The sequence below is a fragment of the Tetrao urogallus genome (assembly GCF_951394365.1).
Source record: "Tetrao urogallus genome assembly, chromosome: 27".
In the NCBI taxonomy this organism is placed as follows: Eukaryota; Metazoa; Chordata; class Aves; order Galliformes; family Phasianidae; genus Tetrao; species Tetrao urogallus.
Genome location: NC_136840.1, coordinates 2974592 through 3045797, shown reverse-complemented (window position 1 = coordinate 3045797; position 71206 = coordinate 2974592). Strand labels below are relative to the sequence as shown.

The window sequence follows — 71206 nt, the reverse complement described above, 5'->3', positions numbered from 1 at the left end:
CTCCTTAATGTTTCATATTCCTGCCTGGGATCCTGGGCTTAGCATTGCTTCTGAACAGCTCCTCTCGCTGCCCTCCCGCAGGTGCTGGGATCAGGAGAGAAGCATCATTAGAGTAAACCCGGGATAAAAATACAACAATCCAGTATCGCTGGGAGATTTGTAGCTTTTCCTTCTTAGGAAGCCCTTGAAAAGCCAGGCCTTGCTGAAATCATCTTCTCTTAGAACCACAGCCCCTGCTCTATAAGCAGCCTCTCCCATTTCATACTTCAACAAGTGAAACACAAATACGCCCTGATTTGTTTAACAGAAGTGATGGGAAGGAATCAGGATAAGACTCCAAGAAGTGAATTTCTTCTCATCGTATGGCTTAGCATCCTCTTTGTCCCTTGGATAAGCAAGACCTCATCCTCTATGGACTTTTGGTGGGGTGCTGGCCCAAACCACACTTTGTTTCCTGCCATGGATGTATTTCCTCTCTTTCACAGCTCTCCTTATCCTCACAATCTGTTCCCCATTGCTCTGACGTCCCCATGCAGGTTGGTCCCTTCAGAGCAATGGGATTTTTGGCTCGCTTTCATTTCCCTGAATGCCTCTCCTCTAAGGTGAGACCTTAATGGCAGGAGTCAGCCACCCCCCACCCTCCTTCCTCAAACAAACCAGTGAATTGGGACCTGAAAAGCTGTGAGTTTAATAGCAATTATAAGCAGTGATTTGCACTGGGGAGACAGAAGTCATAATTTGACCTTTTAACAGCAGTCACAGGGGCTGGAAACTCGCTCTCATTTGAAGTTATTAATTATAACTGTGTAATGAAAGCTGGGAAGCTCGTGCAGTATCATGCCCCCAGCTTTGGGGTTTTACCAAAACCCCCCCGAGGCTGAGCCCCCACGGTGTGCAATGCCCCATCACTCTCCTGTCTGCCCTGTGGGACGTTCTGCTGATTGGGAGGGATGCTCTCATGGTGCTGGCGTGGGGCTGCAGGTGATGAAGTACTGATGTAAGGCAGCATGTCCATCGATGATGTGAGATAACCCTCGCTCCTCATGGGGATTCCCAGGTGGGAGAACCCTCATATATTCCCATTATTCCACCTTGAATTTGGGGCTATCCAGCCCTCACCCTACGTGCTTCTGCAAACCCAGGCAACGCTTTCCTCCTTCACAAAATTATTCTCGCTCCCCGGAGGTGCAATGCCATAGTAAAGCTAATTATGGTTAATTTTCTAAGGCGTGGGCTGAGGCTGGCTCTGGAGCTGGCTGCAGAACGCCAGAGCACTGCACTGGGGGCAGGGGGAACATTATTCACTTTGCAGTGGATAAATCCAGAAATTATTAAAGTTGGATATACACGAGTGCGTAACATCGCATTTACACAGTCCCTTCTCCAGCTGCAGCCTCGTGCCTTTAATGCATATGGGAAACTTTGCTCCACGATGATCCAGTTTAAAGACTTTTATTTAGGAACTAAAAAGGAGAGTTAAACTATCGCTATTTCTCCCTCTTCTTCCAAAAGCTTTTATGACAATACTTTGAATTTAAAGAAAAAAAATCCCTCCAGGCTTTCTAATTGTGCGAGTGAATCTCAGAGAAACATACGACTTATTTCTAAATGCTATTAAACTTGAAAGCTAATAGCACAGCCAGCAGACTCGGTGATTTATACAGCAGCTTGGCAGCAGCGACCTGTCTGCTTGCATTAGCATGGCCAAAACCCACGCATACACCCGCTGAAGGGTTTAACAAGAGAGGTGCCAATGGACCCGTGCTGGCCATGGGGTGCCCACCACCATTTTGCTTGGAGGGTGTTCCTCCCCATTACTTGGAGGCATTTCTCTGCCCATTGTGCAAAACCACGCATGCAGCACCATGCAATGCAATAACAGTCGTGCACATGCGTTGCAATACATAGGAATTGATCTGCTCCTTGCACAAGCTCAGCCTCCCTTGCTTCCCCTCCAAACCTACCTACTGGCACAGCCAACCTACCTTCCCAACCTGAGATTTGCACACAATGCATCTCTGTGCTGCAAAAGGGCAGCAGGCTGCTGTGGCTGAGCATCCCCTACCCTTGAGCTCCTCACCCTGCTATCCGAGCTGGCAGATGCACGGAGTGGCAGCAGTAATTAGTCTCCAGGCCTCTTTTAATTGCTTACAAGTGGCTGCAAGTGGGCACTCCAAGTTGCTCTGCTATTTGCCCTCTCTGCTCTGGCTGCCAAAAGAGGGTTGGAATGAGTGACACTGGGGACCGCAGGGCTTGAAATCCATCCACTTCCTCTCCAAAAGCACTGACTCAGGAGCTATGGATCTGAGTTAAATTAGTGCCCTTTAAGGACATCCATCCAGATGGAACATCGGCACCTGCTGGCTGAGCTCCCCCAAATCCTGGGGCCACAGATCTGAGCTTCACGGTGGCAAAATTGACTTTTCAGGAGGAGACCCGCAGGCCTGAGTCCATTCATCACCCTCCCTGCTATAAGCACCTCCAATGGACCCAACTCCCTGCAGTGTGACTGCATCAGGCTCTGCCTCCCTGCTCGGCAGCTAAATAATCTATTTCTTGTTCCCAGCCACCCCAGGGTCTCATCTCCCCCTTTTTCTGCTGCCATGCCAGATGCTGGCAAAGGGAGAGGAGAAGTCAGGAGGCAGCAAGCAGCAGTGGCTGCTTCACCCCGTGCTGAGGGAGGTCAGCAGGGAGCTGGCAGCACCAGGAGAGCATCAGCATTGCGAGCACACCGCTGCCCTCACCTCGCCTGCAGCAGGTTTGGAGAAGTCATGCAATTGTGCTGAAGGAGGGGTTTTTCTAACAAGCCTGGGCTAAGGGGAAAAAAAAGCACAGCAAAAACAACAGACATCCAGATCCATCCTAAGATATAAAAAAAGATCAGTGCAGCCATAAAGAAAGAGGGAAAAAAAGAGAAAAACCTGAGTGCCTTTGCTTCTCATTGGGGCGTCAGGGGTGTCTTGGCTTGCTGGCTTTGCCTTGTTGCTGGTGTTCCGTACAGCACAAATGTATGTTAAGGGGCCAAAGTGAGTCTGCAGCTGGAGCAGATGGCCGGGAAGGGAGCAGGTGGAGCACACTGATGCATCACATCCCCTTGTGCATTGCATCCTCCCCAGTGCAATGGCACAGGGAAGCAGAAGGGCTGGTGTTACAGGCTTGGAGGTGGAGGAATGCCAGGGCACAGCTCCCTGGGTGCTTGGCTGGCACAAAGCAGGCTGGCAGCAGCCAAACTGTACAAGTTGAGACCCTCATGCATCCACCCTTCAGTGCATGGATGTTAAGCTTCATCTCAGAGCCAGCACCCAGGTGGCAGAGCAGAAAGAGACCCACATCTGGGCCACGGGATGCTCTGCGCCCAGCAGATCCGTCCCCTTCCTGCAGTGACACCCAGGTGCAGGTGGGACGGGGACAGCAGACGGTGCCCACCCCGCTCCCCCCCCTGGGATGACACACACAGGCTTTGTTTCTACGCACTTCCCTCGCATCAACTCGTTATTTCCTATGCAAACATAATAAAGACAGCATAATGACTTCCTGGAACATTCGCATTTTAATAAAAATTACAGAGGGGAAGAGATATGAGGTGGCACCTGAAATTGAAACCCAGCTATTTCTTCCATCTTTATCATCCCCCCAAAATGTAATATTTTGACATTTATAGAGAATTGCAGCGTTGTTATTCTTTTTTTTCTTTTATCTTTCCCAGTATGATATGAGGCAAACTCTTCTCCATTTTCTAATTTCATTAACCAGCGCTGTGAATAAACCCCTTTATTTCCACCTGAATCCACCCACTCAACATTTTTTTCCTTTCAGCAGAGACCCACACACACGTAAGGCATTTTTCAGTCTGATTGCTCAAAGAGAAGCAGGCGGAGAGCAGCGATGTGAGCCCATGGAGCATCCCATGGCACCAGGGCAGGACACTATGGGGCTCACAAGGAAAAGATGAGCTCATAAGGAAACAATGCCAAGCTTGCAAAGTACTCTCTTGAAGGGGAAAAAAAAACCACCAAAACCAATCCAACCCCATGCCAGGAAGCGATGGGACAGGGAGAGCAAAGCAGCAGGAGCCCTATCTTCATGTCAGCCCTGCAGAAAAAGCACTTGTAAGGGCCCTGATGTGTAAGGAGCTCTGTGATATACGGCGAGGGCTGAGAGCACCGTCTCATCTCGCTTGTTTGTGTTTAAAGGAGAAGTCACAGCTCTCGGGGATGACAGGTTTTATTTTTAAGCTTCGGCATAGCAGGATGGCACGGCTGCTCCTGTGGGGCCCCGGAAAGGCGCAGACGCACGGAGTGCTGCTTTGAGCTTTAATGAGGGGGGACAGAGAGGAATCCTTCACAGGAGCACTTTTATCTGTGGGATCTTCAGCTCTGGAGCTGAACGGGTGGTAACAAAAACAAGCCTGAAGCAAAACCCGTCGTTGGCGCTCACCATTTGCAGTGCATTTCAACACTGACATCCATCTAATAGAGCCATCCCTATTGGAAGGGCCTTATTTTATGGGATGGGACCACAGCTGCGTGATGTCTTCCATGCTCGGGACCACACAAAACACACACTGCAGCATCCCCAGACCCCTGCACGTGTTTGCTTAAAAGGGATCAGCTACTGAACGCCCTTTGCTTTGTGGCTACGCAGCGGTTGCAGATCTCAAAGTACGACGCATCCCCAGCCCAAGGTGGGATTTGGCACAGCTGAGCTGCAAAAACCCACCTGCGCTCCCCAGATCCACATTACGCCCATGTTCGTGGCTCTGCAGCCTAAAAAAGACATCAGGGAATTAGGAAGAGTAGTGAGCTGGGAGGAGGAAGGAGAATGATTAATGCTGCGGAGGGGATGGGGTATGATATGGTGAAGTAATAAAAGAAATACAGATGGAATAAAATCCTCCCTTGAAGTCTCATTCATCCAGATCTAAAAAGGTGGAACCTTGCCACCTAAATCATGGGTTTCTTGGCCAGAAGAGCAGAAAGATAAGTAGATGGATAAGGTTCCTGTTCTATCTCTCTCCCCTCCCTCCTCTCCCTGGGTCACAGTGAGGTTTATCATGCACACTGCGCCAGCTCCTGCGTGTCCCATGCTATCCATCACTCCAAAGCAGCAGGAAATAGCAGCCATGGGTCTGCCACTGGCAGAATTTTGAAGGATTGCTGCCTTCAGACATCGTGCTTTGGCCAAGAGTCCAAGGATGGGGTAACAGGGCAATCAGAGGGGCAGTTCATGCTACGTCAAGGAGCCCTGGCAGCCTGGGAAATAAACAGATCTCTATTTTGTAGGAAATCATGGTATTCCAAGTCATTCTCTGGCTTCTCATTGAAATAAGTTAGAAATTCCCATCCAGGGAATGGATCTTCTGGAAGAGAAGGGTTGGAAAGTTGGGATGGGAAACAGTAGCATCAACCCTTCTGTTCCTGTTCAAACCAACTCAGATTTTCTAAGGCAGCATCAGATGGTTGGACCTGATGGTCTTAGAGGACTTTTCCAACTGTAATGGTTCTATTTGGAAACCCCACTCTGTTTCGGGGCTATTTTGAGAAAGCAAAAATCCACGTGCCTTCTGATGTAACAGCACTAACCACAAACAGCCAACAGACACCACATCTGTATTCCTCTCTCACGGAATCCCTGAGGTCAGAAAAAACCTCTGAGACCATCAAGCCCAACCATCTACCTACCACCAATACTGAGTGCTGAACCTCGTCCCTAACGAGAACGAATTGAAGCCACGAAGTTGAAACAAAGCATTTTCAGTTTCCTATTGCTTCCACTTTGGGGTTTTGAGTTGAACCTCAGTGGCCGGGCTGTGGGAGCACAGCAGTGGGGTGAAGCATGGGATGTCACCACTGAAGAACCCCCCAAGCCCCGCATACAGGCAGCATTTGCCCTGGGAACCCCATTGATTTCTCTGCTCTGCTTTCTGATGCTACACACAGCAGTGCTGGCGTGGGGATGGGGATCGATAAGACAAGGAGCTTCTATTAAAGCCAACACAAAAAACTACATTTTTGAGGCAGGAGGTGTGTTGTTGGGTTTTTTTTTTTGCACTTCAGGAAAAGCCTTTTTCCACCAATACCAAACAAACCGTGGGAAGAGACGCTTTGAACGGTGGCAGCTGAGGAAGCGTAATTTGCCAAGCAGGAGGAAAGAGACATGGAATGGAATAAAGCAAAATAAAACAAAACCCAGGTTGACAGAACAGGCTTCCTGCTCACCCAGCAGGTGCTGCCTGCCTTCTCCTGCCATAGAGCTGCCAGCCCAGCACCCCACACATCCTCATGCTGAGGTCTCCCTGCAGGGGTGCAGGTTTGGCACTCACTCACACACATCCTGGACAGGTGTTTTTCCCAGCAAATCAACAGCTTTTAGCCAATTTGCTCTGATTTTGCCCAATCTGCCCAGCCCAGAGGGGCTGTCCCAGTAGGAAAGGGCAACAGGGGCTGCAGTGTCCTGCTGAACGCTGCCTGTTGGTTTTGGTGATGGGGTGATTTATTGCCACCATTTGTGTGGTCGTGGAAGACAAATGGAGTAAATAAAGCCACCCATCTCTGCCAGGGACATTTCTTGTAGTGTTGATGCAATCCTTCCCTTAGCTGGGATGCAGCCAGTGCATCTCACCCCCAGCATCCTCCCACCCCCCACACTCCCTTCAGCATGGGGATCCCCCCGAGGTTGTGCAGAAAGCGACGGAGCAAGAACAGAGTGGAGCACCAGCCTTTCCTTGCTTCTTTTCAGAAGCCTGGACTCACATTTTGGCAAAATGTGAGAGCAATTTGGCATCGCTCTGCCCACGCTGGACCCAACAGAGGAGCTGAGCCCATTGCTGCAGCTTTTCCTGAGACAGAGACACGACAATAGCAGCGCAGCCCTCAACAGCCTCCGATAGGGATCTTAATAATTCTATTCCCGCTAATCCCCACGAATTAGTAAATACAGCTTCATCCTATTTGGAGATATTGCACTACCCAGGGGTTTCTAATAAGCTGATAGAAAGAAAGAGCCAAAGCAGCTCAGCTAACCGTGCTTCTGAATAGCAGCATCAGGTAGTGTGTCTAATAAGCCCTTCCTGGTCCAAAGGGAGCCCCTGATCAATCCACATTAGGCAATTCCCTGCGTTACTTTCCGTTTACCTCTTCAATAATCCCCTCCAGCAGTTAATCAGTGCTTCTCGTTCGGAGTCACTTAAGTTCCATTGGCTTTTCCTAATGTTGCTGGCACATTAATATGTAATGCCGTCGCGCTGCACCTTCTTGGAGCCAACGGATCTGGGATTTTGTTCAACTGGAGCTTTTGTTTCAAGGCAAAGCTAATGGGTCCCAGGAATAGATTCTGGGTACAGTGGCAAACAGCCTCAAACAGCAGCCGTGGGCAGGCTGAGTGGCCATGGGGCTTCTCCAGAACCCTTCCAGGGTTCCTCTGCATCACTCAAACGCCCCACAACGTTGGGACCCTTGCAGAGCTCAGTGACTGCACTCAGACAAGACCCCCGCCCCCATTGCTCTTCAGGGATACAAGGCGAAAGAGTCTCAGAAAAGCAGGATTTGGGTGGATTTGGGGTGTTTCGCACCAGCGGTGCTGCACTGAATCCACATTTCAGCATCAGCCGTGCCATCCCAATGGGACACCCCCATCCCTTCCCAAAATGAGAGACGTTTAGGGCAAGAAATACATTATCCAGCTGCAACAATGACCCATACTAGATACGAACTGAGAAAATGAACGTTTCAATTTTAGGTATCCCCTCTTTCTCCTTTTCCCCCAACGCTTCTTTTTAAATAAATATTTCAGCATCTTTCAAATGGCGTTAGAAGTGTGGGGCTGAGCAGGTTGATCTAATCTCCAGCTCCCCCCCCCCCTCTTTGCCAAACAGGAAATCTCTCATCTGTGGCTTGCAAATCTTTGCCAAGGGAAGGAGGGAGGATAAGGAGCCCGTCCGTCGCTCTCTTCCTTTCTCATATTCTACTGGAAGTCCTTCAAGGGACGTTCTGAAAGCGTGATTCATTCTTTTTAATCTCTCTTCTCCCCTCCCTGCTGAGTCTGATTAACTCTTTGCCACACGAGCCCTCAACCCCTTCTGCAGCAGCATTCCCCCACTTGGGGTTGAACCCTGAGCTGACGTAGAGATGTTGGGAACAGCAAGATAGTCCAATCCCTTATAAAACTCCCATTGCAAAGCCTGGGGAGCACAGGGAGGAGCCACCAGGACCCCAGCCAAGCTGACCTGCAGCACGGCCCTGAGAGCAGAGCTCAGCACTCAGCTCTGCTCCTGCAAAGGTGTCGAAGAAGGGATGCACCGAAGGAGAATCATTTGTGTTTAATCCCCGCAGTACGAAAAATAAAACAGCAACAGGAATGGAGGGAGAGGGTGAAGAAAGCGTGGAGATCCGTACAGAATTAACAGCGCTGGAAAATCTAAATAATAACCATGCAGCTCGATAAAAACCTGCTGGAAAGCCTTAATCAGCAAAGCCCTTAAGTCTTTGAGTGGTCAGCTGGAGCCAATGGGGCTTTGTGTGCTGAAAGCCCCTCTCAGTGTCAGCTGCTGCCAAGCCGGGCTGGAAGCAGAGCAATCTTCCACTCTTTTTCCTTGGCTTGAGGAAACCTTCCAGGGAATTGCTGCCCATTTTCTCTCCAATTCAGCCAAACGCTTTGGTGGTTGTTTTTTTTTTTGTTGTTGTTTTTTAATTTTACATTTTGCGCTCCAAACCTTCAGTGAAAGATGGGAAAAGGTCACAGATTGGAAACAAAGCGCTCTGCTCTGCTTTATGGCTTCTTGCCGCCCCTGAAATGCAAACACTTGGAGTCTTGACCTACCCAGCTCTGTCCATAACTGGACGTATTGCAGCCACTGAGAGCCTTCCTGCAGTAATTGATACCATAAACCATCTGCTGCAGCACCATACTAAGAGATCGTTCTGCTGCTGCCCTAATTCTCCAATAGAGACCACACACAATTTCCTGACCTGAAAGCTCCATGCATGAATGTCACTCTGCAGGGTACAGTACACAGGTGTACAGACAGCAGGTCTGGGGGCAAAGGTCCGAGTGGAAAAGTGCAACCGCATCACCTGCCTAGGGCAGAGGCTCCCATCGCCCAAAAGCAGCTCTGATTTGTGGCTTTGGCTCCTTCTACAGTGTGGCAAAGAGAAAGAGGAAAAAGCCCTTTGGATTTGCCACGCTTGAGGCATTTGGGAGCACTGTGTCATGAACACTCGTTGCCTTGTTTTGCACGAGGATGCTCATCTACACTGGGACAGCCCTCACCGGGCAAAGCATCACCTCTGGGTCAAGTTGACAGCATGGAAATGAGTTTCTGTGGCTCAAGCCTGCAAGCTGCAGCACCTTGATTGCATTCAGTTGCGTGTCTGTATCTGCACATCATTTTGGTTTCCTCTTCTTATTTAAGAAAAAATATTATTGCACTTAATACAAGCTATTTCTTCCTTTCAGTTTATGCTGATGAGTTCCCATTCAGTTCCTGTGGGTGCTTTTACCAAAATGAAAATTACAATATCAAAATAAAAATCAGCTAATGTGGTAGAATAAATGGCCCAGAGAGCATCAAAGAAAACGTACCAGGAGCGAACAATAAACCATCATAATTCATCAATTCTATCTGTCCATCCATCTAACTATCTGCCAGCCAGGAGGAATCTCAGTTAGCTGTTAGAAGGACATTGATGACTGTTTCATGGGCACTGCAGTGCTCTCTCCCTTCCCAAAAGCTCTCACAACTCATCCTGAGCAGATATATGGACAGAGGGAACCTTGGATGAGGAAAGCTGAGATCCCAACCAGGAGAGCAGAAAAGCAAAGAGAAGAACGCAGTTTTCTGCCCTGCATCTCACCCTCACCCCTGAAGTCATCACCATCTCCCAGCCCAGAGGATGGGGAAGCAAACCCCCAAATAAAACCATTCCCCCCCCCCCCAGAGATGCTCAAGGCTGCGTTGGATGGAGCCGTGGGCACCCTGATCTGGTGTGGGGCAGCCAGCCCATGGCTGGGGGTTGGAAATAGGTGAACACTGAGGTCCCATCCAACCCAACCATTCTGTTACTCTATGAGATGCTCCAAGCCCCCTCCTCATTCATTCCTAATGGAACCGCTCCCATTTATCAAAGAGGACAGAGCCAAAGCAAGCTCCCAAGCGACCCATTAACTCCCGTGTATGCAATTACCCTCAGCAGCCTAACGAGCTGACCTCCCTGCCTCAGCTCCCACTGTTCAGAACAATCAGCAGCTGCAATTAGCTGTAATTAGGAAGGATTATAATGACTCCACTGCATGCGTTTCTACACGCACATATCAAAAACCTGAATTTTTATTTATGGCCCCCCTGTACACGTGAGTGTGCACGAGGAAGGGACACAAAAGGACAGGCTTCTTTTTGTCATGATTTGTGTCAAGCCTTTACATCAGGGCTTTCTGTCTGCGGCTGATTATAGACGTCAAATTGAATTCTAACTGGAGACAGAGGGAGAAATTAAGCAAAAAAAGCAGTGGCTGTAATCCCTACCGAACAACCTCCCTGGGACTGCTACGCACTGCATCCATCTTCTGCTGCCTTTGTTTACCTAACAGTTTGACGATGCATATTTATGCGAATTGGAGCCCCGGCAGCTTTTTGCTGTTTATTAATTAGCATCTCATTCTGGCCGTGCAAAGCAAGCTCGGACAGTTTGTCTCGTGTGATCAACAGTTGGATTCCTCCTCCACCACACCCATGGCTTTAATGAGGTTTGTAGGTTGAGGGGAACGTTGACCTGGAGGGGCTCCAGCATTTGGAAGGAGAGGAGGGAAAAGGGGAGGAAAGAAAAGGGAGAAAGAGGGGGAAAAATAGGCAAATTTCAGGAGCAGGATGCATGAACAGCACCCTGTGTGAGTCTGATTTCCCCCCCATTTCAGATAGGCAACCCTCCCCCAGAAGTGGTCACGGAGTACTTGGCACCCGTTGTTGTGAATGAAGCAGTTTTGCAACCAAAATTGCATCCCTGTGCACGGCGCCCCTGTGCACCGCATCCAACAGCTGCAGGGCTGCATCCTGGGCAGGGATGCTTGGGCCAATAATGAAGGGGGTGCACAAAGCACAAATGAGCAACTGATGCTGTGCCTCCAAAAGAGATGCACATTGGCACCGACACCTCGGTAAGCGCTCGATGAGAGCACAGCAGAGCACAGATAGGTCCTCACCAGGCTCCTGCCTGCGTTCCCCTTCTCCTGGTGCCTCTGCCCTTCCTCTGCTCCCTTCAAGGACGATTTATTTCGCTCAATTTACGCATTTGTTTACAAATACGTAATGGCTGGGGGGGCACCCATCAGAACAGCAGCACGCCTTCCCCGCTGCCGGCCTCTCTAGCCGCCTCCTCTGCAATTTCTGCACACACACGTCCCTGCAAAATGAGTCTAAACACTGCAATTTGCCAACCATTTTCAGCCAAATTGTCGGCAATTTCCCAGTGGCCCTGGCACCAAATTGCAGACGCGCGGTCGGCGGCGCAGGAGGGCAGGGAGTGCAATGCTGCTGGGATGCAGGAAGGATGCAGGAGGGATGCAGGAAGGATGCTGTGGGTCCACACAGTGCCATCACCCAGCCGCCACACGCTGCCCGTCATTGGCAGCCACATCCCAGGTGTCAAATCCCTGGGGTGAAGACGAGCATCTTTTTGATGGTTTATCTCAGGTAACACAAGCCCACCTGGCAGAGCAGCTCTCTGCATCACATTTGTGGCTTCAGAGTAGAAGCGGATCCCAATAGAAGCTGAACCACTCGCTGGGCTCACACTGTGGCTTTCTGATTCCTTTAGCATCAACATCTCCATCCCATGCTGGAACATACAGTCCTGCAATGCCTGCCTTAATACAGTGATGGGAAGCCCTGCTCCAGCTCTGCACTCTCACCTGGAAGCTCTCTGTCCCCATCCCTCTCCCATCACATTGACCTATTTTGTTCTGCATCTATCATAGATTCATTAAGGTTGGAAAAGACAGCTAAGATCACCAAATCCCACTGCCAACCATCCCCACCCTGCCCACTAAACCGTGTCCCTTATCTTATCCTCTGCCAGATTTCCCCATTAGACATTCATATACATTTATCACAGACGGCCTTCGTTTCAGAAACGAACCTCTCTGCACTCAGAAGGAATGTATTAATAATTACACAGCGCAGGATAATTACTTCCAAAGCAGTCTGAAGTCTTTTGTCTCTCCTGTTCTGATTACGCAGTTATTTCACCAGCGACTGGAAAAGTCAAAAAGTGTCAAGGATGGTGCTTAATTCCTGAGCCGATAGCATTTATTAAAATTGCTAATGAATCTAATAATTAAACACATAAATATAAGTTACCTCAGGTATTAAATCTAATTACTGGGCCTGCAAAAATCAATTTTTGTGCATATGCATAATAATGTATGGGCAAAGTTAATTAGAAATGTCCAGATCAATATTTGAATAATTCTTAACCGGTGGAATCCCTGTCTGAGGAGCGGGGCCGGGCGCTGTGAATAAGTTATATTTCAGAAATGAATGCGTTTTCCTAATGGAGTTTATCCCGGTAAATTAATAATACTCCAGCAAATCTGCAAAATAAATGACAAACCCGTTTGCCTGAATATTGCCCTCGGGGAAATCATTAATATCCTCTGTCAGCCGCCTCCGAGGTCGGATCCTCAGCTCGCAGTCAGCACAGCTGTGCGCCCACCTCTGTGCTGGGGTGGCTTTGGGGGCTCATTTGCAGCATCCGGGGCGCTGCTTTGCGTTGGCACAGCCCAGCCTTTCTTTTCTTTCCTCTGGTGGGAATCAGTGCTGATTTATGGAAATGCAACTGATCCGTGCACCTCCTCCCCTGGCTCCTAATGTCAAGTAAAGACTGGAAAAAGAGCCCGAGCGCTGCGTGCTGCCTGGAGCAGGTGCTGCAAGACGTTGCAAGCAGGAACAGCACCTCTTCCCCCAGCCTAGCGTGCTCTCCCTCGATTTCCATCTCAGCTGAAGGGAGATAAAACAGATGTCAGGCAGCGTGGGACTGGCGCTCACATCCTAAATCATCCTGTCTCTTTGCACGCTGTACGGGAGCGATGCTCGCAGCCAGCCTGGCCGAGCTGATTCGGTGCACATGAGTGGTTTGATTGCTGGATTTCTCCTGCGTGTTGCTGGCACGGCAAAGGGAAAGTTACTCAGTCATGGGTGAAATCACTATGGGTAAATCTCTGCTCTGAATTACACGGGGGTAAATCCATTGAAGGGTAACTCAATTGAGATCAATGGCCCAAGTTTTTTTTTTGCTTTCCTTTGCTCCGAATAAAGGCCTGTGTAATATTTTTGGAGTCGCAAGCCGCGTTCCCCATTTTCACAGCTGATGGGCAGATCTGATCCACCGCGTTTCCAGTGTTTTGCACAATGTGTTTCACACAAGCGGCACTTGGCAGAGATTATTCCATGTGAAACCACCCCGGCCTCTCCCCACTGCCATGTCAGAGCAGTGCCAAGGGCAGCTCTGCACCCTAAACGGGCAGACAAACCACGCTGAGCACAATTTCCATCTCATGACCTCAGCCAAGCGATGGCAATGGGGACCACAGGGAGATTTCACCCACCGGGACGCTGTGCCTCGTGGTCATGGTGAGAACAGAGCTTGGAAGTAAAGATTTCTGCCTTTTCCCAACAGAAGGTCACCCAGAGCCCCCCCAGACACAAGCTGCAGCTTTGTTTTATAGCTGCACAAAACCAAAAGCACAAAAATCCCTCTCGTCCCACAAAACAACAGAAGCAGCAAGGAGATGATGTGCCAAAACACCAAAGAACTGCAGCTAGCCATGCCCCATGACTTCGCACAAAGCAGAGGTCTGGTAGGTGCCAGGGTCACTGCTCTGCTCTACCCAACAGCATCACCCATAGTCATCACCCACCTCTCGCAGCACTTCCCCCTCTAATTGATCCTTTCCAGCTACTTTGCAGCAATTGGAGTTTCTGGCAGTGTTCATTAAGGGAGAGAGGGACGAAGGCGGAGTGGAGATGCTGCTAATTGTATAAAGCCCGAGGAAAAGAATGGCAGGACTCTGGAGGCTGCTAAATTGGAAGAGCGCAAAACAACCTGGGCACAGCCAATTGAGCAAAGCCACCAGAAAATGGGTGTAATCCAGGGCCACTTTCTTCTGGAGTGGATTTTATGCGCTATTCAAAGGCAGAGGCACAGCTGCTGTGGCTCCATGTAATTACAGACACAGGGAGCAGGTAATTTGTGAGGAAAAATGGAAACCCAAAAGATGCTCCTATTGTCAAGTGGGCACTGTGGGGTTTGGAGTAGAAGTTCCTGGCATGGGCATGACGGTGAGCAGCTGGAAGGCAGCTCCACTGTGGTGACAGATCCCTGAGGAAGGCAAAACCATCACTTTGTGGATGTGCCAAGCACCGTTGAGGCACGGACAGGTGAGGACAGAAGCTGTTAAGCCTCATTCCGCGGTGGCAAGAAGAAATGAAAGCCCCAGAGACTGCAAAGCAGCAAATTATTGAGCCGTTGGGTTCTCTAGCAACTAATTCTCCATTCATTAAAACATCGTTGGCTTTTATTTACCCTTTGTGTGCTGTTTATATCGTTGTTCCCAATGAGGGCTGTAGGGATGCATGGGTCCTGCCCATCCCCTGCAGGGCAGCATCCCCAGCTCCATTTGTTTGTCTCTCTTTCACTCTCTCAGGATCACACATCTTTCAATCCTCCCTGACACATTCGTTTCCTGAGGGCAATTTAAGCTGAGAATGATTCCCTGATTGCTCGCTTTTCTTCCTCCTCTCTTATTCTGCAGGGTTGGTTTCATTCTTTTTTTTTTTTTTTTTCCTGAAGGATCATAAAATAACACGTTTAGAAATAATTGCATGATAGGGATGTTTCCTTGCCATGTGAGTATTGCTCATTTCCTCTTTAGACAATACATTCTGAGCACATTTTTGCTGAAGTTTTCCCACAATGGGAGCGCGGGGCTGAGCCAGGCGGTGCTGCAGCCTTTGAGGTTTCAGCATTGCCTCCAATGGAGCCAGGATCTGGCCCCAGATGCCTTCCCATGGCAAGGGCAGCCAAATAGACCCAGAAACAAAGAAGCTTAGCTGAATGTGGCATGGACATCAAGAACCCCGCTCCACCACCACCGCCTCAATTCTACTCCAAAGCTCAAGAGTGCTTGTACTTAGTTGTCAATTTATACGTATTAGATTACACACTGCAAGTGCAAATAAATTCCATGTATTACCCAATGCCGTTTGATTTAGTCAACAATGAGCAGCTATACTTCAAAGCACCACGCAATGCAAGAAACACGAATTATGCACAGCTCTGCAGCTTTTCCCCTCTTTTTCTCTCTCTTTCTCTCTCTTTTTTTTTTTTAACCTTTTCCAGGCCATCCAGACACCATCATCTCCTAATAAATCTCCCCCTGACACAGCCATCATGCAGCTCATTATGGCCCCTGCAGTGCGTGAATTACATGGCAAAGGTTTATATAACGATGAAGATATTTATGGCAGGCCATCCAGCTCCTTTGGAAAATATTGATTTGTTAACAACCCGACGACTGTATGGCCATTAAATCAGAGTGCTCTATTGCACACCCCTGGGGCTAACAGGAGAACAGGTTTACTTTTTACATTTTTATGCCTGTTTTGTTTTAAACCACCGAGGTGGGAGTGGAAAAGCACAGGCACTGAGCAGCCATAGAACCATTAAGAGCTCCACGTTCATCAAGTCCAACCATCCACCCATCACCACCGTGACCGCTAACCTACATCCAGACAGAGGATATTGGGGTTTTATCCTCAAAGCCCAAGTGGGAATCTCTGTGCTGGGGAGCCCTTTGTGTCCCAGTGGAGGGAAGGTCCTCATCTGGGGCAATGGTGATGCTGGGAAAGGCAGAGTTGGTCTCAGCCATTGGGATACTGTAGATTTAAAGGCAGCAAGGCTATGTAAGGTCACCTTGAAGAGGACAACGCTGCCATCCTCCACTGATCCTGAAGCAGAGCAGGGAATGTGCCCACGTGGGATATTTTCAGGCACTGAGAGGGAAACTACAGCACCATCTCAGGATTTCTGAACCACTAAAACAAGGTTTGCATTCACTACCGCAGTGCTAAGGCCCCAGATAAAAGCACAGGCAGACATGCATTTTTATATTTTTTTAGATATACAACTTTCTTCTTTTATTGATTGCTTGCTTTTCATTTTATGTCCTTTCCCCTTGCCTGAAATGAGAAAAATGAGTCCCTGCCACAGGCCCTAAACTTTACACTCCCTCACTTCCTTCTCCCTCATTCAACGCCATGGCAGCAGGCATAGGTGAGAGCAAACCATGGGCTGTGCCATAAAACGTGGTGAGAAGGGCAGGGAGCAAGCAGGGATGCATCCCCCTCTGGTCCAGCAATGCTTCCCATCAGGCTGTGCTGCTGTCTATTTCTGCCTTTAAAATTTGATAGCAAAGACAATGGTTTCCTTTGCAGAATATATATATATATACACACACGTATTTTGCACACACAGTAACAGTGGGAGAGTGAAGAATGAGGGAAGCATACCCGAGATTTGGGAAAAGAAACAGCATCATCATTGATCCCAATCCACAGGATAGCTTTGCGTTGCTCTACTTCTTGGCCAGCCAGCATCATCCAGCTGAGAGATCAGAAATGCCTCCAGCAGACAGCACAGCACGCCTATTGATCTCTATTTGTTGTCCTTCTTGACTCTAATTGCTCCCCTTGATTAAGGCATTTCATGCCCAAGCATGCAAAGGGTGGAATGCCATCAGCATGCAAAGCATCGCTCTGCCAAAATCCCCAATATGGGCACATAACCCCACCCCATTGGGAATTTGGGGTGTGGGGCTGGTAGGGGAGGGAGAGAACGTCCTCAGGGGGAGGACAGTGAAAGGACAGGGATTAGCTCAGCCCTGTGTTTACCTCTGCTGTTCGGCTATGAGAGATAACGGCACGCAGATGCAGCTGGAGAGGATATTTGGTGCAAGATGTGTTAATATGGGCCTGACTCTGATGGTCCTTTTCAATACAGGCGTCCCTTGCTTGTAGGGTGCTACATACAGAGGTGTCTTGTCCCCTCCAAGGACATGGAGGAGACAAGAGCAATTATCAAGGCTAGGAGTGCTGCAGTATCATCACTGAGGTCAGGTCAGAGTGTCCTGCTGGCCCTTGCAGAGCTCCCCAGCAGGAAAACAGCCCCCATTTTCCCCTCCAGCACAAAGCAATGCTGCCCATAGTGCAGCTCACATCACACCCAGCATGACCTGCTGATCCGTCCCCACGTTTTATCCCACATCACCATGGCTGAGTTCACTGCAGATGCAGCACAACCCATGCAACCACCTCCCAGCAGCCCTAGAACGCTCTGGTTCAATCCCATCCCTCATCCCAGGTGGAAAATCTGGGAGCAATGTGTTGGAAGCAATCCCTCAGACACCTTGGTTCTCTCCAGCCTTACTGTCCTCACAAACGGCTTTCTGCATCCCTCCCTACCCTGCCTCCTTTCAATTGCCACTCCAAGGTCAGCATCAACCTGCTGGCCAAACCCCTGCAGCCTTTGGGAGATGCTCCACTCCAGGTCCATGCCTACCCCACTTCGGCCATCGTGGTGGGAAGCTCCATTAAAATAATTAATCTCCTTCTTTGCCTTTCCCAGAAAGACCCAATTACCAATATTTTCCTCCTACTATTGAGATTCAGACCCTTAGGGCTGGACTGGGACCAGGACAAGGGACAGTGCATCCCTGCTCTGCACGTTTCCCATTGCCTCGCTGCAGCCCAACAGGGATGTCAGCAGCACTCAGACTTGAAGTTTTCCAAACACACGCTTAATTTGGAATTAATGGGAAGATTTTTCTTCTCCCTTATGTTAACGGAAGGGAAAAAAAATGATTATTAAACACAGATTCTCTGAGCTTTGACAACTAGGTAGTAAATATCCACCCAGCACATGGCTGCTAATTCCCAATAAATATGTTTCTTTCAATAACCAGCTGGTTTTAATTTAGCAAACAAATAGCTGTCTGGTAAAATCCAAATTAATTGACTGTTTGGAGACCTTAATGGAAAATAGCAGCGTGTTTCAGCCCCCACCCTGACCTGCGTGACCCCCCTTCTTGGCACAGCAGAAACACGGGGCTGGGAGCTGGGAGGGAAAGCAGAATCACATGGAGCCCCCAGGCCCCTTCCTCACAGTGCATTGTGCCCATCTCACAGCTGGGGACATAGAAGGACTTCTGGGTGCTGACAAAAACCTGCTTGCCCACACCACATTGCCTCCTGCTCTTATCTCTGGCTGCATTATGAACAATGGTACCGATAAATTAACAGTATGCTTATTAGCACGGCACAGGATGCCAACGCAACAGACTGCTGCCAGCTAGAAAAGAATGAAACAAAAGCAAGCCAAAGCATGAGTTATTTTTCATTTATGACTTTTCCAGTAGCAAACTGCAACACTTTGTGCTGTCTCAAGGAGAAAAGTCCCAGCAGTGCCCATGGGCATTCTGACCACACGCTCATCCCGACCTCTGCTGTTACCAAGCGAAATTAGGGCAGATGAAGCCAAAGTCATTTAGGTTGGTGAAACCCTCTCCAAGCAATTCTTTGTCTTGGCCACAGCTCTTTCCCAATACGTTCTCATTACAGCTACACCAAGGCCCTACCATGCACTGTTCGTGCTCCCTGTGCATAGGAACCTTGAGAAGCAGCAGGCAGCGGTTCAAACCCCAAGCACATCAGCAGCACTTTGCAAGGGGAAAACAATATTTCCACATGCAAGAAACAGCCTGGCCCCAAAGTCCAAGCCTTGAGCTGTGGGCAATGCCCTATCGATCCAGCAGCAGCACCAGCACGGAGTGCATTCAGCCCTGGATGATATTCACATCCTCTTTTACAAGGGGAAAGAGCACAGAGCTGAGGTGACAGCAGTAATTCTTTATAATCCTTTTGCTGCGGGTTTGGCTTCACCTCCAAAGCTGAAGCAGAGGTGAAAGGGAGGGAGGGATGGGGCTGAGCACCGCTGCTCTGTGCAGGATCAGTGGATTAAGCGCCGCACAAAAGACCTGCCAGACATCATGCAAAAGTGTTTAATCAGAAAATTGCCTCTTGACCAACCTGAGACTTCCCAGCTGCCACGGAGATCCCTGCCTTTGTGAAAGGGCTGCAGCAGGGCAGAGTCAAACATCTCGTTATTAAATCCCCGTGTCAGGGATACAACGCCTGCCTGTTTGCTTATTGCAAAGAACACGCGGGGACCCTGAGGTCCTGCAGCAGCAACAGAGCTGCGAATGAGTGGCAGACACCTGAGAGCAGCAGTGATGGGCTGTAAGTCAGCACAGACCCCTGCAGCCCCCCCAGGCTTTTGGCTGCTGTGCGAGCAAATAGGAAGGGCCAGAACCACAAGACCCCCCCCCAAGGGGAAAGATGCCCAAGCTGCTTCCACCAGATACAAAATCACCAGGAGGTGCTGATGGCAGAGAGCAAAGCTTTCCCTGTTTGAAAAACCAATTCTTCTAGCTTTGCTCTAAATCCTATGAGAAAGGCGTAAAAAAAAAAAGTCCTGGGGAAGGGAAAAGCACACCATTCCTGTCCTGCTTGCTGAATGTTGCATGCAATGCATTGAACTGCCATCCACACAACCACAGTCACCCCTTCACCTGGGACACAGCAAAGCCAGTGCCTGGGAGAGGACCCCAAGCTTTCCTTACACCTCATTTAGCAGCTGCAGTCAATCTCTGCTGCACTTTAATAAACAGGTTGCGTGAGCCACGAGTGTGGCTTGTTAATTTTCCATGGGAAAATTGAAGGTTTGGTGTTTTGGTTTTGTTTTACAATCGTTTTGGCCGAAGGGCTGATCATAACAATTAGGATCAATCGGTGAGACATGGAACACAGCTGCAACAGAAGTTTGGGACAGAAGGATGTCAGTCTGTCCAGACAAGTCCAAAATTGTGATTTTTTGGTAGTTTGCTTTTTCACACTCAGGGTTGGAAAGTGGTTGAGAAGGAGATGTTTGAGATGAGGAGCTTGTATGCAAATCTGAGCTTTCCTTTGCATGCTGCTGCACGCAACCATGCAATTATTTAGAAGAAGAAGGGGGAAAAAAAGCCCAAAAGGAGGCAAAGATGCATCTGCATTAGAAACGCCAGACCAATACAAAAAGGGCAGAAATAATTGCTTGATCTGCTGAATCCCTCCTTCTGGAGCAGGTTTTTCTGACAAAAATAAATGCATCTGATGCATGGAGGAGATTCTGCACCGCTCTGGGGCAGGGCTCAGCATCCCTCCTTCCCACCAGCAGCTGCAACACCAGCGGGCCCTGAATTCAATGGGATCCCAGTGACTGGGATTCAAAGAAACTTCAGCAAAGGCTCAGAGTGATCAAAACAGATCAGCCAAGAGATGAAAGGAGAAGGGGTGAAGCAGAGGTGTGGTGCTACGTGAGTGGTTTTTATGCTTCTCTTTGGGTTGTTTTTTCTCCTCCTTTGTCTCCATCATTTCTTCTCAGATGATTAAGCTCAGTCAGAAGCAACGTGGTGATTTTGATGGCCAGGAGGGCTGAGGTGTTGAGCTGTCAGGAAGCACTCGGTGTTTAGCATCTGTAATAACTCACAGACACTGAGACACGGAGCTGCTGTGCACACACCAGCCCCAACCAAACACTGAGCTTTGTCAGACAGGAGATGCAGATGCTGCTGTTGAGCCTGGTGGGTGATAGCAGGAGATCGAGGGTGAAGACTTCCCAGGTGGAAAGACGTTGAAATGGGAATTTGTAGCCATATAAGTTTTAAAATGACCCCAAGATTTCCTGGGGGAGGAGGCAGAAAGCAAGGAAAAAGATGAGACACCAGCTTGGAGCCTCAGCGCTGCACCAAGCAACGGCGTTATGCTGCAGATGGGGCAGCCCTGCAGGCAGAGGGGGTTCAGGCAAGGAAACAAACTCACTTGGATATGAATTTAATCCTGAAAGGAATGCATGTATTCCATATAACCTTTTCCAGCTGGTTAAAGCCCAGGAAGCGCCTCATAGCACATTGCTACAAAGACCAAAACACCATTTGACCCCCTGTGAACACCAGGTTAATCCCTCTGCCACCGTGAGCATCACCACATAGATTTCAAGCACAGTCCTATTGTGAAGCTTCAAAGGAGCCCAAATCCACCCCTAGATTCCTCCCAGGTAACACGAGCAGCAGCTGCAGGATGGGTGTTATGGACCCATCCACTTCAAATGCAATCTGCTTCATTGCCAGAAATGTTCTGAGCACTTGGATGAATTGCAGCTCTTGGTCACTTTTGCGAGAGTCAGGCAATGCTGGAATTCAGTTGCTGCTCATGGGGACGTGGGGACACGGTGCTCCCCAGTGCCATAATGCAGCACAATTGGCTAATATTCTCCATCACTCCACTGGGAGCAAGAACCATCATCACCGTGGTAATAAAAAGGGAGGAAACAAAGGGTGAGAAAATAAGAGACTTTTAGCAGAGGTTGGCACAGCACTTCCAATGGATGCTGGCACTTGGGCACGCAGCTCAGATGAGTGCATGGAGAATTGCAGCACTGATAAGGGAGCGATGGATGGAGATGGCAGCAATAAAGCAGCGGAGAGCCCCACCTGCACGGCTCACTTTGACACCTTCTGCATACAGAGATGGGAAGGGGTGTTAGCACTCACCTGGGTGGGTTTGGTTTGGTCTTTTTTCCCTAAAATTTAGAGAAAGCAAAGCCTGGAGATGGTTTGAGCTTCGGTAGAGTGAAAGTCATTGCAATTACAGATAGATGCAATTACACACAGGCAGGGCCATGCAGGGAGAAGCGATGCTCAGGGCTGCTCGCATCGGTGCAACCAGTGGTCCTCCCATTCCCATCCTCCCAGAGGGGTGCAATGCTCTCAGCCTCTGATCGGGACTGAGAACAAAACAAAGCTGAATGTCAAAGCAAACCAGACCAAAAAAAAAACCACGACAAAAAAAAAAAAAAAAAAACCCAAAACCAACAAACAACAACTCTGCTCAGCCTCACTTCCTTGGCACTGCTTCCTCTTCGGAGGCTTTTGAAGACGACTCAATCATTTCATCTCTCTGTCCAATCTGGCACTAAAAATAAACTGCTATTTTCCTACAGGTTTCTCAGGTACAAAGCAGTAAGCCTGCTTTGTAATTTATTTGAAAGAAAGGAGTGATTTTCTTTTTAATCCCCTAAACAGCGTTTTTCCCCCCTTCTGCAATGTGCCAAATCTCAGGGATTTTTTTATTTTATTTTTTTTTAATTTTAGAAAAGAAATTAATGCATGGAACAAAACACCAGCGCAGAACAAAGCAGAGAGGGTTTATTTGTCCCCAGCAAAGGAGCTGAGATGACAGACAGACGGCCTTCCGCTGCAGGTACAGACCAGATTCGCATTTTTCTCTTTGTCTTTGATGCTTCAAATTAAAAAAGTGGCAGAAGACTGTAATTAAAAAAAATATCCTGAGAGCCAGCAGGATTTTTTTGCATTCATCTGATTGCCTCAGCTGTTCTGCTTCAAGATTTAACCCTGACAATGATAACTCCCCACGCGGTCACACCTGAAGGTGGACTCACCCTAAGGGACAAAGGTTGCCAGCAGATCTCCCACCCAAATCTGGCCAAGCCAAAGGACTGAAGGTCATTTTCCTCCCCTTCTCCACCCCTACGAGCTCCCAGCCTTCGTGCCACGCGACGCCTTGCTCCCTGCAGCCATCCCTGCTCTCGTTTTCCATCTCAGATATGAGCACAGCCCCTTGGCTGGGGAACATGCCTCGTGCATGGAGCCAGGGCTGCTGAGAAGTCTTCAGGCTCTATTTATGGCTCTACAAATGATTCATTGAGCGACCTCGAGGAGAGTCCTTCCCCCCAGTGTGAGTCAAACCCTGCACAAGTGCATCTGCCGTCAGCCTGAGTGCACTTATCCTCAGTCCGTGCTGGTGTAAATACGGAGATAACTTGGTTCTCCTCTCCACTGCTACCCTCTACCCTGCTATAAAATGTGACTCACACTGGCAATTCTCCCAGCGGAAGGTTGCAAGGCTAAATTAATGTGTGCAGAGCGCGTTGAGATGCTGAAAATTGTTTTATGAATGCAGAGTATTAATAATATTAGTGTAGTTACCATAGAAGAGGGAGGTGATTTAGTGCTATTTGTGTCTGAGAATTGCCATGCACAAAAATGATGCCATTACCATAATGAAGAGGGAAAAAAACATTATCGAGATTTATATGGAGCGAAAGGAGGCAAGGTGTCCTCACGGAGTGCCTCTTCCCATCCCTGGTGATTTGCACATCACAGCAGTGCTGAGAGACCCACCAGAGACCCAAAGCCCCATCGGGCTGAGAGCTGAACTGCATCTGCCAGGGACAAACTGCTTCAAAGAGCTGATAAAAGGCAGTTAGAGGGGGCAAAAGCATATTGCTCTGCATTGCAGCAGCTCCCCAAGTCATCCCAAGGCTTCCGAGTGAGACCGCGCTGCTCCAAGCATCACCCACGCTACTGATCCTTGAAACGTCCTTTGTGTCTCTCTCAGAGGCTTTAGGAAGCATTAGTGAAGCAGATAGGGATGCAGAGCCACATCCAGCAAGGTTTTCCCACCAAGGAATCAACGCTGAGGTCAAAGACACAGACTGGGGGCTGCTGGGTGCCCACACTGCAGCACGGGGTGCAGGAGATGCAGGACCAGCTCCCAAAGGTTAACCCCAGAGTGAAAACCAACTCACACGACAGAATGGGAAGAAGCTCTCTGACCACAGAAACCACAGCTTGCTGAAAGCTGGAGCAAAGCAGCAGGATGAATCAGCTGGGGAAGTTTGCCCATTAATAACTGATACCAAAAGAAAATTAAGCAGAAGATCCGTCTCCTGTTAGCCAGATGCTTCAGCCCATGGCCTGGGGACTGCACAGCAAAGAGGAAATGCAAGCACAAATCATATCACAGGGAGCAGCTAGCCGTTATTTATCAAAGCAGAGTGAACAAATACATTTGCATCCATTAATAGCTCCGTGATCAATTACTGATAAGAACAAACTGCTCCATCCTTCTTGATCACTGAAAGCTCGCTGCTAATTTGGTCATAGACTGCACTTTTCAGCTAATGAAACCAAGCAAATATGAATCAATCCGCCCAGGGAAATAATAATGCCTGAACTTCAAATGGAAAAGAAAGAAACCTCCTCTTCTCAATACAGCAAATTGATCATCTGTCACTTCCAAGGAGGTTCTCTGGAGTTAAGGGGATACGGCGAGATATCCTGATACCGAACGGCGACAGAGAAAGAGCCTCTTTCTTAATTATCTCCCATGGGATGGCAGAAGAAAACAGTCCCATAGTAAACACTTAAGAACTACACACATTAATTTATGCCGGCTGCTGCCTTCGTATTTTGGAATGAGTTGGACTTCATTTTTGTTTTCCTAATTGCTTGATGGAGTGCCCTATCAATGCTGTCAACACAAACGATGCCACTCCATAACAGATGCCCACGTGCCACCAGCGCTCATCAGAGCCCACATGCAGATATGGAGGAGACCCCTGCACCTCCCCACCTCAAGGGAAAAGGAGGCAAAGAGCTCAATAAAACCAACAGTATTTCTGGGTATGTTTCATTTGTGCTGCCTCTGAGTGCCTCCAGTTGAAAGAGGATAATTCATTAACTTGCTGTCTGTACGGTTGGCTTACTCCTTGCTTTGACTGCATTGCTGCAGCTGATTTTTGGCAGCGAGAGCATACAGGTTTATTGCTTTCTGGGAAAGGTAGGCCAGATCATTCTCCTTGGAAGCGGCACTGAATTGATTTGTCATTATTCAAGGGATAATTTACCCAAACGGTGTGGGTGGGGATGGCTAAAGGTGCCAGGCCTAGAGCAACAGGGTACTGTGCAACAGGGCTGGAATGCCCAAAATGCAGATATCCAGCCCTAAAATGGGTTCACTGCCCCTCCATCTCTTGGGTCACCATGGAGCACCAGGCTGAGCATCTTCAGGGCACCACTTACAACCCCAAATTCCAATCAGAACAACCCAAATCCTCCACGTTTCAAGCCATTTTGCTCAACTCCTGTTCTTGCAGGCTCGTATCTATTTCCATGTGCTCCAAGATGTAACACAGGTTCCACGTGCGCCACCATCAGTGCCTCCATCCATCAGCATTGCCCAGGGGCAGCCGGCGCTGGCAGTCCCAGCTTCATCTCCTGCTCACTTCCATCCATCAGGCTGCTCCGAAAGATGGTTGAAGGCATCACGATGCACCCTCTGAATGCAGACAGGGCTGCAGAGCAGAGCCAGAGCTCAGGATGGCCCAGAGCACTCAGCCTCATTAGGAACAGCAGCAGCATCCACACTCCTTACCTGTGCATCATGCTGTCACCCGGAGAGGAGCCCACGGACTGGCACGTGCACCTAACAGAGATGTTGTTTAGCAGCTTGTCAGCAGCTGTAAATTGGCCGAGGAGCGGAGCCGTTTGCATTCTCCACGGGGCTTGAACTGAGAATTAAACAGTGGCAGCGACTGCAGCTGCTGCCTGATGGAGCAAATCAATTCTCTCCCAGCCCGGGTTCATCGTGGCAGCGGCCACGTAGGACAACATTAGGCAGAGTCCTTCAGGGCCAGCAGGAAAAGGCAGCGAGATGTAAGGGCAATTAACCTGAAAGGCCCCCGGAGAAAGAAGGAAAGAGGCTGGGGCAGAACTCCGGATCTGAGCCCTCCATCTGTCCGCATGCTGATTTAATTGATCTGGGAGTCAATCAAAGCAGCAGAAGCTTTTACTCAGCTCAGCTGAACTCGGTGCAAAGCAAGCAAATAGAGGGCGAAAGGGCAGAAGCAGACCCTCAGCATCTCTGCCCATCACGGCCAAAGGCTCTGGCATGGGAAACAAACCCATCAGCTGTGTTGTGCTCCATGTACGTTGATACCAGGCTTATAAAGAACTTCAAGTACACCTCTGCATCCAATCGGATTGGCAGCATCTGACCACACACCATCATTCCATCACTAAACACCTCCAAGATGTGTCCCGGTGGCTCCGGATCTGCTGTCCCCACACCACAGTGGGTCAGGGGCTTCAGCTCCTCCTGACAGCCCCTACGCTGCAGCACAGCCCTCTGCCCTCTCTCCCCATCCATCCCCGGCAGCCGTTCCCAGAGCCAAAAGTAATTAGGAGGAACGGTTTGTGAGGAGGGCCATCAATAACCCACCTTAACACGGCGACGCGTGGGAGCCGGGCAGTCCGTCATGAGGCAGTGACAGATCGCCCGGCCAGCAGACCACAGAGAGAGGAGTCCTCAGGCACATTAATCATCCCCAATCCCAGCATAACCCCAGAGACCTCGCCAAACATTAGCAACACTTGCCTTCATCCCTTCCCTTTGCTCTCCCTCATCTTTAATGTCCACTTTTTCATCACACCAGCACTCCCACGGTGCCTCCTCAGCGAGCCAAAGCAATAGGCGCAGTTGGGAGCGCTGCCCGTGGGCTGAACCCCACACTATTTGGGTTTCCCAATGCTCACCCTGCAGGAGCTCAGCTCCTCATCCCATCACTACTGCACTCAAATCATGGCAAGCTGCTGCCTGGCTCGCTGCTGACCCTGCAGCCTTTGTGCCCTGCACCACGCAACTGCACTCAGTGCCCTCCGCAGTGCCTCCAGCCCAGAGCCTGCAGCCTCATTGCATCCGAACCTGTAATTAGTTTGGGGTGGTTGCCTTTTGTTCAGCAACACCTGTTTAGCATGGGTGAGGGAAAAGGAGGGAAGTGGTAAACATATCTTTATTTTAGAAGGCAGGCAAACATTAAAAGCCTCTGACTGCCCCTTCCAAAGCCCTGTGGCTTTCTGATTTCTCTTCAGAAGACAATCCTGTTATTGCAACCAGCTCCGGGGAGCTGTTTTCTTCTTGTGAGTGGTGCACATGCAGAGAAATTACGCTTCTCCTGAAGAGCTCTTACGTGCATAGAGCTGCTCTGTCAGTGCCCAGCCTGGATGATTAACCCCAGGCTGTGGCTCTCCCATTCACTCCCAGATGCTCTCTGGAGGCATCCGCCCTCCTCCTGCTTCAGTGAAGGGAGCAGATGGAGCTGCTTTCCCTCTGGTTCTTTTCTTTATGCAAAGGTCAGCTCCAACACTGCTATCACCATGTGAAGGTGCTGATAGGGGTAGGGGGGAGGAGGGGTGTTGGAGGAGTGAGGCTTCCACAAAAGCAGCCATTTCACCACCTCACTCCCTAATTGGGAACAGGAAGAACACAGCTGGGTAACAACCTGCAAATGATGCTTCCCAGTTTAGGGATCTCAAGGCACTGAGTCAGGGGGGAAAAGGTTCACAGTACCGTTGTCCGTACGTGCTTGTGCCTGACGTCTGCAGGTCCCAGGGGATGCTTTCTAGGGACAAGCATTCAACCACCTGCACAAGATGCCTCTTTCAGACCCCTCAGGCAAGGACCAGCCCCAAACCAAGCACACAACCATGCCCTCTGCAACCCGCATTTGTGTCCCCATCCCTGCAGGAAACAAACACAGCACAGCCTCACATCTGTAGGCAACAGGGACCCTTATAATAAGTGTGGTTACTGCAAGATGAAAGATTGTATAGCTAAGATCACAGGTCTGCTTCTACTCCTGCACCACCACCCCTCCTGCATCCAGAGCTGCTCACAGAGCTCCCGGCCTTGCTGAGAAGCATCAGGTTTAGAGATTATGATGGGGCTAATTCCTTCCCAGAGGAAACATGTGCCTGGCTGAAAATAAACATCCCATCAGCAGCAGATAGAAGCCTGTATCCTGCAATGCGATTCCTATCAGGTTTAATCTCATTCCTCAGGCACCAAACAGTTCATATGCCTCCTCCCCTTCAGAGGATGTCTGAAAACTGCCATGCAGCTCTGCCTTTGCTTTTCAGCATAGAGAAGGCTTCTGGGGAGGCCGTAAGCTCTCAGCAGTGCAGTGGGACAGGGGATGGCTCAAACCTTGGTACAAACCCTGGACTATGCAGGAGGGTTTGGAGTGATGGAAATTCAGTCTCAGATGCTCTGTGCTGTGCTCCCAGTGTGGGCAAAGGGAACATCGTTTTACCATTACTGGTCGACAAAGATTAGGCAGCATTAGAGGGGATAACTTGTCAGAGCAAGACTTGGAAGCCTGGATTAGCACCAGAGGGTTATCTTCTCTTAGGGCTGGCATGAAAGGAACAATTAGATCATTAGCCATCCTTTCTAATTGTGCTCTGATGAAAATAACACCAGTGCCTGGTGCCTCCTGAGCATCAGCTGCAGGGGACAGCTCAGCTCTTTGCCTCCCAGAGCACAGAGCAGCTCACACTCACATCACAGCATCTCCTCTCCATCCCAAGAGGAATCCTCAAAGGCAGAGAGTTTGAGGAAGGAAGTGTTCCTTTTGTTGCTACTACATCATTTGGTACGAATCTTCTCTTTTCAGGTGCTCCAGGGATTGATTTTGCATCATCTGTCTCTCAAACCTCAGGTTTCTGGCCTGATAATACCACGGCACAAGCAACAGAAAGGTTACAGCATGCTCAATAGGGAACACCATTAGGGAGTGGGATGTGACAGCTGCTGCCTTCCTGCTGCTGCCTGCAGCTGCTCCTTGCCACCAGAGCATCTCAAACAGCAAAGCCACAGCACGATACAAGTTCCAGGACTTGGAACAACATGGTGCAAGCAAACAGCTGTCAGGCTGAGCTGCACACAGCAGTGCCCCTGCAGATCCTGCTCCTCGATTTCCTGCTTTGGGCAGAATTGCAAGAGGTCCAAGCAAAGGTGGGCTCAAGATGTTATTTAACTGGAGAAGTGGGATTTGCAATAGTGCCCACCCTGGGTTTAAGTTCGTTAATAAGAAGGACACAATTGGTATCTCCTGCCTAAAGCTGCAGTGAAGGATGAAGGTATTTCAGCTCAGTGCTCAGCACCATCCAAGTGATGCAGGAGGGCTGTACCTCACCTCATCTCCTGCCTCCCCCCTCCAAATAAAAAAGAAATCCCCTGAAGCAATCACAAACCCCCAAACCACACAGCAATGCCACATCCAAACCCTGTGCATTACGTGATGTTATGATGCAGAATACTGAAAACCAAAAAACATAAAACCGTGACACCCACTCTCTGAGCACACCCAAAATGCAAACCTACATTCAAACCAAGCCACCCCTTGTAAATCCTCCCCAAATCCCTCCATCCTCCAGCTGAGCGCTCCGGGATTTGGGGAGCAACGGGAGACACCGTCCCAAAATGCGGCTGCAAAAGGGATTTTGGCTCAAAGCCTCTCCGGGCTGAGCTGCGTTTCTCCCATCCCGAGCTCCGGCCGTTCCTAAGCAGCTCGGGCTCTGCGCGACTGACTCGTGCCACCTAGCGCTGCCAGCGAGGCGATACATGCGGAGAATCGCGACATCGGGATGCGGCTGGGAGGCCAAAACCCCAGAGAGGCACTGGGAGGTCAGACAGAGAGCAGAGGTCAGGGGAAAAGCGGCTTTGTGCCGCTTTGTTGTGCGTGGGATGGACAACAAGGGCTCTTTCTCCGCTGGCTGCTCGGTGCAGGATGCGGCTCGGGGGGGAGGGGGAGAGATGAGCAGCCCCAGCGATCCACCCCTGACCCCTGTTTGATGTGGGGGTATAACTTGTGTCTGGAGGAAAAGCAGCCACCAAACACCCCAGGCTCCCCTACACAGGTCTGACACCATGGAGGTTACAAATCTGGGGCAGGGAGACCCCCGGCTGCACCTCCTCCATCCCCCTGTGCACTCACACCTGTTGGTGCACGGCTCTGTCACCACAGATGGCAAGGGCTGCAGCCATCCATCCATCCCCAGGCTGGGTGCTCACCTCTCCCCATCCACCCCACGACCACCTGGACACCCTCAGCCCACATCCACATGAACCCATCAGTCATTCAGATGCAATGAACCACCCAAGCACAGACTTATGCTGGTCAGTGGCTCACCTCAAATCTCCCCTCTAATTGCCCACCTGCAAAGCTCTCAGCCTTTTCAGAGCCACAAGATTACAGGGGTCAGAAGGGACCTCTGCAGATCATCAAGTCCAACCTATCTGCTTCAGAAGGTTCCCTACAGGAGATCACCCTTTTGGGATGCTCAGCTCCTTCCCAACTGACAGGTTGGCAGAGCCTTTCTCCCAGTGCTTCCACTGCAAGCAAAACTATTAGGCAAATTTGTTATTGACTGTTTCATATTAGGCTATTTATTTTTTTTTTCAGTACTTTCATGGCAACACAACTAATAAAAATGCACTTTCTGGATTTATGGGTTCGTAAAAGTGCTTTTGTGTACCTCGGGGAATCAGGGGATTAGAGCTGTATTAAACATCTCCAGTGAAAGTGCCACTCAGGTGAAAAAAGGGGGAATTCAAGGGCAAGGAACAAGTGAGAGCAAACGCGGCGAAAAAAAATATGGTTTTAATATATTATCTAAAGAATAAAAAGCTCATAAAAAGTTATCACCAGGCGGGAGGAATTCATAATGCCACCGCTTGTGGGCTCTGCCTGAGAGCTGCCTTGGAGATGAGAGCCATTAAGGGAAAGGAGGGCACCAACGTGCTCCAAGCTGGATGGAGAGGGAACACAAACATTCCTCCCTCCTCAAAATGAAGGTCTAAGGAAAGCAGCAGGCAGTTCCCCATGGAGGCAGAGGGACATGGGGGGCAGAGTCAGGACCCAGCACAGCAGCAACCCAGTGCTGTGGGTACCACAGGGCGCCGTGCTCAGCTTGCAGCCTGTTGGAAGTCAATGTGCCATCTCACCTCTGACCCACAGCCTCGAGTTTTGCCTGGGGAAATTCTCATTTGAAATATTTAAGGCTTCTTCCTCAAAAAAAAAAAAAAAAAAAAAAAAAAAAAGTAGAAATGAAAAAAGCCTTTGAGAATGTGGTTGAAAGCATCTTTTTCACCAAGCAATCATCACTGCTGACATATCATCGTGGAGGCTTTGATTTCAGCCAAACTGCTTTTCCACTCTGGTTTAAAGAATTCCAAGCTCTGCCCCCATAGGTGATCTCATCATCAATTCAGGGGAGATAGCTGGGATTCGCTGATATGAGAGCAGAATCTACAGCACTCACTACAAAGAGCTTCAGGATCTGTTACCACCTATTAATTTTCTTTATCTTCCAGCCAGTTTTCACATCATTTTCTATTTTCTTTTCCACCTATTTATCCATCCCTCTCAGGCTTGAACCAACTCCTGCTGACAGCCCTATGCCCACCTCTGGCACGGAGGTCAGCTCCTACAGCACAGTGCTGCATTTCCTCCTCCCTTCCCTTCAGCAAAGGGAGGAAAGTTGCCCGCAGAAAACAACTTGATTTACTCCCAGACATCTGAATAGAGGGATGTACATCGCTGTAATTAATCCTCCGGGGGCACTAATGGCATCGGCAGCACTGCTGGCATAAGTCAGTTGCTACTAAACAGCCTGTGTTATCTAACAAATGCATTGCTCGCCCAGTAAACATCCCTCGTGATGAGTGCCACTAAACTGACTGTAAATCTGCCCCCACCTCTCAGCACATGCAGACACATGCATGGGAGCACACCCAGAGCAGCCCTCCTCTCTGCATCCATTGCTTTAACCAAAACTGGCATTTTCCTCCTCATTTCACCATACAGGAAGGTGATGATTTTGCTGCTGTCACTGTAAGCTCCTTTGGGCAGGACACAGCTTCAGCTACTTGGGGACAATTATCCCCAACATACCACAACGAGGACAAAATCATCCCCACTACAGCTGCAGTCATACCCCACAGCAACGCACCCCATCCCCAGACTGATGCTTAAGAGGAATCTATGCTCCTTTTCCTTCGGAATCCTTGAATTCTACCTTCCTGTGGCCATAATGCTTTAGTACTGGGATTTTTCCCAGCCTGTTGAGCACTTGGCAGTGATGTGAGCAGTGTTCCAGCCCCTATGAATGCCATCCATCCAAACACCTGCACGCAGCTGGCTGCTCTCAGCTCTCCAGCAGAGGCCCTTTATAAATCTCAGCTGGGCATTTCCCTTCACCTCCTCATGCACTGTCACAGCACTGCAAAGGACTTCCCACTGAGCAGCACGATCTCCCTCTGAGCCATATCTCATGGAACTCACAGGGATGGAGAAAAGTCCCTCAGCCTTTTTTTTTTCCTCTGCTTCAGAAATAAGACAAAAGACCACGTTGTGCTTAAACCCCACGATGCAGTAATAACAGGCTTTCTGACGATGAAAAGAGGAAGAGAGAACTACATGAAACAGCAGGTGAGAAGCATCCCTTCTCAGCCCCATTAATTTCACTTATGACAGCCCTATCGTCCCCATCACAAGATGAACAATAGGACACACTGAGAAATATTATCTTCCTCTTGCAGAAAGACAGTGCGAGTCCCAGAGGCATCTCAGCCATTTGCCAAAACCCCCCAATAAAGAGAAAATCTAATGCAGGATTGGTGAGAAGTGCTTCCCAGAGCCACCGCTGCATCCAGCTCCCCCGCAGCACATGGCCACAGCTCTATGGAAAGACTGGAGCAGGCAGTGGGCTGCAACAGCCACCCACATGGCTGCTGTCAAGGAACGTCATGCATCTTTCCATTTTCCTGACTGTATGTTAAGAAAGTCCCTGTTTGGCCCCTGGCAATAACCAGAGCGTGCAGAGGGAGCCATCTCCCCTCCATCGCTTCTAAGATGGGAGTTTCTTAAAGCTGATACCAAGCTCTCTAGATCTGGAAATGCCTTTTGCTCACCTACAGCCTTTGCTATGGTGGATTGGGGTAAAGAATAATTCAAGATGGTGTGAGGCTCTGCTGTGTATCTGTGAATACAGCGTAGCATCCAAGCTCGTGCCTTCCCCAGTGCAGGCACTGGAGGTCAAAGGGAAGGGAAGAGCTCTGGCGGATGTAACACAGCTATGGATTATATTAAGGGAGACCATCAGCTGTTGGAAACAGGGATCTATTTCAATGGCACTGCGCTGTTTTACACCTCAGACATGTCAGTTATACATGTACACAGAATAAACGGTGGATTAAAAATCACTAGGGTATTGATTTTCATGTTCCAGGCCATAAAAACCATCTGGGGTGGGAATTAATATCTCCCAGCTGCACTGATGTCAGTGCACGGAGGACAGAGTAGGGCCTGCCCTAGACCTGGGCACTGATGGACTGCTGTCCTAGGCACTGCTATGACATGGGGCAGCCACCAAAGGGCTGCAAATTTGGGGGAAAAAACACTCAGATTTGGTCTGCGTGAGGTTTAGCAGGGAGATCCCCACCGCGCACAGCACAAATCCACCTCATTATCAAACTCGTGGGCTTCAGAAATGGAAGTCCTGGAGCAGAAGACAGGCAGAGAGATACCAGGACTTCCACACGCTGGCAAGCAAGTGTCAAACAGAGCGATAAAAAATGGAATATGCAAATAGTTGTCATCAGCTGCAGGCAACCAGCCGTGCTGACGCCTGTGCTGCAGTTCTGCTCAACTTCCAAAATCGTTTTCTCGAGTCTCTTTCTCTCTCTACAATTACCTTTTCTTCCTAACAATCAGCAAACAATCACCCAGAGGAAGAGCTGTGCTAAATGCAGGATGGTACTAAGAGAAATTTCTTGTTAAAACATGACATCACTGCTCAGATAGGCACAGTGCCACCAAGAACGTTCATAACGCAGCGACACAGGATCACAGAGAACCACATTTTGCTCTCCAGATCAGAATCCCACTGTGTGCATGCACTGCTTTATTGTCCGATTACTCCAGCAACACCTTCACTCTGGACACACACCAAACTGTTTCAGAAGCCTTGAAGTCGTACACCATTACAACTGAAGACAATTCCACTGGGGGATTTGGGTAGCTACGTGCATTTTATGTGCAGGTCTGAAGTGCAGCCTCTCCAGATGGAGTTTCCTTGCATTGCCAGCTAGGGGGGTTTTGCTGAGCGTTATTTTAACTAACAGCAAACCTGCTGCAAACGGGTGGCTGTGTCTCTGTTGCAAAGCGTGCAGGAGCAGCACAGGACCCAGCTTGCAGCCTGCGTGCACCAGCACTGCGCCGAGCGCTGATGCAAGCACCGCGCACACGCGATCCTGACACAACAGCAGCCACTTCGCTCGAGAAACGCATTCTCTGCTGGTTTTCTTTCTTTTTCATAAGCGGGAACTTAATTACAGGCCTTGCAAGCCTTTGTGAGTGCTCAACCCCCATTCCCGTTAATAAAAGAGGAGTCGGAGGTATTTGCCTCCAGGGGGTAACCGCGGGGAGAGGAGAGCTGGGAAGTCCCAAACACTGCAGATAAAGACGAGGGGAGCAGTCACTGCACCCGGCAGGGAACTTCCCTGCTGCTTTCAGTCAGGACTCTGCCTCTGGGAGCTCCCTTTGTGGCTTCACAGACAGAAACGGAGGCTCCGCTGGTCTCTCCCGGATTAAAAGAGCTCTATTGCCTCCCGGAGACAGCTGGAACAGTTTCTAAATACAACTGCCTCCCTCTGTCACATCTCTCTCCTTCTTCTGCTTCACAACAGGCAGAGCATCACCGCCCCATGCTGCTCCAGGCACGCACCCAAATGCTGAGCACGTGGATTTGCAAAGGAGAGGGGTTGGAGAGCCCAAAACGCGACCCTGAGATATTAATACAAGGAATCGCTCACTGATAACTCCCATTACTTCCATGTTACTGTAATTTCATGCAAACTTCTCAACTGACTGCCACTACACTTGTTCAGAGCTGGAACTGCCCCCCAGCAACACTAATAATGGCTTCCGGATCATTTTTATTCATTTTGTGTGTTTCACTCACAGCACTTCATGTGACTTATGTATCCCCTGAAGCTCATATTTCTCTTTGAATTGCAGGGCAAGCCGTGGGTTTTAACATTCTGACTGCACATGCATTCTCCTCTCCCTCAAAATGAAAGATCATTTGAACTTTGAATTGCATTAGCATGACATTTTTCTACTAAATTACCCTGGCTGAAAAGCAACAACCCCCTTTTAACTCCGTTACACCAGCATCTAAACACAGAGGGCAATGCACAGAGGGAAGGGAGAGGTCTGAAGCACAGGGGAGAGGTTTTGCATCCTCACCCCAGGAGAGGCAAAGGCCATCTGTGAGCCCTCCAGATCCGAGCCAGGCTTTGTTTGATCCTTATCCAGGACAGACTTGGAGCACTGAGGTCTGAGCATCACTCACTGACTGATCAGCAGCTCCAGCTCCATGCAGCTGGGATGGCTTCATGCCCGACTCCTAGAGACCTCAAACACTCCACATCCATCCTCCTGCCCCTTCTGTGGGGTGGCAAACTGCAAACACCACTGAGACTCCACGCTAAATGCCCACTGCTTGGGCTGCAGCTCTCGGGTGGTAGGACACCAAGTCCTGCTCAGAGGCCTCTACACACATAGGAACCAGGACAAGAACCCCATGCACCAATCCATACCATAACCTGTACTCAATTCAAGACAACCACGTGGCATCAACAGGTGACCAGTGGTCCCCAATGCAGAGGACATCTCACCCAGCTCTATCCCCATCCTTCACTGATTGAATCCAATGACTCAAGCACTTGACCACCACATTTTGTATGAGGAGACATCTCCACCATCAGACTGCCTCCTTTCGGATGGATCTCCTGGCTCTGCAGACCTCTGCCTCTCACATTTACAAGCAATGCATTTCCATCTGAAGAGGAATTTAAAAACTATTAGTCAGGGAACACAGCAGATAGTAACTATAGCAATGCATCAATCACAGCATGGTAATTACACACCACCGAGTTGCCTGTAAAAGCTGGTCTACCTGGCAGAAAATGGCAGTAATCAGCCTATTGGCAGCAGACAATACAGCATCATTTGTAATTCTTATGGCTGCCTGTTCCTCATTTCGCAGGGGCTGGATGCTAATCAATGAGTTGCCATGGTTACCCGACATCCCCAGCCATCAATACACAATGAGATGCAAGGAAATTAGAGGGGCTTTGAGTCACCGCTGCTGGGGCACCTGGCTGGCTGCAGGCTCCCTTCTGTGCCACGCACACACACAGGTTGGCAGCTCACAGCATGGGGAGATGGATGAGCTCTGGACCTGGCTGCTACATAGTGAGCAGAGCAGCAGGGAGCCAAATGGGAACAGCACAACCATCACCCAGTGGAGAGGTTCCCTAGGAGAGGGTGAGGGTGGCAAAGACGCAGAGAGGGAGCAAAGCATGGCCTCCATCCTGCACAGTACAGACAGGCCTGGGGTTGGAAAATTGAGAAATAGGGAATAAATGGTGTTCTCAAAGTCTCGCAAGGAACCACAGTAGTAGGCAGCCTACGGCCTTTGTAATGCAATACAAAGCACAGCAATAACAGCAGAGCAGCAAGGCCCTAAGCTGCAACAAGTGTGAATTTGCTCAAATGCAAAAACTGGGGAAATAAAGAAGTTGCTTACCTTCACAAGGCCACAGGAACACAGGGAGCTCCAGCAAGATCCCCTTGCCTCCACTGCCAACCCCCAAATGAGGGCTGGGAAGGGGGTGGATCCTGGCTCCAGCCCTTCAGGTCAATCAGTGCACTTAATTGCATGCAGCTGAGCTTCCTTGGGTTGGTCCTGCCTTTCCACCAGGTGCTCCATCACTGCTTCAAGCCATGACTTAGCATTTCCACTACAGCCTTGCTCGGGTCTGAAGTAAGACCTACCCCAACATCACAGGTGTTTCATCCCAGGCAGGCTCATATTCCCAGGAATAGCAAGGCTTTTAGCTAATAACCTAATTACTTTAATGTGAAGCAGTATTAAAAGAAGGAAAATGACACTTGGAAGTTTGCAAAATTCAAGCCTAGTTAGGAATCAATTTCCCAGGCTGTTCTTATTAAAGTAATTAAAATACCTGTTGCATGCTGGAATCTCCTGGGAAAATGTGACTGTATTTCCTCAAGGGGGCTCGGAGAAGGAACCACAGCACCAACAGTGGCCATGGCAGCTCCTGCTCCAGCACTGGGAGAGCACAGAGCAGTTTGCAGAGCAGTTCATAGAGATTGAGTGCTTTTTTTCCCTCCACCATGGTTTAAGGATTGATGCTGTCCTCTTACTTGCCGTCGCTTCTCATCTAAAATGAAGGCTGATTTCCACGAAGCTGCTGGCCACCACGAGAAGAGCAAGCTGGGCCCTGCTGCTTTATCACCCGTCGGCCCAACCTATTCACATGCAAAATGCTTGAGAGCTCCCTCTATTAGCGGTGCGGCTCTCGGCAGCCTTTTTGGCACAGCTCGAGGATGTCGCTGTGCAATAACAAGGAGCAAACACATCTCGGTATGCAATGAGGAGCAGAATCACAACCCACTCAAGGCTTTGGCCGTCCTCACCTTCCAGCCAAACCCTCCATAGCGTGGCTTTGCCCTCCAGGTGCTGTAAATGAGGGTTTGGCTTCGGCAGAACCACTCGGGCTGCTCAGAGGTGGAGAAGGACTTTCTTCTCTCCCTCCACCCTCGTGGAAATGCAGGTCCCAGATCCTGAAAACCCTACAGAAATCAGAGCAAAATGGAACAGCACAATTTGGGGCCCAGCCCAGCTCCTGTTCACCCAGCACTCAGTTGCTTCACTCTTTATACAGAAGCATTTTTCCCTTCCTGAAACGCTTCCCCTCCTGTCCATCCCCCAGGATCACCCCCACATTCGCGGAGCGCACCTTCCCTCCCACATTTGGCCAGGAAGTGACTTCTTCCTTGCTTTCCTGACTTTTGTTTTGTTGTCATCCTTCGGTTAAAGCAGCTGGACGTTTGCAAACAGCACCAGCAGCCTCTTGCGGGCACGGCGGGTCCTGCAGCCAGGAGCGCCCGGAGGGTGCGGAGCTGTTTGCTCTCTCGCACGCTTTGGGCAGGGAAAGGCAATGCAACCGTGCAACCCTCCCCTTCCCATCCCCCTGCACCACTACACAGCTGCCCAGATCTGATCAGCAAACTAACAAAATCAACCAGGAACGACCTGACAAAGTTGCCTTGTGACTAAGCAATTAAGCCAGCTCCCAACGAGCTCCATCCCCACTTGGTTGCTGCAGCTGAGTGCTGATTTGAGCCACTCTGTGCTGATAAGCCAGGCTGTCTTCTCAGCGATCCTATTTTCTCTTCTGGTGTCTCTGCTCCAGCACAGCACAGCCAAGATGTTATCTCACAGCAAAGGGCTGCTGAAACCAGAAGCAGCTCAGCCTGCTCCCAGCTCACCTGGGACTTACTCAGAGCACTGCCTTTAATTTGCTTCCACTTATTAAGCATAGATACAGAAAGAGATGACCCACAAGTGCATTAAGGACCAAGTAGATGTGAAAGGGGTAGAACAGCTTGCTAAGTTCATCCAGATTCAAGGAGTGGGCCAAAAACAGCACAGCGCACTCATAGCTCAGCTTTTTGGGGATCACCCAACTCTGCAGAGCAGTTTTCACCCATTGCTGCTGTGCTGTGCTGGTCAGCTGCTGCTTTCCCGTTCAGGCTTGGTGCCAATGAGCCTGGAGCTGATTCAAACTCTTCTGGAGTGAAGACAGAGAGGAATGCTGCTTTGGGTCTTGTCCTGATTTAGTGAAACCAGTTTGTATTGGTGTTTACACGGAGCCTGCTCCAATAAACCTCCAGATTACCACCCGTGTTTATAAGGGTTTTGAATTGGTTTAAGGGATTCTACTTTGCAACAGCAAATAAATAGGCAAGTGCTGGAGGAGAGCTCTAGTCACTCAAACTGATTTCAGGTGTGCTGCTCCAGGAATTCAACATGGGAGGAGGGGGGGGTTCCCAGACCAAATCCCCCAGATGTCCCTGTGAGCCTTTCAGCCCAGTTTAAGCATCCTATATTTCAGCTGGGACAAAAGCTCATTATGAATGCTCTTCTCAAAGCCCAGCAGTAACCTGTTTTCTGTATTTCTGCAGCGCGTGCATCACAAATGCGGGTGGAGATGGGGTTTTAGCAATGCCCACAGAGTGCTGTGAGCCCCCCAGGAGCCTCAGCATAGGATGTGGTGTCCATGAGTGCAGGGAAGGACAAATGTTTGTTTGGTTTTTTTTATGGGGGGCACGCACTGAATTAACAGTTCACAGTTCCCCTTTGGGTGATCTCTGCTGTTAGCTCACCTCTGCTGAGGTCTGAGCACTCCTGAACTCTGTGCTGGAGCAGAGACAAGGGTTGAGTCACAGTGCACACAAAGAAACAGCCCTGCATCCTTCAGCCCCAACCCAAAACTCAGCACTCCATTTTGGAGCAAAGCAGCCCCATCCCCATGCAGTACTGCTCCCCAACAGCCCCCAGTCCCAGCTGCCCTGCTGCATCGGGACCACGTCCTCCATCAGCTGCTCCCATCTCGTCTCTGCGAGGTGCTGAGCTGCATGAACCACAGCCCTGGCACCCCATAAAAGCAAGCAGAGAGACGCATGTGATCATTATGCAAAGGACTCGCTCCTTTATGGGATTTGGATTATGGTTTGTAACAGACAGAGCTTAACAGCGGAGCGCGTTTGGTTTTATGGGCGCCATAAAGACGAGCGGCCTCACAGCTGGGAGAGAGCAAAACAAACTGGGCAGAAGCAGCGGGAGGGCATTGCAGCCCAACAGCAGGGCAAGGGACGCCAGGAAAACCCAAAAACAGGGATCCCAAAGCCAGGGTCCCAAAGCCAACAGTCCCAAAGCAAGGATCCCAAAGCAAGGATCCCAGAGCCAGGATCCCAAAGCCAAGAGTCATACCCAAGGCCCAGTGCTGCAGGAGCTCTGCAAGCATCGTGCCTGGAGGAGCACTCCCCAGGTGTCTGTAAGGCTGGGAGGCTGAGCAGGAGGGTGACACGGTGTCAGGCCCGGCTGCAAATCCCTTTTATTGTGATAATTGCCAATGCTCCCGCTGCTGTGAAAATCAAATTACGCGGTGCAGAGATAAGGGTCCAACCCACGCCGAGGGAGGAAGGGGTGGTGGGGTGCGGGTGCGTGGCAGCTGCTTATCACAGGGATGCAGAAAGGATGGAAAATACAAGCAGAGCAGCTGGGGGTGAGGTGACTTTTGCATTTCTTGTTGGGAAAACGAAAAGGACCTGGGGATGATCGGTATCTCATTGCCACGCTCGAGCTCTTTTGCTCCCTCTAAGATAAACGTTACCCTCAGCCCTTCCTCAATCCCAGCCTTGGCCCTCCTCCCCTTGGCCTGGAAGAGGTTTGATAAATATTTAAGCAAAATGCTTCCAGCATGATGCATGCTACGACACAGAGCCCTGAAACCACGACGCACGGGGATTGCACCGCGCCGCTCCGCTTGCACAGATGCCCTCTGCAGCCACACCATCCTCAGCTGGGCTGATCATCTCTGCTTTGCCCTGGGAATTTTTAATTGAAACAGCCCCTTGGAAAAACAGCCCATATGTCTGCTGTTCCGGAGAGCAGCCGGCTGCTGGCAGGAGCTGCTCAGTGATACCCCATGGGAGAAGTCAGCTTCGTGAGCAGGGTTTGCAAACACAGCACTGCGCTGTGCCACACTGCTGCCTGGCGGCCCCGACCCCACCACAGCTGCTCTCATCCTCAGCCCCAGGAGAAAATGGGAAACAAACCTAAAAAGCACATCCCTTCTCGTTTCCTTCCCTCTGTCTCCTGGAGACGGCCCAGGCAGCCTTTGGTGCTTTTAGGATGGAGCAAAGGAGCATGGAGTTGTTCCCTCTTTACTCCCCTTTACTGCCTTTTTGTTCCCTTTTGCTCCCTTTGCTCCCATCCCCGATGCATGAGGTTGCACAGAACTCCACTCCTCACAAAGCCCTCAGCACAAGCAGAGCATCCTCTGATCAGAGGAAATCTGCTCAGGAAAGGCACAGGGAGCCCCAAAGCAGAACTCTGAAGGGTGATGTAACCACATTTTCCTCCTCAAAGCTCCAGGATGAATTATTTAGACATGCAAGCAGCAGCTCTGCTGAATTATTGAGGGGGATTTGGGTTTGGAGGCTGATGAAGCAGAAGCAAACGGAGCTGAGCTCTGTGCTGAATAGTCCCAAGAGGAAGCTGGGTCCTTTTTTTCTTATTATTCCCCCCATGCTCAGTACAAAATCCTAAGCACTAGAAACTTTGTTTGCTTTCAGAGCCCCTGCAGTGAAATGGTGCTAAAGAGGAATCCCTATTGCAAGAGACCTGGGCTGGGAAAGCAGGACCTGGCAGTGTGACCAGCACAGATCCTCAGATTAACACCACAGATCAATACTGAGAAGCCATGCAATAACATACCCATGTTTTGCAACATTGTCGGGCAGGGAGAAGCTGCTTTGTTTAACTGCAAAAGCAAACTTTGCTTTGAGGCTCTGGGGATGTGGTCTGGGCTTGTCTCTGTTTTAGCATCGAGCAAAAGAAGAAGCTGCGGAGCGACCAAGGAGCTGAGAAATGGATGAGCTCTTATCATTAATTTTAATGGGAAAGGAACGGATGAATCCCAGAAGTGGGAGAGGAAATTTAAGGCTGTCTTTACGAGCTTGGCTGTGATACCATTTTCTCATGACCTTTGGTCTGTTTGTTACTGCTAAACTGCCTGGGAGCGAAACCCCTGAGCACAACGCAGTGGAATCAGGGTCTGAACGGGGCTGGGGTTGAAACTCAGCCTTCATCTCCCCTGATGAGAGCACTGCTGGGCTGGGAGAGCTGTGCTAAGCTCAGTGCTCAGCACAGCTGCCATTGGGAGTGCTGAGCGTGGTCCTTGCCCTTCCTGTGCTGCCCAGGTTGGGTTCCTGCACCGCTGCTCAAAAACCACGGGCTGAAGTTCCTCTGGAGCACCACGAGGGTTCGGTTCCTTTTCCCATCCTTGCTTCCAGTATTGCTTCCTAGGTCTGTAGGGAGAAAAGCCATTAAATACACCTACTCCTTGATTTTAGTGCTGATCTTATTCTCTTGTAATTCCCTTAAATTGGCACAAACTTTTTTTTTTATTATATTATACCTAATTTCAATGGATTTGTAAATAATCTGTTAGCAAAAACAACAACAACAATAACAACAACAAAAACAAACCTGCTTTATGATTACTGCTTATCTTTCAACCTAAAAAGGACATAGGACTTGTATTCACCCTACAAAATCACTTAGGGACTCAGGGCTGTGTAGGGGCAAGTATGCAGGAGGGTGAACAGCAGCATCTGCCCAAGCAATGGCTGGGAGTGCCAATGAGTGCTGCAATGATCCCTGCAATGATCCTTGCCATGATCTCTGCAATTATCCATGCAATTATCCCTGCAATGAGTCTTGCAATGAGTCCTGCAATGGTCCATGCAATGAGCCCTGCAAGGATCCATGCAATGAGCCCTGCAATGATCCATGCAATGAGCCTGCAATGATCCATGCAATGAGCCCTGCAATGAGCCCTGCAATGAGCCCTGCAGTGAGCCCTGCAATGAGTCCTGCAATGAGCCATGCAATGAGCCCTGCAATGATCCATGCAGTGAGCCCTGCAATGAGTCCTGCAATGAGTCCTGCAATGAGCCATGCAATGAGCCCTGCAATGATCCATGCAATGAGTCCTGCAATGATCCATGCAATGAGCCCTGAAATGAGCCCTGCAATGAGCCCTGCAATGAACCTTGCAATGAGTCCTGCTCCACGAGTGCCCTTTGCTGCTCTTCTCCAAGCTGCCTCATGCTGGGAAAGATTCCATGTGGCTGAGAGGTGAGGTGGCCCCACGAGTCAGACTCGTTTGAGGGGGTGAGGGCACAGCAGCTGGGACGAGTGCTGGCTTGTGCAGGACGGATGGGTCGGGGAGGGCAATTTACAGCCCAGGAGGAGCTGCAGCCAATGGGGCTGCCATGCCAGGGGGACAGCGAGGTGACACAGCATCCCTCCTCCAGGATAAGGGCTGCACGCTGAGCTCCATCACTGCCCAATCTGCCCCAAGTCAGGACGATTCCTGAAAAGCTGCAGACACAACCGCTGCCCCATCTGGTACAGATAACTTCTTGGCTTCGCTGCCTTGTTTTGTTATGACTTACTGTAGAAACATGAAGCCCCATTCGTACAAAAATGAATCGTAATTCTTTTTTATGCCTTTTTCCCTTGACTGAAATCCTGTTAAATCATTCCTCTGCACTCACAGGAATACACTTTTCTTCTTCTCTTTCTTCTCCGTCTCCTTCTTCTTCCTCTCTCCAATTTCTGACTCCTAAAATAGCAAATTCCAGCTGACTGCTTTCAAGGCAACGAGGCGCCTGCAGGATTGTGGGAGCATTGCTCAAATCAGCAGAGAAACTAACGAAGCTGCCAGGAAACAATATTAAAAAAAGACGGGGGGGGGGGGGAGGGGGGTGGATCTCATCTGCCATAAATCAAAGCGCTGCGGTCTGAGCAGAGCTGAGCCCTCATTGCTGTTCTGCTCCACCCCGTTGCTGCACCTCTCCAACACCTGAGCACGGGGCTGGGCTGGGGCAGAGCTCACCGCTCCGGTTTGCAATGTTTGCAGCGTGTGAGCAGGGACTGAGCAAAGCTTGGCACGCAGCCTGGGCTGTCCTTGAGCTGTGCCAAAGGCAGCGCCAGGAGTCTGCTCCCATGGGATGCCGTGGGCAGATGGGAGCACAGTGCGCAACCGCTTTGGGATTGGCTTCATCCCTGGCCATGAGGCTTTAGCAACGCGCTGGTTTGTTTTCTGTTGCCCCCAACCCATTTCTCGCGTTGACACAAGGTTGGGGACCCACTTGTTGCTCCCTCATGCAGTGCTGGAGCAGCCTTGCTTGTTGCACACCTGGATGAGATGCAGCCACGCAGCTCCGTGCGTGGGGCAAGTCCTGATGTGCTGCCAGTCAGTGTGTGCATTCCTGAGTGCTGTGTCAGCCTGAGGCACGGCCAGCAGGCAGGAAAGCTGCCCCAGGTGGGGTGAGATGAGTGACCCAGGGAACAAGGAGGAGGCAAACAGATCTACCCAGGGGAAGACGGAGAGGAGGGATGTGGGAATGTAACCAAGCCTGCAGCACAGCTCTGTCCACAGTGGAAGAAATCAGTGCTGGAAAAATCTTCAGGGAGGAGATTTAGCACAGCTGCTCAGATTTTTTTCTGTAGAGCATCCCTCCCCACCATCCAGCGTGAAAGAGGAGTCAGGAGTTCTCAAGGGCCTGATTCCACTGTCTGCCCCATGGCACAGTAATTCCCAGCTCTCTGCCTGTGCTGACCTCAGCTTGCTGTGTTTGGGGCAGTTTCGCTGCCTGAAAGTCAGGTTGGGCACAGATCCCTGCCAGGCCCAGCACTGCAGGAGCCAGAGTGGCAGTGGTGTGCATGTTGCAGAAGCTCAGCTCCTCACGTCCTGCATTTATTTGCCTTTCCACTCAGTAAATGCATGCAGATGGGCATGTATGAACCTTTATGGAAGGGGTTGTTTGCAGAGCCAAAGCCACTTCACTGAGCATCGGGCTGAGCAAGGCGAGGCTGCTCTGCCACTGCCGGGCAGCTTGGCCGGCCCTGAGTCTGTTGGAGCTGGTGCAGATCTGCAGGTACTGTGCCTCAGTTTCCCCTCCCAACTTTTAGGCAGCTCTGGCCACGGCCCCACAGCTCAATTTCCTGTATCTCAGGATGGGAAATGTGGCTGGGGAATGGTGCGATCCAGGCCGAGAGAAAGAGGAGTCTGCCCTCCCAGCCGCTGCCCTGATGGAGGTCGAGCAGAGCTGCACACCCCGCTGCCGGCTGCTGCTCGGAGCTCCAGGCTCTCCACGGTGCCAGGCGCTCAACCCGAACACCTCTTGTCCTCCTTTAACCCCCTCCACGCTCCAAGACTGGGGAGCAAAGCAACCTATCCCTTCCCGAACACCCTGAGCCGGCCGTGGGGCGGGGGGAGGTGGGGGCACGGCCGGGACACAAAGGCCGGGGGATGCAGCGGGGCGGGCCGATGCGCGGGGCTCCGGGCTCCTCCTCCTCCTCCGCCGCCTCCGAGCGGGGATGCTGCTGCCGGGCACGCACCGGGAGCCCCGCGGAGCTCTGCGAGCTGCGGCCACCCGAGGTGGGAACCCATCGGGACCGGAGGCTGTGCGGGGGGACGGGGAGCCGTCGGGGGACGGGGAGCTCCGGGGAGGGGGGCGGAACGGAGCGGAGGGGTTTGCGGCGCGGGGGAAGCGGGCGGCCCCGCACGGCGGCGAGCATCGCTCCCAGCCGTGAGCTTCGGGATTCGGGTACCCCCACGTCCGCGGGGTTTCCTGCGGGTGTCTCCGGCCCCGTAACGCGAGCGCGGCCCCGGTTGCGCGCACCCCTCCGCGGCTGCTGTGCTCGGCTCTGCCCCGTCTCTTCCATCCGAAGAGTGGCAAACTTCAAGGAGAGGGGGAACTGTGCGTGCTCAGCACCTCGGGTCGGGCTGCTGCTGGCTGTACAGCCCTCGAGCTCTTTGGGAAACGTGCAGATGGAGGTCTGTCTGCCTTCGGTTTGTTGTGAGCATCGAGCCGTGCTGGCGTCGGATATTATTTGCTGGGAGAACGGGTGGGGAGAGCGTATGGGCGGCGTGGGTGCAGAGGGCTGCTGTGAGGGAGGCTGTGGTTTGTGCAGGTGTTGGGTTCCTCCGTGAGCGAGGGCTGATGGTGTCAGGATGCTGAGTGCGAGCCTGCAGCTGGGCACTGTCGGTCGCGTGTCAGCCTTTCCTTGTGCCGGTGCTGTCCTCTGTGTGTGTGTGTGTGTGTGTGTACGTAAATGCACGGGGGAGGTCACAGCTGAGCAGAGGATGCAGAGCTCTCAGATCCTGGAAAGCCAGCGATTCCTCTCTGCCCTTAAAAACGGAGCTCAGGCACTCGTTGCTGTGGCTGTGGCTGTGGCAAGCTTGGGTCTTCCCTTCTCACCAGCTCCACAGAGCCTCACAGGGACAGCGTTCAGCCCCAGCACTGCACTCCCATCTTCCCTGGGAGTTTGCACCTGGCTGTCTCCGAAGGACAGGATACCCACAGGGACTCTCCTTCTCCAGGTTCAGGAGTATTTATCTGCTCATTGGTGCAACTCCCAGTGGGACCAACACACATTTGTTGACCCAGGGATGTGGAGAAGTCCCAACCTGTACCCCCATCGCTGACCTCCCCCAGTCCCATCTGCATCACTGCTGCTGGGCACTCTGTTTGGTTTCCTGTTGTTCCCTTTGGCTGACCCCCCAGCAGTGCTGTGCCCCATGCACCTCCTCACCACTGCACACCAGTCTGAGGGCCTTTTGGTGCTGACAAATGAGCTGAGACCTGGGAACTCAGCACAGGGAGCAGCACCTGACCCATTTTCCTGAGGACGCTCGTGTTCGTGCAGCAGTTCCTATGGTCGTCCAGATTCTTCCGGAGAGCTTGTTTTCCTCCTTGAAAGCTGCAGCAAGTGCAACACGAGCAGGAAACAAAGTCTGTGCTATCAGTCTCACTGATAGCATCGCTCCAGACGCCAACGAACCTTCCTTTTGAAATAATCAGCACGAGAGCCTGCCTGGCTGCCTGCCCCCAGCCTACCCCACCAGCTGCGCTCACGGCCATGGGCTCACACCTCCATCCAGCCCAGGACTCGCAGAGCCCCCCTTGCCATTAATCACCGGGGCCATTAATCAGCGGGACAAAGAATTACAAAAGCAAAAAACCATCGGCGCAAGCAATCAGCGGAGGGGGCAATTAATGGCAGCTGCAAAAGTGAGCTCTGGAGCACAATCAGGAGCTGCGGGGGATGCTCGTGGCTCCCACTGGGCTCTGCGTGCCCCCAGCTGTGCCTCTATTGACCCCTCCTCCCGGCACCGGGGCTGCTAAATCAGTCCTGAGCCGTTCCTACCACCCACCCCTTAGTCACTCTTCCTTGGCACTGCGGAGAGGTGGGAGGCGAATGAATTTGAGGCTCAGGGAAAGGAGATTTCAAGAAAAGGGATGGGTGTAAGGAACCAACAGGCAGAGCAGGCAGCCCATACAGACAAGGGCAGACCCAGCCCCAAGCAGAGGGACATGGGAAAGGGACACCAGCAGATGCTGGGATGCAGGCTGGGGCATCCCAGAGCTTCTGCCCCATCTCGTCCCTCCTCACTCCCATGATATCGTTCACCCTCAATCGCTGTTTTCCCCTCCTGAAAAGCCTTTCTTTGCTGCAGGCAGGTACAGTCATGCTCAGCACACACTCAGGTGAGGCATCTGAGGCATTCACGAGGTGGGCAGCCACCAAGCAGGCTCTGTGCAACCAGGAGCAGAGGGCTGGAGCAGCTCCCCACCTGTTTTGGGACCATTCAAAAACCCATCTCCATCTGCAGCAGTGAGCGCTCCCTGTCCCCCCCCCAGCACCCCAAAGTGTTGTGTGGATAAGTGTGACAATAGCACTGCTGCAACAAACTGCTGCTAAAGCCCCTGAATGCTGCATGTACTGATAAATAGTTCTGCTGGAGGTGCTGAAACCCCTCTGCCCAATTCACCATTGCAGTCTGGGGGCTGTGAGCTGCTGCAGGGCTGCAGGCAGGCGGCAGTGGGCAGGAGCAATGCGGGTGGTTGGGGCTGAGTTAAAAATAGCAGGGAATGCATGAAGGTTTGGCACGTGGGTCACAGAGGATTTCCTGCAGGGGCCGTTTGCCAGCAATGGGTGTTAAGAAAAGGGCCCCCTAGAGCAGGAAGGCTCAGTGGGTTGGTTGTGGAAGTGCTGGGTGTGTGCATGCGTGGCCATTGCTTTGTTAGGGAGGGGAAAAAAGCAGGAGCAAGGGGCACTCTGTTACACAAGCAGGGTTGGGATGCTGTTCTTGCAGCACCCTGCAGCTGGGAGCTCCGGGCAGCAGCGCTGTGTTCAGATCTTCCTCTTCCTCCTTCAAAGTTCTCCTCTTGAGCTAAAAGCAATCTCTGGTATCCTATTGCAAGGCCTCCCCAAGGCAGCTCCTTCCAGCAGAGGGTAGCAATGCATGAGCATGCTGCCCTACTTGGGATAAAGGGGTTCTTCATTATTTGTTAGGGATCCTCTCCTTTGGAGCAAGCATCTCCCTCCCGCTGCACAGCGGCATTTTGTTGAGGTTTCCTGCATGCAAAAGGGAGAAATGCATCCACTTCCAATCCTGCAGAAGCAAAGAGAATGGTGTCAGAGGGAAAGTTGGAAGGCGTATCTCAATATTTCATTGCCTTTCAGCAAAACAGCAGCCATAACAGCAGCAAAAGGCAGAGCTGTATCACAGGAGTGCCCCTCTGAAATGCAAGCGGCTGTGTTTATTTTTTTTAACAATTAAACGCCATCTCCATCAGCCACTTGTGGATGATCTTATTTAAAGGTTAATTGAATATTCCTTGCAACTTTGATGTGCATTTCTCTTCGGAGAGAGCTGCTCCATTTGGCAGCCAGGCATTAAAAGGGTGGAATGCGCAATGGGCCAATTTGGGAAAAAAAAAGAGGAGGAGGGAAATAGGAAGCGAGAAATGAATTTGCCTTTTCTTTTCCCTTCTGTGGCTGCTGCACTGAAGCAGTTGAGCAGGGCAGGGATGGGGGAATGTAATGCTCTGGAAAGCAAAAGGAGCTGAAGGAGATGAGCAGGCAGAGGCAGCACAGCAGATGCTCTGCACGGCAGGGACGGAGCCTGGCTTGTTGTCAGCAGGCAGAAGTTGCCTTTTCTCAGCTCCCTGTTGGCTGAGCACTGCGTGGGGTACAAAAATACCCAGAATGAGAGAAATCACAGCACAACTGGTACTGCAGACAGGGAAGGATGGTGCAGAAGGAGTGCGTGCCTTTGCTCTGGAGCTTGGGTGCTGGGAAGGTGATGTGGGCTTAACACAGAGAGCCTGGGTTTTGGTGGCAGACATGAAGTCCTACCTTAGAAAAATTCTTTCCCTGATACTCAGCCTTCTTGCTAAGCTCAGGGGTTGAGAGTGCTCAGCTATCCAGGTCAGTTATTTCCCCTCCCAGCACTTAGCAGAGCACCCAGAGAAGGTAGATTTGCTTTTGTAGCCCCAAAAGGTGCTCAAAGCCCATGGGAGGGGAAGGGGCAGCCGCATGGAGGCGATGAGGGCTCCTGGCTGCTCCTCTGCCTGCTGAAGGGGGGAGGCAAGAAGAGCACTGCAGATGGAGCCTGGTCTCCATGGCAGCCCGCAGCTCCAGTTCTAAATTTTTCCCTGTCCATGGAGAGGATGCTTCTCCTCTGTGTGCTCTGGGGGGGGGCTGCAGCAGAAAGAGCCTCAGTTTGGGTTGTTTTGGGGTTGGTTTTTTTTTGGCAGTTGGAGGGAATGGGAGAAACCCTTGGTGCTCCCACTTTGGCAGAACCCAGTGGGCAACAGACACCCCATCACTCATTCATGCTGTACCCACAATTGGGGGGGCAGAGGAAGATGCACGCAAAGCCCATGGAACGGAAAGCCTGGAGGAGCCGTATTTAGGGCACATCTCTGGTTACGTGAAGCTTTTGCTATTTCTGGCTGCATCCTTTGCATCAATGAGATCCTGGAAAAAGCTCACGGAAGACGTGTGGGACAGACACTCTCTGCTGAGCTGTGGGGATGGAAGGACAGCATTCTGCACATCCCAACCAACGCTCAGGGGCACCTGCCAGGCGAGGCAGCCCCTTGCCAGCCCCCTTTTTTTGGGTGCCCACCCCCTCCTCCATTCTCACACCCTGACAGATTGTGTTTTACAGGGTCGGAAATAGATGCGCGAGAAGGGGCCTCACAGATCCCAAGTGAAAGCCATGCTCAGCTGTCACCCACCCCAGCACCAGCTGCCGGCCCCAGACGGTTCCCAAAATAAGCAGCCCACAGCTCCCAGGCACGGCGCGGCCGCTTCCCACCTGCCAACCCCGTAGGGCCCTCTCAACTCCCATCCAGGGGGTGCAAAATCCCCACCCCACAGCTCAATAGAAGAATCCTGGGTGCCACCAGACCTGAGCATTTCTGCGTTCCCAATTAGCAGGGCTTTAATTGCAGCATTCGTTGCTTGTTAGCAGGAAAAGCCAGATGCTCTTAGGAGTGAAGCGAGCCGAAAGGATCTTTCTCCCCACCCAAGGAATATTTAAGTATGTCTCATACAAACATTTCCTTTGTGCTGGGAACATGACTGTGGGGACATGTGGGTGCTGCTTGGCTGCTGATTCACCAACAAGTGCCAGGGTCCATCCATGATGGGAGCGGGGCAGAGCTGGAGCAGCTCAGGGAGCTTCTTTGTGGCACAGCTGGGGTTCTTTGTGCACGGCCAGGTGAAGGCTGGGAGATGGTCCTTCACCATGAGCTCACATAGCAACGCTACAGGGCAGTGCATCCCTGAGCTGGGGAGCTCTGAGTGCAGTGTGCTGTAGGGCAGTCCCTTTGGGAGCCATCTCCTTTGGGCACCATCTTCTTTGGGCACCATTTCCTATGGGAACCAGCCCCTTGGGCACCAACATCCTTGGATACCAGAAATCAGAGCTTTTCCTGAGCCTAACTGCTTGCTGCAGCCGTCCGGCACCAAGTTTGTCTTGCTCTTAAATCCCTTGGGCTAGAGGGACAAATCTGTCACTTCTGTAGCCCACGCACCTGCCTGTGCTATTAGCGTAGGCAAACTGTCCAGTAAGCATTAGCTGCAGAGAAAGCACAAGGCTCTGCAGGAATGCAGACACTTGAAGTCCGGGCTCTGCTGACTTGTATTTCTGCAGGTTGTGCAATCGTCCCCAGCAGTGCAGGAGCCTCTCCCTGCCTCCAGCAGGGTTTCTGCTCAGAGAAACGCAGCGGCTTCCCCACATAGGGATCAGACAGAGTGAGAGGAGGCATTGCGCAGCGGGTGTTGAGTCAATATCCTCTCCAGCTCGCTCTGCCAATATGATTCATTGTTAATTCAAGAAATTCCTCTTAGTCTAGTACTGGGTTCCCTAATCGTGGCTTAATCCAGGCGCCTCAATGCCACCTGCATCATCACACCAACGCCCATTAAGGCCACTTGTGGGCTCACCCTAGGTCAGGACCAGGCTGCAGGCTACACCGGTACCTGCAGCTCCTTCTGCTCTTCCCAGTGCTGATGCTGAATTCTGCAGAAATAAAGAGCACCTGAGACATTCTGCAGGACCTGGGTGCAAGGAAGCAGCACACGGTGCTGCCAACGAGCTCCAAAGCGGGTCTGGATTTCTTTGTAGTTGCTCAATGCAACAAATCTTCACCTCCAGGAGCCCAGCTGCCAGGGGACACTGGCACAGCACATGCTACGGCTGCCACTCTGGCACTGAGCCCACCAAACCCTCTGCCAAGGGCACTGCTGGCTCCTCTAACAAGCACCAGCCAGGGGGTGTGAATTCTCCCAGTGTTCATTGAAACAACATTAAGTGTGATGGACTCCTGGTCTATTAGAGTGGATGTAACATGTAATTGAGGCTGGTTATTCTTCATCTGGAGTGTCCCCCTTCACTAATGGCAAATCAGGGCAGAACACATGGTGCGCGCTTTGTGAGCCCCGCTGCAATTCACTCGCTGCCTCCGATCAAAATGATCCCAATGAATGTCAATGAATGAGCAGGGGGACAATGAATTAGAGTGAATGAAAGCCTTGTCGTGGGGCCCTTTGCCAGCACCGAGCCACAATGCAGCATCACAAGGACAGCGGCTGCCTGGGCTGTGTTGAGTTCATTCCCATTAGCGCGATGAGGGTGAGGATCACGGGGTGGGGGCAAGGTCGGTGCTGCTGATGGGGCTCTCCAGGCCTTATAGCTGCCATTTCCATGGGGACCAACGTAAGGGGGTTGGAGGAGCTGGGCACGGGGAGTTGGGTTGGGCATAGGCATGGATATGCTCGCCCCATTGATGTTCACACATGGTCTGTCCAGCTTCCTGGTTTGGTGTTTGCTAGCATTGAGGATGTGAGGTCAGCACTTTGCCTGAAATCCAAACCATTCAATCCCAGTTTTGGTTCCAGATCTCAATCCCAGCCCAGTGAGACTGCTGTTCACTAAGTTTCGGATTGAGCCGCCTCTTCATTAAGTCGTTAATCAGATGCTGCAGGCAGCACGTGCATTGCTTTTCACCATAGAAATGCCCACGTTTCCCCCCCTGGGGCCACGTTCTGAGTGTCTCAAAGACCCAAATCATTGATCAAAACATGGGCACATCACCTGGCAGTGATCGACAGAAAGTGGAAAGATGATGCTCCCAGGATCCGGGCTCTTGGCAGCTGCTGCTTCTGTTCCTGTGCTATCCGTGCACCTCCCAACTAACACCCAAATGTGTGGGCGCATCTGCACAGAAATGATGAATAATAATGTGAGAGGGAAAAAGAGTGGGCGAGAGGGTGCAGGGGAGAAGGAAAAGCTCAGATACTGGAGGGGAAGAACAGGATCAGCAGGGAAGGAGCGATGCTGCGAAGCCTGGAAAGGAACGAAGGCTCTCACTAAGGTGAGAGAAAGCAACTGCCCGTGAAAGCTTTGCAGGGAAGAGGGAAAGGCTTCAAAGAAGCCGTGCTGCCAGGAGACAAGATTAAATTCCTGCAATCTGCAGGGAGAGCTGCCCTCCTGCGCGTGATCGCGGGGCAGGCATGATTGGATTTTGGAAGGAATGTGGCATGCCATTCATTTTTTCCCCTCTTTCTGCAAAAAATAAGAGCGGGTCCAACCTCAATTCATCCTATCTGGGCAGCCTGCACTGCTCACAACACCACAAGCCCCTGCACGCAGCACTGCAGTTGCTGAGCACTGCATGGGATGTGCATGGTCCCCTGTAGGGCAATCCCTGGCTCTGAGCACCACCCCGACCTTCACACTGCTGTGCTCCCATCCCGCTGCCTGCAGAGCCTTTTCCTTCCTGCTCACGCTGTGTGCTGAATGCCAACACCTCCACAGCTTTCAAATTAAACCGACAGAGGGAAGGGGAAGAAAAAAGCCGTGCCTGACCCTCCCAGGCATGCGTGGGTTGGATGGAAACACCTCCTGCCAAGGGGCTGGAAAGTCCCAGCGCTCCCTCCCCAGCTGCAGGCACCCACAAATCCATGCAGATGCACACACAGTGCTGTTATCCTGTTCCCTGCAGCAATATTTCCTCCACCGTTGTGCCTCTCACCCTGTAAAAATGAATGAACCCAAACTCATGGATCACTTCCAGTGCATCAGCATCCAGACGGGCTGCTGGCTCACTTCTCTTAATCTCCCCAAAAATGGATTTAGGGATTAAAGCGGATCTTCTGTCTTGCTGGGACTTTGGTTTGACACTTAATCAATGCGAGTCCTCGGGGCACAGAGGAAAAGCAAAGAAATCAAGCTGAGGGATGGGCACAGGCTGCAGTTATCGAGCTCAGGGTGCAGAGGGGCCGGACAGAAAGCAGAACATGACAAAACATGGGGATAACATCGGAGCAGCTCCTACCAGGAAGGCAGTGAGGGTGCCCCAGTGCTCTGTGCTCGGGGCACACCAGAGCAAAGCCAAACTATGCAGCACCCACAGCACCAAGCAGGGAAGCATGCAGCAGGTTGCATGCAGCAGGTTGCATGCAGAGGAGAGCATGCTGCTTCCAATTGCTCACGCTCCCCAAGTGATTCAGCCATCAAACAATTCCTCTTTCTCTGACATCTCGCTGTGCAACCCAAATTTAGCTCACTTTGGTTATGCTCTCATACCCGCCCACCAGCAGCTTGTCCCCCTTCTCCCCACCTCACCCTTTAATTACCCCATGGAAGGCACATCTCCATGATCACCCAAGCATTGCGAGGGCCCCCAGGAGTCAGGATTCGATCTTTTTGCTTTTTTCCCCCTTAGCAAAGAGAATTGATGCTCTGCATACCTCTGAACGCCAATCACAATGCTCAGCACACACACAATGCCTCTCCTCTTCTTAAGTGCTGCACCGACATTAAGCAACATTAAGCATAATTAAGCCTCGCAGCATCCCTTTTCAGGTGGGTTAAGAGGAGCACTGAAAATTGAAGAGGAATCGGGGAGAACAGGGTGATGAAGCACCCTCACGTGCGGGGGATGCCCTTTGCATGACCCTTTCCATGCTGTCAGTGTTACACCTCCAGGAGCAGCTCCCAGTGCTGGGTGCAGACTGCATCCCACCTCCACCCTGCGATGCTCACTCTGCTCTTTGCCTCCCATAGGATTGCAGCTCCCGGGCACAGCGAGGGCTCTGCTATGATCACAGCCAGCTTGCCACCTGCCCAGCAGCAGCATGGGCAGTGTCAGTAGTCTCATCTCTGGCCACAGCTTTCACAGCAAGCACTGCCGTGCCTCGCAGTACAAGCTCCGTAAGTCGTCCCATCTGAAGAAGCTCAACAGGTACTCGGACGGGCTGCTCCGCTTCGGCTTCTCCCAGGAATCCGGACACAAATCGGGTTCCAAAAGCAGCAAGAATGAGGATTTCTTTTACATCAAAGTCAGCCAGAAGGCACCTGGCCCCCACCGCACGGACTACACCGCGCTGGGCAGCTCGGAGCTGGGCCAGGCTGGGAGCAGCGGGATGGACTTTGGGACACCCACACCGCAGAAGCTGATGCCTTTCCCCAGCCAGCTGGAAGTGGTGAGGAGGGGAGACGGGGCCCCCTTCCCTGCCCTATGGGGTGCTTGGGGTGGTCACCTTTGGGGTTTATGGCAGGGCTTTGGGGGGGCAGAAGGGATGGGGGTGGGTTTATGCTGATGGGCTCTGCTCTTCCCCCAGGGTGTGGAGAAACCCACGTCACGACCCACCGCCTTCAAGCCAGTACTGCCCCGCTCCAGTGCCGTCCTCCACTCAACCCCAGAGAATGGAGCTCACCTCTCCACACAGCTTCACCCCCTGGACAAAGGCAAGGAGCAGGAGCTGAAGCCAGCGCTGTGCTCAGGAGGGCTGTCTGACTCAGGCAGGAACTCCATGTCCAGCCTGCCCACCCACAGCACCAGCAGCAGCTATCAGCTGGACCCCATCGTCACCCCCGTGGGGCCCATCAGCCGCTTCGGGGGCTCCGCACACAACATCATGCAGTGTGCCATCATCCAGGACAGCAACATGATGAGCCTCAAGGCCATGTCCTTCTCCGACGGTGGCAACAAGATCCTCAACCCCAGCAAAGCCCCCCAGCACCGCGCTGCCGAGAAGACTGCGTGCATCCGCTCGCCCATCTCCACAGATGAATCCACCATCCAGGAGCTGGAGCAGAAGCTGCTGGAGAGGGAGGGAGAGCTGCAGGAGCTACAGCTGAGCTTTGAGGAGAAGGAAGCCAGCTCCTGCCAGGTGTATGAGGAGAAGCAGCGGCGCTGCAAGGAGGAGCTGGAGGGGCTCAAGCAGAAGTGCAACAGCAAGCTGAAGCAGAGCTCGCAGAAAACCCAGCGCACGCAGCAGGTCCTCCAGCTTCAGGTGTTCCAGCTGCAGCAGGAGAAGCAGCAGCTGAGGGAAGAGCTGGAGAACCTCATGAAGGAGCAAAATTTGCTGGAGACCAAGCTGAGGTCCTATGAGAAGGAGAAGACCAGCTTTGCACCAGCGCTGGAAGAGACCCAATGGGAGGTAAGGCCCAGGGGCACAGAGCTGTGACACAGAATGCAAAGGTGTGCATGGGAGGGGTGGCAGCAAACCCTGCAGCTCTTCTCCATTAGTATCCACACCATTAGCAGCCCCTCTGGTGCTGGATGTAGTAGCTGGCAATCAGGCCTTGGCAGGGGTCAGAACCTGATGGTCCTTGAGATCCATTCCAAACCAACCATTCAATGATTGTGTGATAATCTCAGTGTGACTAGAGCCCTAATGTGAGAGCTGTCTTCCCCCAGGTGTGCCAGAAGTCAGGGGAGATCTCCCTGCTGAAGCAGCAGCTGAAGGAGTCCCAGACCGAGCTCACCACCAAGACCACTGAGATCCTCAGCCTGAAGGCACAGCTGAAGGACGTGAGGGCCAAGATGGAAGGGCTGGAGATGAAGACCCAGGACCTGGAGGGCTCCCTGCGCACCAAAGCCATGGAGCTGGAGGTGTGTGAGAACGAGCTGCAGCGCAAGAAGAACGAGTCCGAGCTGCTGAGGGAGAAGGTCAACCTGTTGGAGCAGGAGATAGTGGAGCTGCGGGCAGAGATGGCCATGCTCCGGGCACAGCTGAGCGATGCCACCCGGCCCAGTGAGGTGCAGGCATTGCAAGGTGAGGTGGAGAGGCTGCGGGCTGAGCTGCAAGCTGAACGGGACAGCAACGAGCAGATGAGCTCCAGCTTCCAGCAGGAGCGGCAGACGTGGAGGGAGGAAAAGGAGAAGGTGATCCACTACCAGAAGCAGTTGCAGCAGAGCTACCTGCACATGTACAAGAGGAACCAGAACCTGGAGAAGATGCTGCAGCAGCTCGCGGCGGGGGAGGATGGCAAGGAACCCATTGAGCTGGACATCCCCGGCGCTGACGTGCCCTACGAGGACATCATAGCCACTGAGATCTGACCCCACTCCTCTTCCTTGTACTGTTTGATGAGCCATGTATTTATTCAGAGGAGCCAGCGTCCGGCCAGCTCCTCACTGCTGCCTGTTGTGTTCGAGGCCAACAAGCCACTCGTGCCAATGGTGACGTCCTGCAGCCCCTCCCTCTCCCCCTGACCCTTATAGGACCGGCAATGAGGGCAAACAGGGAATGGGACTTGGGCAAATGCTCGGTAGTGGGATGATGCCCTTGGCCCCAGCTTCCTGCTACAGCCTGGACAGGGTATAGAGCTGCTCTCCCCCGTTATTTATGGACCCCACATGACCCACTCCGGCCCTCCAGCTCCTGCAGTGCCTCGGGGAGGACCCTGCACACATGCACTACTTCACACCCATGGGAGCAACCCTCAGTGCGCAGGGATGGTGCCTTCCAGCTCCAGGGAGCAGAGGTTGGGATGACCCAGACATCAGGAGGGGATATCTATTTTATACAGAAAATCCAGAGTTAACGCTTCCTGCCTCCTCCCTGTCTTTTAAGAATCACAGCAACCAAAAATGCATTTTTTTCCCCGTTCTCCCATCACAGCAGTCACACAGCCCCAACCTGAGTCCCCACCCCATTACCAGCACCCACGTATCACCACTCGCTGCTGGCCATACATCCTTCCTCCCACCACCGTGAGCAGGATGAGTTCCTCCCTGCCACGAAGCACAGGGGCACTCCTAGCACAACCCAACACCCCTCACCCACAGATGTGACCCACAGAAACCAGTCTGTGCCTTCTGCACTGCTCAGCAACCACCACGTCCCCACCGAGCCCACGGCTGAGTCCCGAGGTTGCAGAACAAGGACCCCTCACCCAAGCCAGAGCCCCTCTCCCATGGGCTCCCCACCACAGGAGCAGAGCTCAGCACCCCCCAACCCCACTCCTGCCCCCGCCATCCCAACCCCTCATCCCCAGCACTCAATGCTGTATGATGTGATCGCCCAGAGGTGCCCACTGCTGCCTTTGCACAACGCTGTGTGTGACCGTGAGCATTGCAGGTGTGTGAGATGTGTGAGCCGGCAACCGGCCGGCCACAGCCTGTACAGATAATTATTATTTTTCTGCAGGTTATATTTGTTTGTTTGTATTATTTGTTGGTTCTTTTTTTTTGATGTTATCTCCGGTGACTGATGTAAACTACTGGTTAATTTTATGGTTTTATTTATAAATAATTTTTTTCAAACTCATCTCTGTGCTCTGCAGGGGTCTCCAGGCAGCGGTCAGCATTTCCACATCTCTAGATGGTACATCATCCACCAACCAATAAGAGTCATTCATCTCAGCATCACCAAGTTCCCTTCTGAGCCATCCTCCCACACGGCCCTGCTCACCTCCAGCCCTTTGCTAGGTGGGCTGCCCTGTGCTCTGCTTAGCTAGTATAACTCATGCACAGAAAAGCAGCAACTTGCTGAAGCGTGGAAAGAAGACAAAACCCCTGTGCTCTGCAATGGGTTGGTTTTCATTTCCAGAGCAGCCCAAACAGTGCTGCCTCTCTGTGAAAACAGGTAGAGATCACAGAATGGCCAGGGTTGGAAGGGACCTCAAGGATTGATCATGAATCTCCAACCCCCCACCACATGCAGGGCCACCAACCTCCACATTTAATAGCAGACCAGGCTGCCCAGGGCCCCATCCAACCTGGCCTTGAACACCTCCAGGGATGGACGGGGCATCCACAGCCTCTCTAGGCAGCCTGTTCCAACACCTCATCTCCCTCTCTGTAAAGAACTTAGAAGTGATACAGGGCACACAGCCTGGTCAAAGTCAAGGGAGTGTTTTGACTGTAACACATTGTTTTCCCCTTCCAACTGGGAGGAGGAAATAACATCACAGAAAGCTGGGGGCATCCTCTGCTGCATTGAGGAGCAGTGAGCCCTGGTGACACTGGTGGTAAGCAACACAGCACCGGTGTGTGCTGGGGACAAAGCAGCAGCAATGGTTCCGTGCAGGACTGCAGGTTGCTGTGGGGTTGGTGCTTCCCATTAGCTCTGCCCCAGCTGCTCGAGCCTAACCCTGTTCAACAGAAGGAGCCAGAATTAGCTGTTGAACGAATCAGCAGATGGAAATAAGCTTCGAGAGAGAGGAAAGCTGATTTACATCTTTTCTTAACACCTCGGTGCCACTAGGCCACTTTTCCGCTATGGGGGGGGGAGAAGCTCAGTCAGACCCAACATCCCAGCAGAGACACGACCGGAGCTGCCTTTGAAAGAGCAATTAGCCCGAACCGCCCCGCACACAGGGCGAGGAGGCAGAGCTGCTTTTGATGTGCAAATCCCCCGCAGCAGCTCCCGCACCGGCCTGCCTCGCATCTGCTGCTCCGAGGGGCAGTGGCCGCTGTTTGCTCTTCAGCGAGGCAGCAGCTGCCGTGGGGCTGAGGCTGAAACCGGGGGGGAGAGGGGACGGGACCCCCAGGCAGTCCTCATTAGTCATTGCTGAAGAGGGAAATACTGTGTAAATGCACCGAGGCAGCAGCTGTGAGATCAGCACGTCCCATTTAGCATGGTACCTGCTGTCACCGTGCCATGAAATATTGGGTTGTTTGTTCAGCTCCTTTTGTTCCCAATGCAAAGCATCCCTCACCTGCAGGGACTGCTCTGACCACCACTGCTCCTGCTGCGGGGTTCCTAAAGCACGAGGACACCTCTCTCCTCATGTCCCAAGTGCCTCTTTGCTCCCCCTTGTTTTCTTACCTGTAGGAACAGCTCTGTTCTCAGCACAGTGCTAAAATAGCTACACGGTGCTAAAATAGCTGCGCTGCAAGCCCCAGCCTGCTCCCAGGGCCTCGGGCTGAAACTATTTTTGTTCTGCTGCACTATTTGCTACCTGGGAGCTGCCTGTCTGCAGGATCTGCTGGTTTCCTCCAGCAGCTGGGGAGCTGCAAAAGGGGAGGGCGAGGATCTCTGCCCAGCAGGCTCTGGCCTCACAGCACAGCCTGGCTGCCCCTGTGCATGAGGGTAAATCTAAACTGGATACTGTCACCAAAGCTCTGCCAGGCAAATGTACCCCATTAAAGCAGGAAGTAAGGCTGAAATAACTCACACAGGTCAGAGCTGAAGAGTCCCAGCAGGCTGCTTTAGTGCCTCTAAGCACAGCCCTTGATCTTAGAAAGCCAAGAGAAGGCAAAGCAGCCCTGCCCCGCTGCTCAGAAACTCATTGCATTTACAGGCGCTGGCAGCCAAGCAAGCCCAAAACCACTGCTGTGTGATAGCTGCTTCCAATGGGACCAATAATTTCTGAAACAGTTTTTGCACCGCTGAATATTTAATAGCAAAACAACCATTTCCAGGTGATTTAGAGTCTGAAGCAGCCCTGCTCATCAGGAGCACAGTATCAGGGCTGATTTGGAGCCACCAGGCTGCAGCTCGCTCCACCCTCTCTCCACTCACTTGGCAGCACGAGCAGATCAGGCAAGCAGTGCCACTACACGGCTGCGGGGCCGAGCTGCACTCAGCAGCTGTTTCATCCTCAGCACAAAGCCACCCTCACTATATTTACATTCAGCCCAAACCTTTGTCTGGCCTGAACCAGCCACACTGTCACCAAAGTCTTGCCTGCATGTCCGAGCCTTGGGCTGGAGCAGAGACATTCTTTTTCCCCTTTGCTCCCATCGGCTGCGAAGGAGTAGAGGTGATTTGCAGCAAGTACAGCAGCAAAATCCCTTTCACTTTGCTCTACAGGGTTTGCAAGGACCAGGGGCCGTGTTACCCATGCACATACTTGCAGGTACCTTGTGAGCAGCAGCTGCTCGCTCCGCCGCGCTCACCGCCCGCAGGAATGCTGCTCAACCTTTGTCCTCAGCCCTCACCACCACTGAAGGGTTTCAGGAATCCACTGGACTTTGGAATTTCTCCTCTTCCTCGTGTTTTCAGCTTGCTGCCCTCTGTTAATGCAGTTATTCGCATGCCTTAACCACAGGCTCTCTCTCAAGACACACAAAAAAGTGACCGTGGCTGAATGTGTAGAAAACATTGAGATTCGTTCCCAACCTTTTTGAAGACATGTTTTTAGTATAATACATTTGCCTTCCTCTGTAGCATCAAATCTCTCTCAACCCCTGTGGAAGAATTACAAAGCCATTCTTAATGCTGAGGAGATGGGATTTCTAACTCAGTGTCTCTCCTAATGAAAAAAAAAAACACAAAACTGTCAGAACCAGCCTGGACAGTTAAATGAGTTTTTAAAGAGTGAAGTAATGTCTTCATCTACCCTCAAGGACTTCTTGAGCTTCCGCACAAGCAGCAGCTTGAATTGCAGCATGGTAGAACAGCTAATAGGAAAAGACTGAAGACAGCTTCACAATATCAGAATAAACACACCCAGGACACAGCACCCCCTCGCCCTTCGTAGCACCGCTCATACAGAAAAGCTCAGAGTCAACACACCCCTTAAGATCACGCTTAAGCAGCCTCCTGAGGAGGTCTCCCAGTCTCCTTCAGCACAAACTAGCAATTGAGATTCATGTGGAAACGTGGCATCACACAAAGATTGCACCAGCCATCCCACTCAGCAGCACAAAGCATTCAGCCCTGAAGTTGAAGGCCAAATCTCCAGCCCTGAAAGCTACCAGCTCTACTAACAAGGCATGTGGTTCCAGTGGCCCTCAATGCAGACAGCTGAAGTGTTTGCTTTCAGCAGACTAGGGAAGCATTTTCGTTTGTGTAAACAGAAACCCTGGTGGCAAAGGACAGCTCAGCCATTGCAGAACGACCCCAAGTTGTTTCTAACCACAGAATAACAGAAATTTGTATTGTTCAACACCTTCCATGTTTAATTTATTTAGATATTCTCTACATTAATCTCTACATTAAAGTATTCTCATGCCAACACTCGCAACCTCCCACCCCTACCTCAAGAAAAAATAAGACGTGACACAGCTTTAGAGTGGAATGCACTGGAATAAAGTTACTGTTGTGTCCAAGTTACAGAGAACACTGAACAAACCATAGAACTGCACACAGAAAACATCAGGGAAAGCTGGAATTAGCACGCTATCATTCGAGTCATGTTAGCACCTTCCTAGACAAGCACTGAAGGCGTTCAGAGAGGTGCAACATGCTTTGGTGAGCTAGACCAGAGATAAGTTTACATTAAGCCTGAAAAAAGAAAAAAAGCCAGCAAGCCTGCCAGCACTGGGCTCTGAGCCTCGTCTGAACTAATTTAAAGTAAGAAATAACACTGAAGAGACTAGCCAAGCTCGCAGTGTTTGGGAATGCTGAGCTCTACTGGCTAGCCAGATCTGTGTCTGGAGTGCAAACCACAACAGCTCCGAACACGACTCGGGACCCAGCGCCACCTACAGCATGCTTTGCAGCACAGTTCGGCGTCCATTCATACATCAGCTGGCTTTCTGCTGTTGCATTGTTTAGTCCAACGCATTTTAAAAGCTGACCTCCCACCAGCACAATTGTGGCTCGCATAAAGAGGGTTTTTTTGTTTGTTTGTGGTTTTTTCTTTTTTTTTTTAAACATCTCCTATAATCCCCTTCAGTAGCAGCGTGGAGCCTTGAATTACCCAGTCTTAACCATTGGGACACTACTGATCTCAGAAGGCTTTAGCTGCTGTCACACATTTCTGGCATTGCCAGAATGCAAAAGAAAAGGTTAAAGCAGGAATCTTTCTTTGCAAACTTCAAGGTACAATTTGAAACCTTTCATTCAGCCATTGAGCCATAACATGCTGCCTTCAGGTAGCGACCCACTGGCCTGTGACCTCTGCAATGAGCCCTTGCCAGCAGAAAAGCACTTAGCACGCTCACTAGTGTCCTTACTTCATGCATCCCTTTAAGGATTTTAAACCACAAATACATCAGTGACTTGCATTTTCAGAGATATGCCATTGTGCACCACGTTTTCCACATGTTAGCCTGGCCTTCAGGCACAGCAGCAGGACAGCAGAGAGCCATCTGTTCTACCAGCAGCAAGGCAACTGCACGTGATCAAACTGAGCAGATGCTTTGAACATGAAGTCACATTTACTCTCATGTTTTCTAACCCACGTGCTCCTGATTTGAAATTAAAGATTTGCAGTAATCCTCAGACATTCATTTGAAGTGTCCACTGAAGGTCCAGTTCAAAAGCAAAAAAGGAAAGCTTAACAATAGCTATTGCACATACATAAGAGCTGGCCTAAAAGTCTTCCTGATGATCCAGGCTTTGGAAGAAGGGATATTTTAAAAACTGGTATCAGTGTACATTGGAACACTGGCACAAATGTCACCTATTCTTGGTTTTAATTATAAGGGCGACAAGTAAACATCAACACATGAAAAAAGGGAAAACAAACAGCGTTTCACAGAGCAAGGAGTTGGAGATGAAGTTGTGGCTAGTGTTTTGCAGTCGAATCTCGAGGATAGAATTCAGCCAGTGTTGTCTGGGGAATTCTCTTCAACATCTCCTTGGGGAAGATTCGCAAAAGCTGCCATCCGATGTCCAAGGTCTCGTAAACAGTACGATTTTCATAAGGACCTACAGAAATCAACCACAGACTGAAATACGGGGCAGGAAAGCGTCTGAGGAGCAGGGATCTCTCAAAACATGACATTCTAGGTGTTAATATGTACTGCGATGCTCTCGAAACCGACACTCACCCTGAGCAATGAAGTTCTTCTCAAACTTCTGCAGAAACTCCAGATAAAGAAGGTCATCTGAGGTAAGAGCTTCCTCACCAACTACAGCCTTCATAGCCTGCACGTCCTTCCCGATAGCATAGCAGGCATACTAAAAGGGACCCAAACAGAAGAGCTTTTACCTTGGTAGCTAAAATACATCCTCACCTTAACGGCATTTGAGGTGGTTGCTTGGAAGGATGACATTGGAGGTCACTTACAGAGCTCAAGCCAACGTCATTATCGTATTACACAGTGACCAATCAAATAAGAACGACTCAGACATGGTTAATATAGAAAGGAACAATCTCTGCAGTAACTGCTGAGAACATTAGGTGTTGTACATCACACAGCACGCTCATTTCATGCTGGGGAGAATCAAGTGAAGGTGACTCAGAAGGCTACAGAGCACCCAGGTGAAGGTTGATTAGCAAGAAGCCCGTTTGAAATATGCCTCTCCCTTCCTGAAGGGGTTTTTACATACCAGTTGGTTGGATACATCTGCATGATCCTTCCTGGTCATGCCCTCTCCAATAGCTGACTTCATCAGTCGAGACAAGGAAGGCAGTACATTAATAGGTGGGTAAATCTGAGGAGAGAAACAAAGGAATTATTAATAACAACACTTTGAAAAGCAAGCAAGTGATCTTAAATGTGTTCCAACCGCTGTGGTACGCACCTGTCTGTTGTGCAGCTGCCTATCCACATAGATTTGTCCCTCAGTGATGTATCCAGTCAAGTCAGGGATAGGATGAGTAATATCTTTATTTAAAAAAAAAAAAAAAAAAAAAAAAAAAAAAAAAAAAACACAAGAATGACAGAATGACAGTGTTCAAAGCTTTTCTATTCTTTCCAGCAAAGAAGTGGCAGGTTTTGTTTTTTTTTTTCCAAAGAGTTAAATGACTTCTGTAGCAAAATGCCCTCAGTGAGTACAGCCATATGACACTAAGTGCTCTAACACAAGAGCTGTAAGCTCTCCTGACAGGGGTCAAGAAAACAGCCCTGAAGTCTTGAAATGACAAAGCATTCTCCTTAATGACACTGAGACAGCAGCCAAGAGCTACAAAACCAAACAAAAACCTGAAGACCCCTATCTTTCTGTTTGGGCTGAAGGAATCATTTCAAGTATACTAAAAAAAAAATAAAAAATAAAAAAATAGCTTACCATCATTGGGCATGGTAAGAATGGGAATCTGAGTAATTGAGCCATTTCTGCCTTCCACACGCCCAGCACGCTCGTATATAGTAGCCAAGTCAGTGTACATGTAACCTGGGAAGCCACGACGGCCAGGTACCTCCTCTCTAGCTGCTGAAACCTGAGAGGATTGAGAAAAGAATTTCCAAGATCACGCTGATAGATCTGCTGCCTTCCCTCAGTAATCTACACGAGTTCCTCTTCCTGCAAGCAGTACTGAGATACAGGCACATAAACCCCTACAAAGAGAAGTACGACAGCCCAACTGTTGCCAAGGCGAATCAGAGATGTTAAACTGCTGAATGTCATGAATTAAACTCAAATATGAGAAACAGTAATAGCTCTCTGACTACCAACCATAATTCTAGGTGAGCAATGAGTAACTAAAGGCCTCACTGGCTAATTTAAGAACATTAAGGAATACTAATGGTAACAGTTGGAGCAGAAATTTGCATTTTCGCTTTCTACTACAAAGTCTTTCTGGCAACACTCAGCATGTGAGCTCATGAACACATACCTCTCGCAGAGCTTCAGCATAGGAGCTCATATCTGTCAGAATGACCAGCACGTGCTTCTCACACTGATATGCCAAGAACTCTGCTGTTGTTAGAGCTAGACGAGGTGTGATAATGCGTTCAATGCTGAAACAGAACAGCATGGCACATTTGTGACAGGTACTTCAAGGCCACAGAGGAATAGCCTGAAGTCACAAACACATTAAAACCCTCTGAAAAAAAAATCAGCAAGGTGCACCAACTGGAATACCAGCATTTCATATTCCACTTCACTGCACAATGCCAGCATCACAGATCAGCCTGCAGATCAACAATGAGACCATGGCTTTCAGTTTATTTGTTCTTTTCAGCTTTCCCCAACCAACACAGTTGTAACTACTTACGTTGGGTCATTGGCCAAATTCAAGAACAGACACACGTTGTCCATGGAGCCATTTTCCTCAAAGTCTGATTTGAAGAACCGAGCAGTTTCCATGTTCACCTACATCACGAAATTAAAGCATCAGTTTCAGACCAGACTTGAGCATTCTGCACTTAAATCCTTCCTATTCCTGACTTACACCCATAGCAGCAAACACAATGGCAAAGTTTTCTTCACTGTAATCCATCACATCTTTGGATTTCTTCACCAAGCCAGCTTGGCGACAGATCTGAGCTGCAATCTAGAGGGAGATAAAAAGCTTCAGTGCTTTGGATGAAGAATTTAACTTGCTCACTCTTCAACCCTGGTGAAAACGGCTTCAGGAGTTTTAAGAACAGCTCTGAATACCCACCTCATTGTGAGGCAGACCAGCAGCAGAGAATATGGGGATTTTCTGTCCCCTGGCAATGCTGTTCATACCATCTATTGCAGAAATGCCAGTCTGAATCATTTCTTCTGGATAGATTCGACACTGAGGGTTGATGGGCTGACCTGTAAGATTTTTAGAAAACACACATTGTTCAACACTTGATCAAACTACCACTGATTTTGAGCAGTGATCCAAGGCTTGTGTCAAAAGCTGCAAAGCACACCTTCAGGCCTGCTAAATCTTTGGAGCTGACATACATTTCCATGAACAGATTCCAAGTATCACTTAAGACAGTTATTTTCTTCTACCTCCATACCAGAAAGAGATGAAGAACATACCCATTATGTCCAGGAAATCTTCAGCTAAAACAGTGGGGCCTCTGTCTATAGGTTTTCCTGATCCATTAAATACTCTGCCTATAAGAAACAGCAATAAAATAGAAGTGAAAGTTACTGAGAAAATAAGATAGCAGGCAATAAGCCTGTTTATTCTTTAAAGAAAGAAACAAATACTCACCAAGCATATCTTCAGAAACAGGGGTGCGAAGAATGTCCCCAGTAAACTCACAGGATGTTTTCTTAGCATCAATACCTGAAGTGCCCTCAAATACCTGTAAAGATAGCGGGGCAATTAAAGAAAAACAACCACAAAAATAACCAGGAAGGAAGAAGAACTGCGCTTCACAAAATAATGCACCAGAATGCTGCTTCACAGCTTGAGAACTTGATCAGCCATAGGGGACAAAAGACAAGGCAGTCCCCTGCAAGCAAAGGATTTCAAAAGCAGCTCACTGGTACAAAGCATGACATCAAAACCGACTTTAACAAGCTCATGAGGTGTATCAGCAGCAACCAACAGACCCAGTGCCATTCTTTTGATCTCAGGTGTTTTCCTTTGCCAGCAGGGTAAAGTTATTCAGATAAGAATTAGCATTAGCAACAAACAGTGGCTTACAAGAAATGCCTACATGCACACAGCATAGCAGCTGATCCTGAACCTAATATTGTACAGACACAGCATGATTCCCTTCATCTAGCTGCAAATTAATCAGGGTCTTGAGGGAACACAGGAAAAAGTCATTCTATAATCCAGTTTTCAGCCTACAATTATTCATACTGTTTTAAACTTGGAATTAGTAGCTTTTTTTTTTTTTTTTTTTTTTTTTTTTTTTTTTTTTTTTTTTTTTTTTTTTTTTTTTTTTTTTTTTTTTTTTTTTTAAGCTTATAGCACCAACAGAATGCATCACAAGACATCTTGCAATTCAGACATGCTGATTCACAAAGTATTCTTCTGTTGCATCAAGAGATGATCCGGTCCCCACACACACCTGAACCACAGCTTTGGAGCCACTGACTTCCAGGACCTGCCCACTTCTTCTGGTGCCATCAGGAAGAGTCAAGTGGACAATCTCTGCATACCTAGGAAACTGAAAACGAGGAAGAAAACATTAAAAACTCACAAGTACAGCTGTGAAACAGAAGGCATCAGCTGCAGACAAGCCTAGCTTAGCACTTACCTATGGCTTTTTTTTTGTCTTAATAATTTTATCATCAGGAAAAAAAAAATCATTCCAAAATGACTACGTGTGTTTGTCTATTTAAGTTTAGATTACATTTTGAGCTGTTTGACAGAACTAGAACAGTGTTTCCTTTCTTTCCCCAACAGCCTCAGCCATTCATCCCTTTCTTCTGACGTAAGTGCAACTCTTCAGCTGTACTGCTATTTGTTTTCATTTATTTCAGCAGTCGGAAACCAACCTTGTATTCAAATTGCTCAGGAGATGCATGAATTTCACAGCAGTCAGCATTTAACCTGTTACAGCTCTTCCTGCAAAATCTCTTGATAGCTTCATTCATTAAGGTTCTTCATCCTTACCTTCACTTGATCCAAGATAACCAGGGGGCCATTCACACCAGACACAGTTTTATAAGCTGGAAGAAAGAGCCACAAATCAGATACTTCCTTGGCACAGCACAAGCTCCCCATACCCAGCTTTCAAAGTTTCAATTCCTATCATCAGTCTCAGGTTCGCAGCTGTGGGGCTGAGCTCCGCATTGCTCTGTTTCTTAGGAGCCCCACAAGAAGGATGAGGTGCTGAGTTGTGTTGCCAACATTTTTGCCACTACTGCAAAGCAGTCAAGGTTAACATTGAGATACGAGCTCGACCCTCTCCTGTCTGTTAGGAATTCATGGTTGCGAGCCTGTATTTGGGTTCATCAGAATGCTGCCACCAGAAACACCGCTACAACATAAAGCTGAAATACACAGTTGCAAGATATTTACACAGCAGAGATAACGACGACTGTAACATGTGATAAAGTAGTCATGGTTGTAACTGTAATTTGTGCCCAACAAATGGAGACGTAAACCCTCACACCAACACTGAACTTCCCTTTTTGTTTTTTCTTTCTTAAACCACACGTGTCCTGCCCCATGACACTGCAATGACCCAGATGAAAGCCATTCAAGCAGGACTTGCAATTAAAAGTTGATCAGCAGAACTTCTATGCTAAAGCACATTTTTTTTGGCATGCTGTAAACAATACTGCTGAAACAAAACCTTTTAATTCCTTTCCTGTCTCCTAGAAAAGGCCAACGGACTACAGTACAAAATGTTGAGCTGCACTTTAGCCCAACTACTCCTACCCTTGGGTTATCCCAAGACACCTGATACATGACTACAGCTCACCATAAGGCTCACACCTGAAACATCAGCAGCTCATGTCTTAGCACTACACATCGTCCCCTGAAATACTTGTGTGCCCAGAAATTAGAATTCATTCCTGTGTTATCAGCACAGCAGAAAAGCTGGGGAAACACAGCAACAGCTCTGCCCTATGGACACACAGCATCACAGTACAGCTCAGCATCACCTACCCTCAGAGAGAAGTAACACTGAGTCAAAGCTTTATCAGGATCATGAGGGAGCAGTGGCCACGAGTGACTGTTAATCACTTTTCCCTCGAATGGAAAAATGAGACAGTGGAGCCATTCGCAGAGCAGAAAAGAGCAGCTCTTACTGCTGGCATGCTGCAAGGCAGAGGAAAAGGGCACAAACCTCACCAGCGGGGAGCTACTGGTAATCACCTGGCTGGGGCACAGTGAGAAGCTGTTCAGTTTGGCACACACAGTTCACATTGTATACTGTCAACAAAGAGCAGCTTTGAACTGTTGCAATATAATCGCTTAGCAGCAACAATCAAGGCTGCATTAGATAAAGCATGAGGTGGTGGTGCAAAGCGGTCTCAGGAGGAACTCCCGTTGTCTCAGTTATCAAAATCCACCCAAATACCATCAGATGTGGCAGGAAATGGCTGTCAGCAGCACACAAGGCTCTGTCACCTGTGTGGTCCGATGCCCCATCCCTAGAGGTGTTCAAAGCCAGATTGGATGGGGCCCTGGGCAGCCTGGTCTGGTATTAAATGTGGAGGTTGGCAGCCCTGCATGTGGCAGGGGTGTTGGAGATTCATGATCCTTGAGGTCCCTTCCAATCCGTGCCATTCTGCGGGCCTGGGATTGGCAGAGGGCTCTCAGTGAGGGCTGCAGGAATGGAAAAGGTTCCCTTGAGCAACACAGCCCATCCCATGACCGCCTCGTGAGTGCTTCTTCCTCAATCAGCAGCGAAGGGCAGGCCCCATCGATGAGGAAACGACATCCTTGATACCAAAAAGCACCAATTCCCCTCAAAAGCAGCTCGAGAGACTCAGAGCTCCCATGTGCAGACACCGACCTGCGCCATGACAACCCCAAAAGCGAGCACAACGCAGTGTTTTTCACATCCAGCAATGAGACAGCAGACACAAACTGGGATCTGCAGAGGTGCCAACCTTGCCTGAAGCCGTGGCTTGGGGTCCAGCAGAGCAGCAGATGCTCGAGGGGGGGGAGAACGGGGGAACTGAGGGAGGGGAAAGAATTGCGATGGTTCCTTTGGATTTCACACCAGATGGTTCAAAATCAAGCAGCAGAGAAGTGCTTGTGACATTCAGCAGCCACGCAGGGGAAAGAAAGGCCAATAGAAAGGCCAACAGAAAGGCCCCCCCTCTACCCCCGCCAACAGTCTCAGCCCCCACAGCCCCCCACAGCCCCCCTCACCCCTTCTCCCCCCTCCCCACCGCAGACCACGCACGGTACCGCCCGACCCACGGCCCCGCTCCGGCCCAACGGCCAGGAAAGATTTCTCCACCACCCCGAGCCCCTCTGCGCCGCAGCCGCTCCCGGCCGCACTCACTGAGGCGCGGCTGGGACAGGAAATCCCTCGTCAAGGCCGCCGCCTGCTCTCGCGCCCCGCCGGGCCCGGCGCCGTTCATCATCCCCCGCACCGCCGCTACCGCCGCCATCTTGTGCGCTGCTCCAGCTGGGAGGTCTGCTGCGCATGCGCTGATATAGAGCCGCCGAGCCCCGCCCGCACGGAGGGGGATCGTAGGGGAGGGGAGGGAGCTGGCCAGGGTGCTGCGGGGGGGCAGGGAGGGAGGGTAGGGGTGGGGATAGGGATAGGGATAGGGATAGGGATAGGGATAGGGATAGGGATAGGGATAGGGATAGGGATAGGGATAGGGGTAGGGGTAGGGGTAGGGGTAGGGGTAGGGGTAGGGGTAGGGGTAGGGGTAGGGATAGGGGTAGGGGTAGGGGTAGGGGTAGGGGTAGGGGTAGGGGTAGGGGTAGGGGTAGGGGTAGGGGGAGGGATACAGATAGGGATAGGGGGAGGGGAAGGGGAGGTGGAGAGAGTGGGGATAGGGGTAGTGGTAGGGATAGGGATAGGGGGAGAGGGTGAGGGTTAGGGTTAGGGGAAGGGGTAAGGATAGGGGTAGGGATAGGGGTAGGGGTAGGGATAGGGGTAGGGATAGGGATAGGGATAGGGATAGGGGTAGGGGTAGGGGTAGGGGTAGGGGTACAGGTAGGGGTACAGGTAGGGGTACAGATAGGGGTACAGATAGGGGGAGGGATACAGATAGGGATAGGGGGAGGGGAAGGGGAGGTGGAGAGAGTGGGGATAGGGGTAGTGGTAGGGATAGGGATAGGGGGAGAGGGTGAGGGTTAGGGGAAGGGGTAAGGATAGGGGTAGGGATAGGGGTAGGGATAGGGATAGGGATAGGGATAGGGATAGGGATAGGGATAGGGATAGGGGTAGGGGTAGGGGTAGGGGTAGGGGTAGGGGTAGGGGTAAGGGTAGGGGCAAGGGCAAGGGCAAGGGCAAGGGCAAGTATAAGGGCAAGGGTAAGTGAAGGGGCAGGAGTATATGGGCAAGGGAACGGGTAAGGGAAGGGGAAAAAGTAAAAGAAAAAAATAAAATGAAAAAGAAAGAAAAAGGAAATGGGTCAAGGAAAAAAAGAAAAGGAAAAATAAAAAGGGAATAATATGAAAAGAAAATAGGTAAAAGTAGAAAGGGGAAAAAATGAAAAAAAAAAGAACAAAAAAAAAGGAAAAGAAAAGAAGATGGAAAAATAGAAAAGAAAAAAAAAAGAAAGAAAAAAAGAAAAAAAGGAAAAAGAAAAAAAAAAGAAGAAAGAAAAAGGGGAAAAAAAGGAAAAGGAAAAGAAAGGAAAAAAAAAGGAAAAAGAAGAAAAATAAGAGAAAAAGAAATGGGAAATGGGGAAAAAAAAAAAAAGAGAAGAAATGGGAATAAAGGTGGAAAAAAAGGAAAGAGGAAAAAGTAAATCAAACCTTTAATTTAATAAAAAAATAGCCAGTGGGTTATTTGTAATTGCCTTTCGCCCCCGCCTCCCAAAGAAACCATTAGTGTGTCAACTTCTGTTTCCTCGTGGATTATTTCTCTCCTCATACACGTTAAATTTTAATCACTGGTGTTTGCTCTCTCTGCTCAGCAGGAAGGTGGATTTGATGCTA

The 71206-nt window shown here is 50.5% G+C and overlaps 2 protein-coding genes across 2 annotated transcripts; one reads left to right on the top strand and one right to left on the bottom strand.

The window, feature by feature from the left end:
* Positions 1–54021: 54021 nt before the first annotated feature.
* On the top strand, positions 54022–56234 carry LZTS1 (leucine zipper tumor suppressor 1; the record flags this gene model as incomplete). Its single annotated transcript, XM_079547338.1, has 3 exons — positions 54022–54369; positions 54508–55329; positions 55590–56234. 3 exons carry the CDS (start codon positions 54022–54024, stop codon positions 56232–56234), a joined length of 1815 nt encoding a protein of 604 aa, XP_079403464.1.
* Positions 56235–62578: 6344 nt separating this feature from the next.
* On the bottom strand, positions 62579–69699 carry ATP6V1B2 (ATPase H+ transporting V1 subunit B2; the record flags this gene model as incomplete). The annotated part of the gene is made up of 14 exons (XM_079547431.1): positions 62579–62721; positions 62844–62973; positions 63346–63450; positions 63541–63623; positions 64027–64177; positions 64574–64697; positions 64955–65052; positions 65132–65233; positions 65345–65484; positions 65701–65774; positions 65875–65972; positions 66690–66788; positions 67238–67293; positions 69591–69699. The coding sequence occupies 14 exons, from the start codon at positions 69697–69699 to the stop codon at positions 62579–62581; spliced, it is 1512 nt and encodes a 503-aa protein (XP_079403557.1).
* Between the last annotated feature and the right edge of the window lie 1507 nt (positions 69700–71206).